General features: G+C 38.0%; 3 protein-coding genes and 1 pseudogene across 12 annotated transcripts; 2 read left to right on the top strand and 2 right to left on the bottom strand.

The window, feature by feature from the left end:
- Positions 1-4,441: 4,441 nt before the first annotated feature.
- On the bottom strand, positions 4,442-12,299 carry LOC110368985 (annotated as a pseudogene).
- Positions 12,300-14,652: 2,353 nt separating this feature from the next.
- On the bottom strand, positions 14,653-21,527 carry cunh4orf33 (chromosome unknown C4orf33 homolog). Of its 6 annotated transcripts, none has more exons than XM_036137172.1 (7): positions 20,740-21,006; positions 20,502-20,578; positions 20,236-20,420; positions 18,896-18,956; positions 18,740-18,791; positions 18,452-18,651; positions 14,653-15,539 (listed from the first exon to the last, which is right to left on the bottom strand). In XM_036137172.1, exons 1-7 carry the CDS (start codon positions 20,764-20,766, stop codon positions 15,443-15,445), a joined length of 699 nt encoding a protein of 232 aa, XP_035993065.1. In that variant the 5' UTR covers positions 20,767-21,006; the 3' UTR covers positions 14,653-15,442. The 6 variants fall into 6 exon arrangements, with proteins under 6 accessions (XP_035993065.1, XP_035993066.1, XP_035993069.1 ...); XM_036137173.1 differs by having other exon boundaries at positions 20,502-20,585; XM_036137176.1 differs by lacking the exons at positions 20,502-20,578; positions 20,740-21,006 and adding an exon at positions 21,442-21,527.
- Positions 21,059-42,558, top strand: sclt1 (sodium channel and clathrin linker 1). 3 transcript variants are annotated; one of them, XM_036137169.1, is made up of 22 exons: positions 21,059-21,147; positions 21,460-21,498; positions 21,747-21,802; positions 25,227-25,279; positions 25,413-25,485; positions 25,674-25,729; positions 26,011-26,146; positions 29,385-29,507; positions 31,024-31,089; positions 31,803-31,873; positions 34,478-34,568; positions 34,820-34,911; positions 35,147-35,324; positions 35,482-35,580; positions 37,655-37,726; positions 37,861-37,953; positions 38,072-38,214; positions 38,322-38,514; positions 39,016-39,212; positions 40,464-40,542; positions 42,107-42,202; positions 42,317-42,558. In XM_036137169.1, exons 2-22 carry the CDS (start codon positions 21,465-21,467, stop codon positions 42,374-42,376), a joined length of 2,061 nt encoding a protein of 686 aa, XP_035993062.1. In that variant the 5' UTR covers positions 21,059-21,147; positions 21,460-21,464; the 3' UTR covers positions 42,377-42,558. The 3 variants fall into 3 exon arrangements, with proteins under 3 accessions (XP_035993062.1, XP_035993064.1, XP_035993063.1); XM_036137171.1 differs by having other exon boundaries at positions 37,861-37,935; XM_036137170.1 differs by having other exon boundaries at positions 21,146-21,498.
- Positions 42,559-42,649: 91 nt separating this feature from the next.
- Positions 42,650-60,118, top strand: LOC105931523 (dynein heavy chain 6, axonemal). 3 transcript variants are annotated; one of them, XR_004931064.1, is made up of 20 exons: positions 42,650-42,751; positions 42,906-42,989; positions 43,120-43,175; positions 43,571-43,768; positions 43,965-44,318; positions 45,085-45,219; positions 45,334-45,482; positions 47,533-47,710; positions 47,820-47,906; positions 48,001-48,108; positions 50,336-50,425; positions 50,516-50,636; positions 54,251-54,402; positions 54,951-55,103; positions 55,318-55,569; positions 56,632-56,760; positions 56,901-57,014; positions 57,131-57,271; positions 57,445-58,609; positions 60,038-60,118. XR_004931064.1 is itself a non-coding variant. In XM_036137167.1 (19 exons), the coding sequence occupies exons 2-19, from the start codon at positions 42,926-42,928 to the stop codon at positions 57,610-57,612; spliced, it is 2,649 nt and encodes an 882-aa protein (XP_035993060.1). In that variant the 5' UTR covers positions 42,650-42,751; positions 42,906-42,925; the 3' UTR covers positions 57,613-59,105. The 3 variants fall into 3 exon arrangements, 2 of the variants coding, with proteins under 2 accessions (XP_035993060.1, XP_035993061.1); XM_036137167.1 differs by lacking the exon at positions 60,038-60,118 and having other exon boundaries at positions 57,445-59,105; XM_036137168.1 differs by lacking the exons at positions 42,650-42,751; positions 42,906-42,989; positions 43,120-43,175; ... (1 more) ...; positions 43,965-44,318; positions 60,038-60,118 and adding an exon at positions 44,328-44,340 and having other exon boundaries at positions 57,445-59,105.
- The last annotated feature ends 11,129 nt before the right edge of the window (positions 60,119-71,247 follow it).

Genomic DNA, 71,247 nt, shown 5'->3' on the forward strand with positions numbered 1-71,247 from the left:
TGTGGCTCTACGGTTCCCCAGGAGTGAATGCTGCTTGTCGGGACTTTGATGCAATCAACTGGTTTCCTTATATAGGACATTTTTGACCAATCTGTATAATCTGACCCAATCTGTATAATATGATTGAACTTGACTTTGTAAAGTGCCTTGAGATGACATGTTTCATGATTTGGCGCTATATAAATAAAATTGAATAAAATTGAATTGAATAATGGATCACACATTGCCTTGTAAATACACCAGAAGAAAGTTATTATTTTAACTGGAAATCTAAAAAAAGTAAATAAGCTGTGAATTTAAAATAAAACATCATTCTCGATAGATTTTATTCCTCAGAAAGAATAACATCTTAAACTGAAAAATATGGAGCTGCTTGAAGGAGCCAAAGGGATGTTAACCAGCAAGTTTAGAAAGAGTTGAACAGGTAAGAACAAAAATACTAAGTTTTTCTAGTTAACATACAGCTGGTTGGTAGGGAACTATATAGAAATTTACAAGCAGTTTACGAGTTGCTAATTACGTACCATAGTTAAATTCAGAACAACTGGTAGCTAATTTCCTACTCCTAGATGGACAAGAAATTAGTGAATCTGAAAAGAAGATTGATACAAATATTAGAAAACACACAAAGCTACAATTGAAAACAGGAGTACAGAGAGAAGGAAGACAAGAGTCAGATTTAACAAAATACACAGAGCTACAGTCGACAGGGAGCAGGAGACAGGGAAGAAGACACAATAAACAGGGAGAAAAAAAAGAAGAGGAAAAAAGAAGAATTTTATATATGTACTAATAAAACATGAACACACAGAAATAGAAGAGGTTTAACCTAAAGTTCAGGGGTCAGTTTGGCTTTATGTTTTCTCATGTTGACAGGTAACGTGTCACTTTTTGTTGTGTTTGAGAGTTTCATATTTAGAGTTGATCCAGCTGTGCTGTTCTGAACAGGCCATCTTCACCTCCGCTGTAAGTACAGAACACCCAGGCTGCTTTATTGATTATTAGGGCCCTTATGACAGTACACTATAATTGTATTGTATTGTGCCCACTCTGTTTATATTTTCAACGGTGTAATTGTGTAAAAACAAAATATGTTCGATGGTCAAGGTTTGTAAATGACTTATTTTGCTTCTAAGCAGGTTTGAATATCTCTATACTGTTCTATAATCAAGAAAGTCCTGCAGAGTGGAACTGTGGTCGTAGTAAAATATTGAATAAACATATGCATGGCGTTGTGTTCTATCATTTTCCCTATATCTATTGTATGGCTGTTGACTATTTTATCGTACATCATGGTACATTGAACTATAAAGTTCTGTGAAATGTGAACTAATAAAATTCAGTCAAATGTGCCCCTGTTTTACAATGAGCACCTGCCCCTTTAGTGGTCTCTGCACGGCCCTGGCTGGTAACTAAGTGTCTAAAGACTAAATCGGTTTTCTCTAAAGTCGTGTTGAGTGTTTGACATCACTGTTTTATCTCGTATCGCTAAATGATCCATACGTCAGAGTTGAGTGGCTCGGGAAATGGTACAGTCCTAGATTGAAAGTAATAGAAAAAAAAACAAATTCAAAAGAAAACCTTGAAATAAAACATTCACATAGCCTGAAGAAATACTAAGAACGGTAAAAGATTACAGCAAAGTCTGGATACTTGGAAGCGAATGGAAATAAATAAAGAGGGAGCGGCTTGTTTTTGAACAGCTCTGTAGATACGAACGCTAATTGCAGGAGAGAGGGAATCATAAACGTTGGTTCACCATAGCAATTAACTGCACTGTTATTTTCACGTTTGCTTCTAGTCTTAAACATTTTAAGCTCCCAGCTCCTGCTGTAAAAACCAATTGAACCAAACAAGAGCTAATGGAACAGTACAGCACGCCATGTACAAGCACACAGCAGCAGCTCCCGCTAACAAGGTTCTGCGGTAATGAGCTAGAGGAGCTGAAAGCACACATGCATGAGTGGACACACCCACAAACAACACCTCGACGTGCCGAGGCAAACATCAGCATGCTCCCACTTCTGCCGTCACCACTTTGGAGTGTTCGTCGCCATGGCGACGAGCGTGATTTATTTGCCAATTAAGACTTGGTGAACTTGCTCACTTTACGCCCGGTAATATCAAGCTGCACATAAATTACCTTCAAGCCTAAAGTGGCCCGTGTGTTATTAAAAACAAATGAATACCACCATCCGGTGTCTCTCTCTCTCTTTCTCAGACACGCGGCTAAACTTCGGCATCAGGAGTTGCGTCTTTGTTTTGTTTATCGCGCACGCGGACGGCCATTTCCTGATAATTGTGCGCTGCCTCTAATTGGTAATTAATGTGCCTGCGAAATACAGATGAATTTCAGCGATCTTCACGTCCAATAACAACCGTTTTTTTTTTCTCTCTCTCTGTGTCTCTCTTCTTACCGTGCACCTTTGCTTAAAATGAAGATAAACAACGCGCGGATGGATGAGAGAGTCGGCGTGCAGGTGGGAATGTAATGGAATCAATTAGGCAAACACTCGTGATTTATATTCGGGGCCGATAACAAAGAAAGCTTAAATTAGTTTCCCCCCTTCCCTTCTTATTGATATCGTTTCGTTCCTAATGTTTGCACAAAAGCAGTTGATAAATCCCCGCGACCGCATCCTGCGACGAATAATTAGAGCGTGCAGGCCTTACTCTTTATGCTTCCTGGTCCGTGGTCATGTTGGAATTAATTCATAAGCACAGAGCCATTGTATCAATGCAACGGAGCTCTTCTCTTTACGTCGACGCGGACGGTGTTTGAATATTTCAGAGTGTTTGAACACGAGTAAAAGAACCTTGTTTGCTTGAATTTGCAAATTGCGAGTTTTGCATTCTTCTGTAATGAAGCCCTTCTGTTGCTCTCTCTTATCTATTCCCCTCATTGTCTCCCCCCCCTCTCCCCTCTCCCCTCCCGCTCGCTGCGGCGCTCTTGAGAAGAAGAACTCGTCTGGCCCTCATTAATGTCCTTGGCATCCGCTTGGCTCCGCAACTCTCTCTTCCTCTCCCCAGCCTCTTACGGCTTCATCCCACATTCTGACCATGCCACTGCTGTACGCAAAACACTAGCGGGCTTCAACTGCAATTAGAGCTTATGTCGTCAGGCGCTTGCAAATGCACACACGCGCACACACACACGCGGGCGCGTTGTTTCCGGCTACATCTTTTTCATGCCATCGACCACCTTTCCCATCCTTCACCCCTGCAGCCTTTTAACTAATGAAGGACTTGTTGGACAACAATTAGACCAGCTTATTAAGCGTTCAGTTGTTTAGCAGAAACAAGCCAGGACCCCGTATTCTTTGAGAGAAGGCCTTTATGTATAGGGCAAACCACGGGACAACACAGCCCGAGAGGTGCATGTGGATGAGCGGCTGGTGGACGAGGCTTCAACTGCGCTCTGTGTTGACGGAAGCGCCTTGCGCTCTGCAGCCGCTTTGTACGGCTTCGCGCAACTGAATACATTTCGTTGATGCAATATGCTGTAGACCCGAACGCCTAAAGTCATGCAGAGTTGTGACGTCGAAGGAAAATGATACATGTTTTTTTGAAGTTTCTTTTTTCCAGATAAAAAAAAAAAAAAAACTGTGGAATGCATAAGTATCAGGGCTCTTTAACTTTCTTTGTGAACCTCTGAATAAAATCCAGGCTTAAAAAGTAATCTACTTGGTAATTAGAGTGCTCATGTATATAATTAAAGATACAGGTTTTCTGTGAAGACTGCTTTTTTTTTTTTTTCCCCAGAGAGAACATTAATCATTCGGGCCAACACACCACGCTGGTAGGTGATAAGGGTGTGATGGTAGGTGATAAGGTTGAGATATAAGCAGTGTTTGGTTAGAAAACAATATCTCAAGTTTTAAATAAATAGCATTTAAACCAGTATGTTATGTTAGCTACCGAGACATTTTAAATTGATTTTATTGTTTCTTCTAAGTGTTTTCATGCATTATCTGTTTATCTTAGCTTTTTTTTATTGGTTTGTAGCGATCTACAGCACTTTGTTTCAGCTGTCGGCTGTTTTTAAGAGCTTTACAAATAAAGATAGTATGGTATAGTATGGCTATACTTCCAAACGGACAGGCCAGTGAAGGATAGTTTCTATCAGAGTAGCAGTTAAGTTAACACATCAAACATGAAAAAGGTCCGGTCTGATAAGACCAAACTGAACTTTTTGGCTAACGTGCAAGATGCTCTGTCTGGAGGTATCATGGTGCAGTTTTGCCTGCTGCACCGTGGACATATTCAGGGCACTTTTCACCCTCCATACACCCCAGTCTCCACTCTACCTCAGTAATCACCTACACCTGTCAGCCTTAATCAAGCCTAGACTCATTGCACCTGTCAGCACTCCTACTTAAACCTCCCTCAGTCAGCTCTTCCTTGTCGGTTCGTCTGCTCACTACTACTCATTCTGCTCGCCTCACCTTTTCCTTGTCCAGCCCGAGTTCCCGTCATCTCCGCCTGCCTGCCTGCAAGTATATCCTCTGCCGTGCTGCTGGTTTGGCTGTTTCTCCAGTGCTGCTGAATCCACAGCAGTCCCTGCGCCTCCAAAAAGTCTCTGCTGAGCTACTGGTTCTCGGTGCAGCACCTGCAGCTCTCCAGTCCTCCAGCTCTTGCAGCCCCCATCATCTTGCTCCAGTCCAGTAAAGACAGTGGGTCTCATCTTTCACAATCATCTTCTCAATAAATTCCTTAAAAGACATGCATCTCTGTTGTGGTTGTGTTCGTATTCAGTCTCAAATCATGACAGGAGGAAAACTAACTTTTATGTTTTTATCCTACTTTATATGTTTTTATCTATGCTATCGGGCAAATGAATCTGGGATCAATACAGTAATTATCTATCTATCTATCTATCTATCTATCTATCTATCTATCTATCTATCTATCTATCTATCTATCTATCTATCTATCTATCTATCTATCTATCTATCTATCTATCTATCTATCCATAAAATGTGGTGGTGGCAGCATCATGCTGTAGGGTTGCCGTTTCTTCATCAGGTACAAAGAAACTGCTCAGAGTTGATTGGAGGAGCATCGCCATGTGTTCGAATAACTTAGACCTAAATCTTAGTGACAATCTGGGGCATTACTGAAAGCTGTATTCTTGGTTCTTGACACCCAACCTGACTGAACTAGAGACAGGAAACAGAAACTGACAATAATATACAACACTTGTTCTCAAAAGCATTGACTTAAAAGGGCTAGCAACAAATGCATGCCCCATTTAGATTTTTATATATATGTTAAATGAAAAATCAACTGTAAATTCTCAATTTTCTCCAGTATTACACTGTAATTAATTAAACTGCATCTGCAGCAAAGTGATAGGCAAATAGAAGCACACAGACATAAGTAAACATTTATAATAAAAAAAAGGAAAATAAGGTCAGGACGGTACAGTGAATTCAAAAATACAATGTACAAAAAAACTATACAGTTGTGAAAAATACCAGATGCAGATTACAATTACAGTGGAAGTATTATATGACAACATAACAAATGTGCAAACTACGTTGTTATATACCAGTGGCAAATATTGCAGGAAAGTAAACACCTTATTGGGTTTCATGGCTAAAGGGGTCTAAAGAAGCTCTCCAGTTTGGCAACAGTGTTGTGCATGGGGTGGGAGACATTGTCCCAAAGTTATTTTTTGCTACAGTTCTCCTGTTTTAAACTACCTGTACATGACCAAGGTGGCATCCAAGGCCAGAGCTGGCCTTACTGACAGACAACATTATAGAAGATGGCTGATGCCACCACTGGATTAAAAAAGGTCTTCAGGAGCGCCCCCTGCACTCAAAAAGACCTCCCTCTCCTCAGCAGGTAGAGTCTGCTGTGAGCCTTCCAGGTAAAAGCATCAACGCTGTGACTCCAGCCTAGTTTATTGTTCAAGTGAGCATCCAGGTACTTGTGTGCTGTGTCGGTCTATCACAAAAAAAAAAAAATATCTGAGTGAAATACAGTGAAGTTTGTGGTCATGTGACAAAGTGTGGAAAAAGTTCAAGGACTATGAATCCTTCTGCAAGCCTCTGTAGGTAAGATTAAATCACTCATAAATAAAGATCAAAGTCTGTTTCTCATTGTTCAATGCCTCATATTGGAAGCCAGCCATAAAATGATTTTTTTTTTACTGCACAAAGCTGATAAGTTCTATCACACTGTGCAATCTGATAGGGTTTAAGCCATTAGCTTGCAAAAGTTATGGATTGTTTCATATTAGCTCTGGTGTAAATCTTTCATTTAGGCCTCTGTCACAGAAGCTCTGAAACCAGGCACAGTCCTTACTGTTTTTTTCCCCCATTTCTTTCAATCATTTTGTGCTGTGGGATCACTTCTTCATCCCCTGCATTCTATTTTTCATCACAACTTTATCCTCTCTCATGCACTCTTTTAAGTTCAGGAAATGAGACGCACATCTCTTGGACAGAAGAGAGAGAGAAAAAAAAAAAGAAACGAGAGAAAAAAAAATAGATCTGGTGTAATCACCAGAAAGTTTCTGACACCGAGAATCACCCCTAAGCTGATGCTGAATGTTTTAGAGCCGACTGGTCTCTCTTACTGAGGGAAATAAGACAGCTCTTGTGTTTGCATGTCTGCTGGGGCTTTGGAGGTAGAGGAAGAGGCAGCTACCTCTTCTGCTCTACCCTCTCATCTCTTCACACTAATTAGAGAGAACTGGGTTTGAATCTTAGTGGGGACACGCATCCTCGGGCAGCTCTCAGGTAGGTGTGGGGAGTCATCATTCATCAAAGGCTTTTATGAAGATTCTGTTTTTGTGAGAAACATAATTTTAGGTCATATTTCATTAGAACTAGACATCATGGTGGAATGCACCGTGACCACTTTTCTGCCTCTGTGTGTTCGTGTAGGTGAATATTGTGCTGTGTGGTGGTGAGGCACCCCGGGCAATGATAAGGAGGGGGCTTAAGCGGCCGGCTCTCTAGGCATAATCACGGCTTCCATTTCAAAGGCGAGAATGCCAATTAAAACTGATAGGGCTCAATGTGGGCTTTGGGGCTGCCACGGTAAAGAGCAACACAGGCAACATGAAAATCTTTCCGTCTTCTGGTAAGAAGAAGTGGTTTGCTGGTGATCTGAAGGGAGCTTCTGATAAAATATGCAGGTTTTGAAAGGAACTGTAGTAAGGCTATGGTGAGACAATCACAAGGTAAACAACATACATAAGACATTTTGACTCCTAAATAATAATTTGTGACCCTGTGCCGCGCGTTGTAGATGGATTTGCAACCCTTGAACCTTTGCACTTTTTTTACTCATATATCACAGCCGCAAACATCCATGTTTTATATTGCAGTTTTGTCATACGCCACACCAAGTGGTGTATAACGTTGAAATAGAAATCTACGAAGTGTGCCTTCCATTTGTATTGAGTTAATTTGTAGAAACCATTTTCACCGAACTTTTTACCCCCTCTTCTTAGCAGCATTGTTAAGACTCGATCAACGACATCTGTAAAGAACAATTCTCACATCTCGCTGAAAAGAGTGTATATATATATATATATATATATATATATATATATATATATATATATATATATATATATACATATATATATATATATATATAGTAATAAAATGTAAAAATCTGATAGGCTATGGTTACTATTCTAAGTAACTGTGTTCTTGTGTAATTATGTGATAATGCTATGAATAGTTACGCGGAGAGCTTTTGACATTTACATTAAAGAGAATGAACCGTAGCAGTTCGTGAGTCTCCTCAGCACAACTAGCGTTGTTCACAGTGTAATTTAACTTCTTTTTCACAAACCTATACAATTTCATACATCTTATTACAGATTAAGGCATTGCAGTTTATATTTTATATTTCACATTAGGCAGGGTAAAGGCAAGTAGTCAGCATTGCAGTTGTGAAACAAACTGCCTGATCAAGCTGACTAATTTAATTGTGTTGGGAAAGGTGAATGAGCATTTATGACAGTGGCTCACCTATTAGCAAAAAAAAAAAAAAAAAAAACTCAATAAGTTAATTGTTTTACTTGATAAGTCAATTACAGGAGGAAAGAAAGGGCTGTTTTATTATTATTTTTTATTAGTTGTTGTTGCAGCTTATCAGTGTTGCATAACACTCCTGCTACACAGGAGGTCCTCATCACCGAAGCAATAAAGAATAGTAGGTCACACTGTGCTCTTCCCATTTATGTTGATGTCCAATATTATGTGACGTGTGGTTCTGGGTTCATGCACAGATGTGTGTGAAGTATAACACAGTCTGACAAGCTCATAACATATTTTCTGTCATACTGTTTTACATCATTAAGCAATAAAGATTGATTGCCCTTTGTTCGCTGTCAGAGAGCGTTTTCCACAGTTTCTCTGTTGCTAATATGGTGGTCGTGTGTGTCTCCATATCAGAAGGAGAATAATAGTTTGTTTTTTTTGTATTTAAAAAAAAAAAGCACAGGCTTTTCCTTTCCACAGATCAGATTCAGGCTGGACCCAATCCTCACGATGCTCTGCAGGCGGAAATTGTGGAAATACTCCAGGCGGTGGCTGAGACACAGACAGGGAACATAATTATGCACAGAAGTGTTATGCAAACATCCTTTTGGGAAAAAAAATGCACAAATGTGTAGTAGCTAAATGTTCAAACTACAAATTTTGGACAGGTATGTAAATGCCTACTTCCTTTTTTCTAAAATAGCAAACAATATGGTTGTAGCAAGCAATTAAACAGTTGTTCAGACACTTTAAGAGTAGCTACAAAATGGAATCTAGAGCCTGAAAATTAAAGCAGTAAAGAAAATGCTGAAGATGTTGTTTGTTTGTTTTTTTATATCTTTATGGTGCTATAACAGGGCCAAAAACAAGCTGCAAAGAAAGAAGTCAATGGAATATTTTTTTAATAAATTATTTCATAGCAGCCGCTGCTGCTACTGATCCACATAACTGGGAAATAAGATGGCCTCTTTAAGGGGAGCCCGCATTTCTTGCCAAACAAATTGCCTACTTCTGCTTCTGAAATTTACTGATCATTACTTACAGCCTCTTTTAAGAGGGTACGCTTTGCATGTATCATTAGCGATCTCATGCTCAAGCAGATCAACAGTTGCTGCTGCAGTGGCATTTCAAAGGGCAGCCGTTTCTGCGGCTGAGTTAACGGTTAAAGCATGTAGAGCTGTGTAACAATTTCTCCTAAGGAGACTTTTCTTTCTCTTCAAACTAGTGGAATCTGTCTAAAGGCTGTTGTTTTTGCATTTCTTCCCCTTACTATTTTATAACAGCTATGCTCACTATGTATTTATGCAATACTAATATTAATAGGTACATCTTAATAAATAAGCTAAAATAATAAGCTAATTTATTTCTGTAGTTCGTGTCTTATATACAGATTCACAAGAATTAGATGGATATGATTTATGAATGTGTTTTTGTTAAGTTAAGTTTGATGACTATACCTTATAGCTCATGAAAATCCAAGAGGCTGTTTTTCAGTAAATCTCTATGTAACGTAAGTTAAGAAAAATGTAAACGCTGACTGCACAGTCGTCAAGCAGTCACTGACACCCACCAAAGTTTGAGTCAGACACAAAAGGTTATAGCTGATGAAACTAGGTGTTCACTGAGTGTATCCAAGCATTTAAATGGAAAGTTTAATGTCAACGAGTGGAAGAAAAAAGTGTGATGAAAAAGGAGTACATGCAACAGGATAGCTGGAGCCTTCAGAGATCTGTGAAGTAAATCACATTTAACAGTTTGGAAGAGGCTTAAAGGAGATGCAGTTAGTGTTTCAAGAGACACCATGCACAATAACTGTTCTTATGTCAAGCCACTTCAGAGACAGAGACAGAGGAAACTTTTAGGCAAAGGATCACTCTTCCACTACCTTCACTCCGGAGAAAGATCAGAGATGAACAGATTCCTCAATACAGCTGACAGGCTTCATGAAGATGCTAACTGGACTGCCCACGCCACAAAGTACCAGTACCTGCTTTAAAGGTCATGATACCATGAAGCTTGATTGGACAGCAGAATGTACTGGCCTAAACCCCACAGAGAACCTTTGAAGCATTGTCGACAAAGATGAGAGACGGCACATACAACAATCCAGGCAAGGTAAAGGTCTGGGCTCCTTTAAGACCCCAGAGGAGCTCCAGACTGTTTACCTCCATGCCACGCTGCATTGATGCAGTAACTCATAGAAAAAAGAACAAGCCCAACAAAATACACTACATGGGGACACTTTTCATTAAGCTGACGTTTCTAGAACATGGTTCATTTTATTAATAGTTTTTATACAACAATGTATTTGTCTTTCTGCATGGAGTTTGCAGGTTCTCCCTGTGCATGTGTGGGTTCTTTAAATTCTCCTTAAGAGTGAGTGTGTGCATGAACGGTTGTTTGTCCTGTTTGTCTCTGTTAGCCTGCGATAGACTGGCGACCTGTCCAGGGTGTACCCCGCCTCTAGCCATTGACAGCTGGAGATAGGCACCAGCCCCCCTCACGACCCTACAAGGGATAAGCATGTTAGAAAATGGATGGATGGATGTATTTATCTGAAAATTTGGGGTTTCATTTACCGTAAGACAACACTGTCCTTCAACATTAATTGAAACAAATGCCTGAACTTCTCTGTCTTTGTGTAAGTTTAAATTTTTTACAGAACTGCTGAAATAACGCTGAACGATATCATTTTTATCGTTCAGTGGGGACTATATATTGTTTTCCTTTTGCTAGTGCGTTCATGTATGTGTTTTTCTCTCACAGAGACATCGTGCACATTTAAATCTCAGAAGCGTTCCCATATGAGGCCGCTTTCCTGGCAAGATATCAAGATTGACTTATTCTCTTGAGTCAGCATCCTCACACGTTGGGCTTTTGGCTTTCCACTATATCCTCTTCAGGGACAGGGTAGAGTGCCTCATGTGTACGCCTCTCTCCTGAGCCGTCAACAGCATACGAGTTCATCTTGTTGACATTGGAAGGGAAGTATGCCCAGGGGATTAAAGCCTGACCCTGCCATGTGTCCCCTGTGATTGTGGCTGTGAACTCAATTGGCAGTTGTTGCTTGCGGAATGAGATAATGAGGAAACTGTGAATGAGTAGCACAAAAAGCAAGCACCTTACATGCTTGAGTGATGTTAAAACTTACATAAAATACATGGCCAAGTCCTGAATATAAAGCTATCAGGTGCTGTCCGTGCCTAAAGCAAAAACACAGAAAAGGTACCCGTTCAGAAAAATATGTCTTTTAAACCATGTGGTTTAAACAGGGAGGTAGAAAAGTTTGGATTCAAGCTTACGGGCAAAGCACCATCTCCAAGTAATTTTCTCTTGTGCTGTCAAGGAAGAACGTCTTCACAACTCTAATACTAGCAACAGTAAAGAGAAGATCTTAATTATTACGTTATTAAACTTCCTTAAAAAGCCCACCAAAAATGTCACAGACAACTGCAGAAAATAGTCATTAAATCAGTGATCTATTTTTAGATGTATCACAAACCTGAAACTATGCAATAATAGCAAGAAAATAATATTAATCATTAAAATGCAGCTGTATCCCCACTAATGTTGTTAGCATTATTATTATAGTTAATGTCTATGTACATTTATTGTGATTCAGGATTTGCTAAGTAGCATTAATTAGGGCCAATGTGGGGGGGGCTCAGTAATTCATGCTTCTTTATGGTCATTCAGAACAGATTGCCATCACTCAGCCTCATTATAAAGTTTAATTGCCATGTATTACCATAATAATGCTAATGCTGTTACTATAATGGGCTCATCAACACAGACAGGCCCCCTGTCTCTCAAACCTCATTGGAATACATCGGAAATTTTAAACCAGGTTGTAGGACAGCCTACAATTGCTTCATATACACTTCTAGTCATTGAAAGGCATGACTAGAACAGTAATATAAGCTGGATGACTAAGAGGCGCGGTGGGAACCATAAAAGCTATATGTGCTCTATCACATGGAATATATCAGGCTATAACCACGAGCTTTGGAAAGTTATTTGAGTTTTAATTGACTTATGGTATCTGGAACTGGTAGGTCAAGAGTGCCCTGTCTTTTTACTTAGGAAAACATTTAATAACAAAAAGGAAGCTTGAATTTGTAGTCAGAGTTTTAAAAGATACAACATATCAGTAGACATTTACATTCCACCGATATTTACAAGACAAAATGGTTATCTTGTAAAGGATACAACTGGGGAAAATGCAGCTTATTATTGAAAGGAAAGGTAAAATGTGTGCAGTTAGTAATGCAATAATCACCAAAGATTCATTTTGGTTACATAATGACAGTAAAAACTATTGATTTGTGAATTAAATATTACTGGTTGACTATTGATGCAAAGTCAATAAAATTAATTGTGTTTTTATTTGTATTACCTTAGTAATGGCAATTTTTTTGTACTGAGTTTATTTGAAATTATTCACCATTGATTTTCATTAAATCTATTTATATAGTCTTAGCACAGAAGAAGTAACATCCCACACAACTTTGCTTAAGATATGATAAGATAAGATTGACTTTATTGATCTCACAGTGGAGAAATTCACGTGTCACGTTGGCTCAATAATCAAAAGAAGGTGCATGAGGTATATACAGTGCGTCCACATATATACAGTGGATCGAGATAAAAAAAGAGAAATAAAGCAGAGATTTAAGATGGCTCATGCACATTTAAGGTGACTTCTGTACCTTCATAATTCCTGAGTGCGAGGTACGCACCCAGGTTTTTAATGAACCTGGAGGATTTCCTGGTTCATTAAAGAACCAGGAAATCCCCCCCCCTCCCCCTCCCTCTATTTCCCAACAGGAAAGGCCATCCTGATGGGTTAATGATCCACTGGACTGCTGTCCCAGGTGTGTTGGATTGCAAACTCTATTTTCCATAAAGGACTGAAAGTACACAAATTAATATGAGCGGGGGAGAGAAAATGCTGACTGATTACAAAACATAGTGACAGTACTTACAGAGCTTCACAAGACAACAGCAGGATATGGACCAGTGCTAAAAGCTGAAAAACGACCTGATGTGTGGTAGAAAGTCTTTTTCCTTACATTTCATTAAAGCTTGTGTCTTACTGTACTTATTCTTCCACTATTTGATGAAGTTGTTAGCTAATCACCTCTGATGTTTTACACATTTCTGTTACTCAGTAGCTACACAGTAAAGGGCTTGCTGATGGGAAAGGCTTTGAAGTATTCTGTCTGTAGGCCTAATTGTGGAGTTTGTGGTTGAAAAGAAGAGTTACAGTTAAGATCCATCAACATACTACCCATAACAACCCCTACCCATGAAATGTTGTTTGAACCAAAACATAAGATATCTTTCTCTTGTCAGTTAATTTCTGCTGTGTTTTATGCCTTTCTTTAAAAAAACAAAGAGGTATGAGATGTATGCTATGACTCGAGAAAATGTAATATGTAACAAATAAAAATATAACAGAGAGTGTATTGGACCATCTTGCTGAGCTACCATTGCCTTTCCAATGAAAAACAGCTGTTCTCATCCGTTATTTAGATGGAATTTGCAATGTGCACTTTTTTGACTTGAACATTTACATTTTTACCAGATGCTAAGGACTTTTTGCACACGTTTTAGCTTCTCGGGAAGTGTTGTTTGGCACATTTAACTTGAGCATTTTATATTTATCCGATTATGTCTCTTTTAACAATTGCACAATATTTTTATTTCTGTTGAGTCTTTCTTTTCTGCTGTATAGCTTAACTTTGAATTTAGCTTTTTTTCATAGTGGGTTTTTCAGGGTCCTCTCTATGAATGCTCATTCTGTTTTTCCATGCATGTCTTTGATGTGTGTCTCTGTGTTTCATGTGAATTCTGAGCCAGTGCCGCACCGACATTTTTATTATGGTTGCATAATGACAATAAAACTCTTGATTATTGATTTTATTGCCAATAAAATAAAAATGTTAATAAAAACTAAGTCTGGCATGTGATTCTTCTCCCTAATTTCCTTGCAACTAAAACGCAGACTGTTTCGAGTGCATGCGTATCCAGCTAAGTTTAGCTGTGATTCTGTCATTGCTTCAGCTAGCCGTAAAAAAATAAATAAAAAATATTGCCAGAAATCTCAAAAGACTTTTTCACACGTTTGTAAATGAAAGTAAGAAGAGGCCAGGCTGGTTAAAAATAAAGTATTAGGATGACCTTTTGTTTGCCTTTGTGAATAATTGTATCTTTAAGATAGAATGTTTTAGATTGCTTATCTGTCTTGACATGTACCGTTCATAAAGATCTGAAATGATGCTGTCTGCAGGACACCTTCTATGACTTCTGATGACTTTGACAACAGAAAACATTTTTACTGCCACTTTCAAATCTACACGACCATCTTGAAGTCTTTTAGTCTGGTTTAATTTGGCATTTGGAATTTCTAGATCATCATTTATTAGTGATTTTTATGTATCTGTAAGTGGAATGTTTTTTTTTTTTTTTTTTTTTACCAGTTAATGATGCATATTACATACCAACTTAATTATAGTGTCTTTTGCACGTTGTGTTAGCTAGGCCTCTCTATCACAGGTTAGGAAATGTAATAGTGACCTTAAGGGCTTTGCAGAGAACCCTGAGCTTGAAGCAGGGACAAAGGATTGACATTCACAGAGACTGAACACAGACATTTGTTAATCTTTATTCATCATTCGTGTGATTGAAATAATATATTAGTAAGTGGGAAAGTAAGCAAGGATGACACGAGACAAGAAAAATAAATTACACAAATTATTGCACTGTAGTCGAGGTGAAGAGGTAATTTATCGCTCATAAAAAAGACTAATGAGACATCTTTTTATGTTTGAATGACAATTGATGAAGTACAACCAAGAGGTAAGTTAGAAAAATAATTGCTCTGGCTATTTTAAGAGTATCTAAAAGCGAAGTTGCAAAAGAACATGTTGTTTTATCTTAATTTTCTAAAAGTTAATCTTGTATATGTACTGACAGGTGAATCACTAGGAATAATGTACATTATAAATGACAAACAATATTAAACTTCTATCATTATCAGCATGTGTTCTCTAAACAACAGCAGAAAAAAAAATATTTGGACTCGTCGCAGGCTAACTTAATGAAGCCAAACCTTTAGGTCATGGAGGTGCTGGATGTCATAATGATCACCGAAGCCATCATGCAAATCGTAGGTCACACTGTGCTCGCACAATTTATGCGGAGGATGTCTGATGTTATGCAACGAGTGCGTCTGGGTGTGTAGAGTGCAACACGGTCTGACAAGCTGATAACATATTTTCTGTCAAATTGTTCTGCATCATTAAATGATAAAGAAGGATTTCTCTTTGGTCGCTGTCAGAAAATGTTCACAGTTTTGCCCTATAGCTGATTTGGTTTGGCGTTTCTTTCTGCAAAGGAAACACATGGAAAGATGGGCTTTCATGAAAAGCTCAGGCCTTTCCCTTCCACAGATCAGATTCAGGCTGGACCCAATCCTCTCCCATAATGCTCTGCAGGCGGAAATTTTGGAAATACTCCAGGCGATGGCTGAGAGACAGAGGGATAAAAAAAATATATATAAAAAAAGTGCAACTGTTAGGAACACACATATTCATACTTTCACATAGACAGTACATTTGAAAAATTAAAGATAAGGACAGTTTTTTTTGACTGCTTATCTATTATGTTTTGCATTACTAATGCGCTAATAGATATTTTGAAAATGAATAGCTGCCAGGAACCAGTTACACAACTATTCCACAAGCGGTTGTAAAATGCAAGCCAAAGTCTGAAAAATAAGTAGAGGAAGATAACATTGAGGATGTTTTCAAAATATGTTATCTTTATGGTATAGTAAAAGGGAATAAAAAACAGAGCTGTCAATTGAAACTATATATAGAGTGTTGTACCATAAATTGTTATATAAAGCAGATCAAGTGCTGCTGCATGTATGTAGTAATCGGAATAACTGACAGAATGATAAATTGAAACAATAGTTGTTGGTGGAACTTGGCTTTCTTATCAAGCAATCCGAGAGTTGTCAGGGGAAAGTAACTTCCTACCATTTACTGATCAGGCATTCTTTCTAAAGACTGAACTCTCTATTATTAGTAATCGGAAGAAACTCGGGGATGATTGTCACAGAAAAACAGTGTGTTGGTTTCTTTGCGACGTTAGTAGTAACTATGTTATCCACATCTGCACAATGATCTCTTTTAAGTTAAGTTTTGTCAGCAGCTGGTTCAGTCTGTGTGATAAACTTGGCTACAGAACACATTTTCAATCAGTTGTTTTATGTCTTTCATTCCCTTGTTGCCAAAGCAAATATTTGCAGGGGTCATGATTATTATTATTCTTTTTTCTTCGCAATAAGATTTAAAACAGTTCAAGAATTGAAAATAGTGACAACTACATTTTTATTGCGCATTTAAAACATAGGCATGCCTTGTTGGTGAAGGTGTATGTGCTTTGTTTTGTCGTTTTTATGAGACATTGTTTCTTGGTTTTCAGGTTTTGAAGACTTTGAGACAGTGACTTGTTCTCTTTTTTTTTTCTTGAGCGAGTGCTTGCATACAGGTCTGTCGAGAAATGTACATACACTCATGATAAGGGATTTATGGCATATTCATTTTGGATTTTAATGATGTTTTTAAAAACTGTGCTTTTACACGCTGGAATTGTTTAAAGACATAAAACTGCACTATGTTTTGAAAATAGGAATTGGGTACACAAATTTGAATTTATTGACCTTTATAATCCACACATGGTCAACAATATACAGTACATACATACAAATATATCCATTCACATTAATTAATACTCAGTCACATGTTTTGTAGTAATCCACAGGCATCATTTTGGTAAGATGATAGACCACTGTTCTTAGCATAGTTTGGTTTGGTTGGTTTCCTGATAGCTTTCAAACACATCACACAAAACCTTTGGATTGAGGTCAGGCCCGTGCTGTCAGGGCCATTCCAGAACCCTAATGTTAATGTGTGTTATGCAGGATTTAATGTGTGTAAGTGATCATTATCCTCTTCGAACACCCAAAATAATCTGTGTTTTAACTAGTCACCCGCTGATGAAATGGAAAACAGTTAAGATGTTCAGGGATAACCCAGAACCGCCTATCATGAACTAGAAGAGGCTGGAAGGCCAGTGTCCCTGTTGACGCTTAGAACAGTGAACTCAGAAGGAGCAGATCAAGTTTTAGAACACGTTTAAGCTTGGCTGAAACTTTTAACTAATTGCACACCCAAAACACATTCTGGGAAGAAGGTTTTATGGTCAGGGAAGATTAAGAAATCTTGCCGCAATTGCAAGAAGTTAATATATCGGACTCAAGGTGATGCTTTCAAATGAAGAAGATTTGACCAATCATTAAAACAAAGTGGTGGTAGCTAGGGCTGTCACGATAATCAATAAATCAGCTAATCACACAATGAATTTCAATCACATTATTAATTAAAATAAGCTTGATAATTTGCGTGTGCATGCTTGGCATGTGTTTCCCTCTCATCTCTATGAGACTGGATAACAGAAGGTTTCAGTACGGAGCATCGGTGTCTACTCACCCTTCCCTTCTCGTTTCCTCAGTGTAAGAGGAGTTAAATCTTTTGTCAGGTAGGCACAAGTTTAGTATGAGAGCCTCGTGAGAGAGAGCCAGAGAAATGCTAGTTTGAAGCAAAATGGAACTGGTGTCAACGCCGAACATGACCGCTGCAGCGTGGGAGTTTTTTGGATTTAAGCCAAATGATGACGGCCGACTGCTTATTGCATCTGAGCCTTATGGTGAGAGGATTTACTTGGGTTATTATGCCGTTATCATATTAGTTGAAAAAGGTCTTCAAATGACAATATTGTGGTTTAACTCAATAATTTTTAGGAATATTTATCGTCCTGCAAAATTTGTTATCGTCACAGGCCTAGTGGTAGCATTATGCAGTGGGGTTGTGGTACTGACCTCCAATAGTCCAAATTAATCAAATTTTGCTGAAACCTATACATAAGTTTCAACAGAACGATGACCCCAACCACAAATAAATAATGTTCTTGGAAAACATTAAGTTTAAGGATTGGTCTTCTCAAAGCCACGCCCTTAACCCTATTGACAGTTTGTGGAGTAAGGTATGCTTTAAACCTTGGCCCATGCCATGATACCAAACAATTTAGAATAACTTCAACAATTTTGCTAACAAGAGCAGTCAAAGAAGTCTATATATATAATGTAACCAGTTTGTGAACTGAATATTTTTGGAAATTTAAAATTCAATCAAAAATTCTTGTTGTATGAATATTTCATTCAGAAAAGAAAAAGAAAAAAACACTTCAAGTAAATTATAAACCCAAATCACTGTGACATTCATGCCAATAACAAGAATATGTAAACTTCTCACTGGAACTGTGTACAAACATTTTTTTGGGGTGTAGAAGACATACAACATGCGTTAACTCACAAATTTGGCTGTTGGCCTTCCACGATGTCGGCTTTAGGGATGGGGTAGAGAGCTTCATATGTACGTGCCGCTCCTGAGCCATGAATGGCATAAGAGTTCATCTTGTTGACGTTGGGAGGAAAGTATGTCCATGGGATCACGGCCTCGCCAGTCCATCTATCCCCTGATTTTGTGGTAGTAAAATCGATCGGCAGTTGTTGCTGGAGTTGAAGATAATTGTAACAACTTATTACCCAAGATGCACACAAAAATAAGGAAGAAAGCAGACAAAATACTCCTTTAACCTACATAAAAAGCGTTACCGACTCCTGACAGTAGTAGTATAAGGTGTTGTCCGTGTCTAAAGTAAAAAATAAAGAAAAACTGGTCATGAACATTTCTCTTTGACTGTTTTTCACATGATTATTGAAATGAAAAGAACAAAAGGTTTGCTTTGAGACTTACGGGCAAAGCTCCACCTCCAAGTAATTTTCTTTTGTGCTGTCAAGGAAGAAGGACTCCACAACTTACACGATAAAAAAAAGAGATTAAAATAGATAACAGCTTAATTTTTACATTAAGAAAGTAAATGAGTAAAATAAACAACTTTACCAGCAGCTGTTGCAGAAAACAAATGTAGTTGAATATTGCTGGATTTTTTTTTTGTATGGTTACCACATAAATACACCAGTGAGTAAACAGAAAAATTACAGTATGAGTAACAAGCACCCCTGCTAACCTTGCAACATGCTCATTATCTACCTACACTTATAATGGTTTCCAATTTGTTAAGAAACATTAATGAGGCCAAATATGGGGGCCTCATTAACCAGAAATCTGACTTCTTTAAGGTCAATTAGAACAGATTGTTAATACTCAACCTCATTACAAAGTTTAATTGCAATGTATTATCATAATAATGATAATGGAGTTACTATAATGTTCTCATAAATAAAGACTGCCCCCCTACCTCTCAACGATCATTGGAATAGATGTACATTTTTAAATCAGCTTGTATAAGAGCTTAGGTATGCTTTCTACACACTTATTTAGTGAATCATGATGATGAGAACAATGACGTTGCCTTGGGTTGATCAATGGAGGAAGGTGAAGGACAAAACAGATAACATCGTCTTTGTGCAGTATCATGCAGCCTTTTCCAAGAGGCTTACACGTCGCTTTTATATGTGGGATAGTAAAATTTGTATTTCTTTTTTTTTTAATGGGTGTAACAGTAAAAATACTAGAAAACAAAACCTTCACCTGTAACAAAAAGTCAATGATTCCCACAAGCAATGAAGAGGACACACCAAACATGCAGCATATGGTGCTCTGGTCACATGAGACCAAAGGTGAACTTGGAAAACCCTATGTGCATTACTACACTGGATGTCACCCTGCGCACACTATCCCCACCATGAAGCATGGTGGCTCCAGCTGTGGGGATGCTTTTCTGCAGCGGGAAAAGTGAAGCTTGTCAGAGCTGACAGGAAAATGTATGCAGCTAAACACAGGGCAGTACGACAAAGGAGTTAAGGCAGGGATGGAGCTTTTTACTTCATGCAGGCAACAACATTTGAACCCTGCTGATTTTTCTAAATTCATTTGTATTATGTCATTTCTAATATGTTCAAACGTTTTACATCCAGCATTACATTTGGTAATTGGATTATATGTCGTCTAATTTCTAACCTCTTGTGACATTTTCTTCAGAATCGTTCATTTTGAAGCGGCTGGAAAACCACCACAGCTCTTAGCGCAAAGGCAGTTCCACGGCACAGCAAAAGGCAACCACTTTCCCTTACCTTCATAATCCCAGAGTCCAGGGAAGGCAATGCCAGGTTCACCCGAAGGAGCTGCTGGGTCGTTGAAGAATGGGCCAGACACCTCCATTCTCAGCCCTGATTTCGCATCAGAGAAGGAGATCCTGATGGGGTCATGATCAACAGGGTTGCTGTCCCAGGTGTGCCGGATAGCAAACTCCATTTTCCTAAAAGGACCGAAAGGATGCAATTCAGCCTGAGTGGGAATATGTTGCGTTAACTACAAAGCACAGGGCACAACTACTTACAAACTTTTACAACACAGCAGAATGTGGACTAGTGTTAAAAGCTGAAGTAGAAGTGAGCCCCCCATGTTGCCAAGAGCCTTTTCCCTCAATGCAGGAGCGATATGTTACACAGTGTACTCTCTGATCAACTATTTAAGAAGGCTCCTAGCAAATTAGGTATAACCTCTTATAAATCTCTGTTAATCAGTAACCAAACAGTGATATGCTCTCTGATAGAGAAAAACAAATGTAGGCTTACTTGATAAGGCGGTTTGAAGTCACACATGCATTGAATAATGGAAACTTAAGTAAGCAAGCCAGAAAAGGTTCCAAACAGAGGCTGAGCAAGACTGATGTTAGCAGCTAAACTTGGATATTTGTTCCCCTGACGTCTCTGCTGTAGTCCTTATGAAGAGTGAATGTTACACAAACGCCTTTAGGGCTTAATGTGCGAAGAAGTGAAAAATGAAAAGAAAGCTCAACATGATAAAAAACAACAACAACTGTATTTCCTGTTCGATTTCAAGCGTACCCTTTCGAATTCCTTCAAAGAGGAACTATCGTGTGTCCGCGTTTTCCGACGGACGGACTTCGGCAGCGCACACCTCAATCTTCATTGGTTGTTATTTGTTTACTTCAAAACGGACGGCGGAAACGCAAATTTGAAGTAAAACCCGTTTTTTATTGTTGTTGTTTCATTGTATAAAAAAAGCCACACACGCTGTAGAGGTGTAATGGGTCTCAGATGTTTTCTCAGGAGATGGTTTAGCAATCAGAGACGCTAGCTGGGGTTGCTTCGCTGCTGTAGCTAGCAGCAAAAGATTCCCAGAAGTAGCAACTGAAAGTAGCTCTCAGAGAGACGACTAGCTTTTTACATCCATTTGCTCTTTCGACGGGCAATGTAGGATTGCAAAGCCCCTTTCATTTGTGTTATTCGTTGCATCAGTGCCGCCATATTTACCTTTGTTTACATTCTCAGTCAGCATGGATGCGGAGATGGATTTTTTGCGAGATCAAGGTAAGAGCAAACGAAGGGAAGCGTCATCAGTCGTTCACGACTCTGTTTTGTTTCCCATGTTGTTGTTTTTTTAAACAGTTTTTATTCTTCAAAAACTGAAAACGCCAGAAGATTTGTGGTAGTGGACCACAACTTAAGAAAAAAATGACAGTTTTTAGTCATGTTCACGATGTTAGGAAACCGTCTGAGAGCTTTTCAACTCCAGAGATGTAAAAAAGATGATGATTCATGATCTATCCTGTCTGCAGTCCACAGGTTAAATTCTGCTCTTAGCCGGTATCAGCAGGGGGCCACACCATCTCAGGTAATAAGGCACCACAATACTCATTAAATTTAAATCATCCCATATAATGATAGCATCTGCAACTAACTCCTCTCCCCTACATCTTTTTTTTTTTTAGTTTCTGTGACTGTCTTTTATCAAAAGTTGGCAAACTTTTGATAAAATGTTTTTATCAAAAGTTTTTTAATGTTGGGAGCAGTGTCTGGCAAAACTATTCACACTCTTGAAATTCATTCCCCTCTTTTCACATTACAGCCAAACTTTATTGTATTTTAGTTGAATTTTTGTGATAGAGAAAGATTGTGAAAATGTGTTATGCATTTGCGTTCAGCTCCTCTGAGTCTGTGCTTTTTACAATCACATTTTTTGCTTGTGGCAGGTCTTTTCAGGTACTTCGCTACCAGCTTTGAATATCAAAACATTGACATTATTGCCCATTTTTCTTTGTAAAATATGTCAAACACGGTCTGACTGGAAAAAAAATCATGTATTGCTTTTATAAATGCATATTCTGGCAAAGTCTAATAGCATCACATCAAAAATGAAAGCGCTCTCATGACTTAGAATTAGTAGTTTTAAATACATAACTTAGGTGTCGGTGCACCCACTGGGAGGCGTCATGTTGTATGGGCATTTGTGATTTCAGTAGCCGAATGGGCCAAACCTGACAGCCATACGCGTTTTCCCTATCAGTCTCCTATATGAAGACGTGCTGTCGGTGGAGTAAGAGTATAAACAAGCAAAGACGACCATAGATCATTCTATTTACCGTTCTCTGTTGGAGGACTATCCATACTCTTTGCCCAGCGTGAGGGAAGAGCACTGTCAACAGCAGAAGCGGCTCTCTTAACTTGTGTTTGTAGTTGCTTATATTTGTCCCCAAATAAGTGACTGCACATTCAGAAATGAGCCCAAAAAAACGTGACTAATGGAATTTACAAACGACTTTTGAAAAAAAAGAAGCAGACTTGACAGCAGTGCCAAAAGACATTTCAAATGATGACTGTAGCTATTAGCTATTATTAGTAGCTAATACACAGGATATGTTTACATTGTCACATTTATGATACTTCACGGCTTCTGTAGTAGTTATTACGCACTTAACGGCGAGGTCCTTTGTAATTTATGTGGCGCACTACTAGATGGTGTGCCTGTGTGAAAATCTCACACACTGGGGCTTTAAGGCTTTATTTTAGCTGTGCAGACCATGCAGCTCCAGTTGCCACGGGCCTCTTGGCTGCTTCTAGGATAGATGCTCTTTTGGCCTGACCTGCTGTTCTAGATGGACAGCCATGTCTTGGTAGGTTTGCGGTTGATGAATTGTACATTGCCTTTTTATATGAACTCTGCCTTAGCTTTTTAAACAACTTGATCTCTGACCTAACTACTGTGTTGTTTGGTCTTAATGGTTTCTCCAACAATCATATCTGAGGTCTTCAGTAGATAGCTTTATACTAGGATTTTAAAAAAGCAAAAGGTGCCTTCTTTTTCACTAGTGGGATGAATTCTGTAAGCAGTTGGTAACTTGATTTTATTCAAAGGGAATAATTAAATGGGGGCTGAATTTCAAATGCATGTCATACTTTACAGATCTTTTATTCATAAATATTTTTAAAAACTTAGAATTCATTGCTCTACGATGTTGGTCTGTCGCAAAACATGGCAATTAAATACATTGTGTGTCTACAACATGACAAAATCTGAAAAAGTTGAAGGAATATGAAAATGTTTGCAAAGAACTGCATGTGTAAGCTGGCTTCTAACCAGACAATATCTAAATGTTAAAAATAATGATCAGTTGCCCTTTTCCCCACCAGGTTGATACTGCCTCTTGGTGAAGTTGCTCTGCATGTTTTTTTGATTTTTGTTTTTTTATTGAAATACTTTTAGCAGAAGTCTTAGTAATTTCTGAGCTCAGCTATTTCAGTGATCTGCAGGCTGTATTTGTTTCGTCAAGTTGCACACCCAAGAGAGATAACTGATCTATCAATTTTTATGTCAGCTTTTTCAGCAATTCTTTTGTCATTTTTAATTAAAAACAACCCTGGAAAATCAATAGTCAAAGAGGAAATGTTAAGAATTTCAAAAGAGAAACACATCCAAAACTAACTGGCTTTGTGTCACTTATTGACTGCTTCCCAAATACTGCAACTAAGGAGAGAAAAGCTTAACAACTCCTGGTATGTGTATTACAAGGATGCAAAACCATATAAAAGGAAAGCCTGAGGCATCTTTTGTAGTGAGAGAACAAAATCCTCAATTTCTGTTTTTTTTTTTTTTTTTTTATTTCTTTATTGTGAATTTTGTCCATTGAGTTTGAAACTATCTATCACCGTTTTGATTTGATGACTGAGAGAATGGGTGAACAGGTGCATCTCAAACAATGGAATATTATTAAAATGTTTTTTTTATAATTCAATTCAAAAATGAAACTTGACTCAACTCACAGTGATGGATTTCAAGTATTTACATCTTAATTATTATGATTATGGTTTACAGCTTGTGGAAATATATAACATGTGTTATACCAAAAATTTGAATATTGCATAAGACTAAAATGCTTTAAAAAAAAATTATACAAATTTGTTGATTTACTCTATATGTGCATTTACAGTGCAGTGTACTGACTGGGTCTGGGCGATACCGTGGTCACAACTTGGTATTTGTACTTCGAGCAGTGTGGACAGGTCAGAAGTCTTGCTAGAAAGTAAAACCCGCATCAGCAGAGAGAAGCATGAGGTGCTTTAAAACTCCTTAGTAGGCAGCTGCTCTGACTTTGGGTGTAATAAAATCCAGCGGACCAACACCAGCGGATGACACGGCACCCCAAATCATCCCTGACTGTGGAAACGTCACACTGGACCTCAAGCAATTTCGATTCTGTGCCTCTCCACTCTTCGTCCAGACTCTGGGACCTTGATTTCCGAATGAAATGCAGCCTTTGCTTTGATCTGAGAAAAAGACCCTGGGCCACTGAGCTACAGTCGTGTCCTTTTATTCCTTCTGACCCGGTCGGAAGCTTCTGATGTTGGTTCAGGAGTCTCTTAACACAAGGATTAGGACAGTTTAGCTCATCTCCAGGCTATGTCTGTGTGGGGTGACTCTCAATGATTTTCTACGATTGTGTAGGCCATCACATAACAGTTCTGTATTAAGTCATTGTTTTGCGTTGGCCTTATGTAATAATAGCATTTTCTCACACTCAGAATTTGTACGTTTTATTAGCTATAAGCCATAATCTTCCTGTTTAAAAAGCAGACAGAAATAAACACTTGAATATATCACTGTGTTTGCTGAATCTATATAAAATGAGCTTCACTTTTTAAACATTTTTTGTTTTTCAAGTGAACATTTCTATATTTTCTAATTTACTGAGATGGCTCTTGGGAACTGTTGGGAACACAGTAATGCTAATCTGTCTCGCTGGGTGTCTTGTGTTTGACAGCTGGATGAGGCACGGCCGGCAGAGTCTCCTCCACCCTGGCTGTCAGACAGAGGGTCAGACAAGTTCCTTTTCTTTCTGATTCTTTTATACATTTTAGAGCTCCCCCATTATCGCTTTCAATATTTATGGGTAACAGAAAGCAAATGCTTTTCCGCAGACAGTTTTGTAATTATTACTCTGTTGCAGGATAATGGCTCCTCTCATAGCAGAGTACGACCGGCACATGGACGAAATGAATGAACAACTTCAGAAATACCAGGTAGAAAAACCTTAACATGAAATGCTCTGAATTCATATTTTTTCCCAATAACTTTCGCTTTAATGGCAAAGGGTGCATCCTGATGTGCTAAAAGATCACGTCTTCTTTCCAAGAAGGAAAAAGATTGGCCTGGGTGATGTCGGTTCCATGGTTACCTGTTGGAAAACACTTATGTTGTTGTTTGGCAGGAGATGATGACCGATGTCAGATTGAAGCTGGAAAAGGTTGTGGAGGAAAATGAAAGGTAAATTTCCCCCCTTCTACCAGTATGTGGGTAGTAGCTGCAAAACAGAAGTCAAGTCGGCACCGATTTCTGTCATTAGAGGTGTTTTTCAAATGATAATTGGTCATTTATTGCTTAAAATATTTCAACCACTTCAGTTATACCTCAATGATTCAAATAATGGTGTCTGCTGCTAGAATACATTTTCTGGTAATAAAGGTACCCTGCCTACAGTTCACCAGTTTTTCTTCTTTTGAATGAACTTTTCAGTGTAATGTTTCAACATTCATCATTTGTTCCAGGTTGCACACAGAGCTGAGGGAGTGCGTCGAGAAGCAGCTTCACACCCTGCCTGTCACCTCCATTGCAGAGGGCAGCGCAGTGGAAGACGCCGCCATCGTTAAAAACCTGCAGGAACAAGTTCAGCTGTCTGAGCAGGTCTGTAAAAATGCCTGCAGATATGGTCATGTGTTCTTTAAAGGTTTAGAAAATGTGTTTAGATTGTTTATCAACTTTTATTTCTCACTTGGTTATTAGCAAATTTTTGGTTCAGGAGGTTTTGGGAAATGTGCTCTGATATATCTAAAATCAATACATAAAAATGCAATTTCTCAAAACCTGATTACAAATATAAATTTGTTAAGACTTTTTCAGGCCAACTGTGTATTCTGATTTAAAGAAATCTATATTTCTTTACAAATGAAAAGAAAATGAGATGTTGCACATGACTTACATAACCATTAACATCAAGAGAGTGATAACACTTTAGTTTTTTCTTTGTAAGACTGGAAATGCACCAATAAATGAGGCAGAGATTGAAGCGTGATAATTTTCATTTAATCAGCTCTCGCTGGGGCTCGGCAGGGTAATTACTAAAGCATTCAAGGTTTTCTTTTCTCTATTTATTCAATTGAACAAAAATAAGGGTTCCCATAATTTGTTTGGTCAGTAAAAGCATCAATTGCATTTCGTTTAAGTATTTTTTTTTTTGTTTTGTTTTATACAAGTCAGATAAAGGTTAGAAATATGTGCTTTGATGGATACATTTGGATATTGTATTTCCTTCATCTTTGTTGTTTTTAAACAACTTCCTCACTCTGCCCTTTTCTCTTATGTTCTAATTTTAATGAACAAAAAAATGAATCAGTCAAAATTGGAATCAGCAGATCAGCTTTTAAAAGCCTTTTTTTTTTTTTTTTTAAATTAACCAAACCAGGGATAATTTGGTGATACTGCTTGTTTGCAAGAAATGCCTCTTTAGGTGCTGGTTTTAACACTGATAAACTGGTTCTTTGTCTGCACCAACTGTGATTTGGGCCAAGAGAACGAACGGTACTCCAGGGAGAATAAGAACCGGTCAAAATGTTGTAAGCGCCATGTTTAAAATTATCTTTGTTTTTGATTAGCTTTGTTCTTTGCTTCAGTGCTTAAGCACTGATAAAGTATCAGATTACCACCAGTTTTTACTTCCAGTTCCAGGTCAAAGTGGCGCATAGAGCTGAGTTCACAACCATTACTTTCCTCTGAATCCATAAATATAATTTCCGATTCATTACTTAAAAACTGTTGGTCTTCTAATATGGACAGGTGGTGTAAATGTTGCTGCTGCTTCAGATGAGAAATAATCTGATTCTAATTGTGAAGATTTCACCATGTAGTGATTATTAGGGTTTTTGTTTGCAGGGATACTGAGATAGATAATATAATTTGTGTGTTTAAATGGACTCCATGCAATGCATTCCCCACAAAATCAGAAGGGAGGATCGAAGATTTACTGGGTGAGACGTTTGTGGTGAAACAATGATTTTGCTTGGAGTTGGTTCTCTGGGTTCGTATTAGAAGTGGCTCTAGCACTAGCTCTGGTTAAGAACTGGAACCTTTAAGGTAACATCATAAACTATCAGTTTAAGATAATCTCACTCTGCTAACTTCAAATGCAAATATTTAAAGGGGGTTTAGCAAATATTTTAAAGTCTCAACAGCCTCAGGGGTCTGTATATGAAAAGGTAAACTGCTCCAATGTTTTGGGGCACAAAAACCCACGATCGGCCCTTTGCCCAAATAGCAAAGGGCCGATCACCTCTAAATTTGAGTTTAGATCTATTCTAAAAACACCTAAGAGAAAATGCTTGGTTGACTGGAGCGCTCTTACTGGGGTGGGAATGTTAAGGAGATCACAAAGGTACATGGAAGCTATAAAATCCTAAAATAAATCCTGAAAAACAAAGAGGAAGCCAATGGAGAGAAGCCAGAAGCGTAGATATGTGTCGTATGTTTTTTAGTACCTGATAAAAGACGAGCTTCTGCATTCTGGATGGTTTGTAAGCTATGCAGAGATGATTTATCTTACCTAACTTGCCAAGCGTTACAATAATCCAACCGAGAGGTAATAAAAGCATGAATCACTTTTTCAAGGTCCTTGGTTTGGAGATATGACTTATCGTCCCTACTTTCTGATACTTTTGTTTTAAACTGGGGTTTGATATCTTTTGGGGAATCGGAATTTGTCCTGTTTTTTTTTTTTTTTTATGGGAGCTGGTGATTTTGCCTCTTCGCCATATGCCAGTGCTACAGTTTTGGTTATTTTGTACTTTCTTATGTACAAAAAAGAGATTTCTGCCAGGAGGCATTTTGAATTTAAACCAGGACGTTTCACACCTGGTTTAAAGTCATCCTTTAAATGTCAAATGAATAGGAATTTAATAGGATCATGTAAATTCGTATTGGAATGAAAACTGAAAAGCAGTGGTTAAATAGATGGGTACTAAATGGCAGTAGGTGTATTGGGGCAAAACGGCATCATGAATCGGTGAGGTGTGAACTGAGCCGGACCCTTATCACTTCCATCTGAATTCTCATCTTGGCTGAAGAAGCTAAAGGCGATAACGAGGGCACTCCTCAGGTGGACATCTCAGAACCTAGCAGCTCAATTAAAAAAAAAAAAAAAAAAAAGAGAGAACCATAAAATCCAAATCTGTCATCATGTGAATAACGGTGGGTTATTTTTTTTTTTTTCCCGTGCTACAATAATTATTTAGTCCGGGATTGAATAAAAGCAACAATGAAAACTACCCTTTGTATATATAAAACAGAAATCCCACACGATTACTCTGTATTCTGAATCTTTGAAGGCGCAGTGGCTCCCAGCCTGCTGAAATCCAGATTGAAGCTTCAAACTAAAATACAGAGTCAAATACAAATATTCTGTTTACAAAGGAGGTTCAAGGAAACAAACAAAAAAAAAATATTTCTGTATTAATTCCCATCACTGCATATCTGAAAAAAAAAAAAACAAATAGCGAAAATGTTGGCAAAACAACTCAGCTCCATTATTTCTTGTGGACAGTGAATAGCGGCAACGCTCGCTCCCTCAAACACTTCCTGCAGATTCGAAAATTGCAACAAAGGCTTTGCTGAGCTGTAGAGCAGCCGGAATGTGATGCAGCTGGATGCCGTGAGCATTTGTCGTGACTGGCAGTTAGATTAGACGATCAATATAATTTTGATCTCTGCATTCGGTTGTGAGCACCAGGAAACATGCCGCTCTAGCCTTGTCGGAGAAACTTCCTGAAATCTTCTGTCTTCATCTGTCTGCTGTGCGGCGGAAGGAAAAACCAACACGCAGTTGTTCTAAAGGGTAAATGTGGGTGGATATTTCCATGTTGTGTGAGTTCAGGAGCGGACGCAGGCCATGGAGCTGTGGCAGACGACGGCCCAGGAGCTGGACCGCCTACAGCAAGTCTACCAGAGGAGCATCTCTGACGGGCGGCTTCACGATGCCAAGAGACAGCAGCTCAAGGTTCACTTCTCCCTCATCAATTTGCAACAAACAGCATATTCTATAAGCACAGACTAGTGAAAAAGTTTAGACATTTGTATACAGTGTGTCGTAAAGAAGTATTCATAACCCTCAAAGTTTAATTCATTTTGTCACATTATAACGTCAAATTCATTGATTCATGTTGGGATTTATGCAATGGACCAACTCCAAATAGAGGATAGCTGTAGAAGACAGAGTTTTGAATTGAATTGTTACAAATATGAAAATGGATGGGTGTTACAAATAGAAATCTGATTAGTGTGTTTTGCTTTTGCATTCAGCCCCCTTTTTACTGACACTCCTAAATCAAATGTAATGCAACCGATTCCACACCCAACCTATCTAATTAATGAATTGCAATTAATAAAGTCTCTGTTTAGATAAACCTTTTTTTTTTTTGAGGGCTTTAGGCATTTTCTAGGGAACATTAGCAACTAAACTCCACCATGAAGACCAAGGAACAGATCAGACAGGTCAGCCCAACACCTACTGGTCACACATTCCATATATCTGAACCTAATGGAAGATTAGAAAGCAGGAAGCTATTGTTTAAAAGGCCCATTTGCAGTGTGCCGCACAAAGGCTGTCTCTACCCATGCAAAGCAGGCAGAGGCATGCATTGAAAATCTTATAGTAGTAATTACATGAAAGATGCCCTATGTTAAGCATTACATCAATAAAGAATCAAGAAGCTAAATGTTATGTGTTACCGTAATGAAATTTTGATGAGACAGACACCGGCTCAGAATGCACATAAATACACAAAACACACAGACACAATACATGATTTTTCCTTATTTTTTTTACTGCACTGCACTGGCCAACAACAACCCTCCCTGAGGGGCTTAAGCATGCATATAGTCTTTAGCGGCTGATGGATTTATATACAAGTCTAAAAGACAGCAGTCTACAATACTGTGCAATAACTTTAGTTGCAGGGTTGTTCACTTTGCATGGACTTCTAAACAGAGAGATGGAAGTGTGTGAATACACATTTGCAAGTGAGAGGCAGTGCAAATGATTTTCATCAAATCCGAAACCTGTGACCAGTGGTGTGTTTGAAGTGGGCTAATGATTTGTTGATTTTCAGCAGGGGGCGATAGCGCTGACAGCCCTCACAGCTTTGGGAAAGAAACTGTTTTTAAGTATGTTAGTTTTTAATTTACATGGATTGATTAAAAAAAGAGTCCCTATTTCCTTCACCTAGACAATTGTGCACTACTTTGTGTTGGTCTGTCACTTGAAGTCCACATAAGATATTAGAGGTTGTAATGTAGCTAAATATAAATTATGAAGCCTAAATTATGAAATCTTTTGACTTGACTATACTAGAACTACATCATTTTGCACAAGGTCCCTCGCCACTAGGTGGCGCTGTTAACCTAGTACCTGGGGTTAATTGGAGTTGTTTGCTGGCAGGTGATTCTTGATTCATCGCAGGAGGTAATCACTGGCCCTTAAATGCTATTGAATGCCCACTTTTCCGCCATCACAGGATCAGCTCGTTCAGTTCCAGCAGCACTCTCACAAACTCCAAGCGGCCAATCAGAAACTGGAATCGGTAAGTAATGCTTAATTAAAAGTGTGTTGAATTACTCCCTTCCAATTAGCCGCGGGATCGAAATGCTTTGCACTTTTCCAAAATGAACCCTGCTCTAATAATGAATCTTGTAACTAAGTGAACGGGTTTTCTAAATCCCGCTGGTGGCGAGCCAGAAATGTCTTGTTGTATAATGGACTGTCAGCTCGCTCGGTAATCCTCTAACTATCTCGGCTTTTTTTTTTTCCCCTTTCCCCCCACCAACACATAGTGCTGTATACGACTTTCTCTCCTTCACCTGGAATCACAGACACAGCAACACCACACTGATTAGGGCTCTGTTTCAAACTACCTACCTGAGCTTCAGCCTAACTATGCATGTGTCCTCAACAAAAACACACATGTGCTTACTTTGCTCAACATGCAGTGCGTGAAGAGACAGTATAGTAATACTATATCTCTCTAATGCATTTTTAATGTGCAGTTAAGCCCTGGGCTCTACCCTCTCTGACTGTTCATGCAAGCAGCCTTTTTTCACCCACTGCATATGAGAGCAGTTTACTTTGTAGCGGTGAATGACTGATACAGGCTCCTTAGGGTGTGTTCTGAAAGGACATGGAAAGTTTTAAGCGAGAAGTTTTGCCGAAAAGTTGCTTCTGACAGAAACTTTCAGAGCGGCGTGTTTGGGAGCTATGCCGCACAATTGGCATTCTTGTCTCTCTTGCCACACACAGACGAACCAGCAGCTCCTGAAGACGGTCACAGAGCAGGGCGCAGAAATGGAGGAGCTGCACTGCCAGCTCAGGTAACGAAAAACACCTTTAGGATTCAAAGCTGCTGCTGCCAAAGGGTCTTGTTTCATTATGGATGCACAAAAACAAGAAGGCAGGCTTCATGCTGCAGCGTTTCTTGTACCCCTTTGACAACAATTTCCCATCCAATATGGATTAAACACGTGTAGAATGTTTTTTTTTTTTTTTTCATCTACTACAACATGTTCACAAGGGCAAAGAAAAGCAGCTAAATTAACATCCGCTTAACCCTATTATGTCTGTATTGTCTTTGTTTTTCCTCAGGTACTCGGAAAACGAATCCTCAGCAAATGTGCCTGCATAATTCCATTACTATTATTGCCGTAATTAGGTATTTAATTGAATCATAAGTCGGGCAGTAGTTAAAAAATAATCAGTCAATGCTAATTATTTCAAAATAGCCGCTAATTGCCCCCCGATTAATCCTTTTGCATAGCATTATTTCTGTTAGTGAAGCAGTTTTGGCTGTTTGTAAATGAGATTAAAATGAGAAATTTTAACTTCGCCCTCAAGTTAAGTTAACCTTAAAGCAGCATTGACAGTGAATATATATATTACACTACATATGAAGCATCAGCCAGCAAGGGATTAGTGTCTTCATCAGGTCTTGCTGTCAGTGTCAGGTTGCTAGGAAACCGGCTGGTATTCTAGAAAGTCACTGTTCAGAGTCATCAGACCTGGAAAAAAAAAAAAAACATCCTGTGACTACACAGCATGTCACTTGTACTTGTTAGTCATTATACACATTAGAAGGCAAAGATCATTATATGCTAGAACCAGGAAACTGAAGATAAAAAAAATCCACTACATTATAAAGCACATTAAGTAAAATCCTTCCACTTTTTTTTTAAAAGCAAATCAGTCATTTTTAAGCACACTCTTCAGACACAAAGAGAGACTTCAGAGCCACGACCCTTTGAAATGAAAATGAACCACCAATGATGGATTGTTTTTACCGTGGTTGTTAGTCATTATGTGTTCACTGAGTATAGAGCATATGCACAAATTTCTAATAAGTCCAGCTAACAGGGAGGGGGGTAGTGATATTTCTATCTTAACAAATAAAAAGAGTCAATGTCTGCTTTTTTGGAATAGAAACAACTTTCTTGTTGTTTCTAAATGACTTAACCACCTTAACACCTCTCAGCCTCGTTAAACAGGCTGTCATCGAACACGTTACAGGCATAGAAATTCTTAAGTCATAGGGTTTATTCTGGTATTGCAATAGTAATGTCGCGCAGCACACCTTGCAAAATGGTGTATAAAAAGCCGGCCTCTGTAAACGTTTCTCTTTCCTTTATGTCCAGGCTGCTAGCTGCAGCTGCAACTTGTTTGTTTTTCCTCAGTGTCTGAGCTAAATGAATGACAGCTTGTGTATTAGTTTTCCAACGTCACTTAAAGCCACCACGTAAGTAGTGTTATTTTCAAGTAACTCTTAAGGAAACTCAAAAGTATGTTGTTGTGAGTTGTAACTGTTCAGACTTGGAGTTTGAGCGTCATGACACACAGTCTTCTCAGGGCTAGATTTTAACAGCCATATTACTGCAGTGCACCCAAACCCTCACAGCAAAATCTGACAAATTTGGCCAGATTTTTTTGTTTGATTTTTTATTTTTTTTGTCTGTTTGTAAGAAAGGGATGCATAAAAATTGAAAGAGGTTTTGCACATTGCCCTTCTAAAAGAAAGGCATTCTGTTTGTAACTTAATTTTGGGCTTCACTAGAAAAACAAAAATGTAGTTTATTCTGAGCCACAAGAACCGGATTTGGGTTGCTCTTTATTTTTATTCAGCCACGTTTAATAGGTTAATTAAAAGCAGATTTGGGTGCACAAATGTGCTTCTGAGTAAAGGTCGGTAGGCAGATGGGGTCCTATTCACTATTAAATTAAAAAGGAAGTAGTAGGCGGTGGATATTGAAAGACGCATATTTTTGTTGTACCTAGCGTTTTCCATTTTAAGAACTGTTACATGTGTCAGTCCAAATTTTTCCAATAAAAATTAAAAAGTCCGCCACCTGTACTGGTGGGTCAAAGTTGTACTTGTTTTGAATTGCAGTTAGGGGGCCACATAAAGTCAGTCCATGGAGTGGGACAACATCTAGCAGGGTTTAAGTTTTTTTAACCATATTTTTTGTCTTTCCCCATTGTGATGAATTACCAGTGTACTGAGCTCACTAGCGAGCGCTTTTAAATCTCTGGGTATGGTACTGGTCATTTTTATTCGCAAGCTACAGCTCTCGGAAGAACATTTGTCCCGACTTCACCATTATCACAAGAAAAATCCCCATATAAATTTTCGCTTAATCAACTTTGCCATTATTATTTTTATTCTTTAGGGACTAATGTGCATTGACGCATGAGTTCTTGCTTGTATTTTGCTTGCATTAAATAAAAATCGTAAAATTATCTTTTAAGATCTTTAAAACATCGAAATATAGCTTTTTAATCATGAGGCTCTGGTGTCTTATATCAGCTGCAAATAAAGGAGAGCAGTGTGTCCTAAACTGAGAGATGTTTCTCTTATAATTGTGATATAGATCTACCGGTCAACCTCTCTTAAATGTAATGTGTGCTAAAACCTTGTTTTACTGGATTAGACAGTCTAAGGCTGAACTGAGGACGGCCACAGCCAAAGTGGATGAGATGACCAAATTCTTGCAGAATCTCCAGGAACAGATGCAAAGAAGAGTGAGTAAACCAAAGCTCCAATTGATACGCAAACGATCCATCCAATAGTTGTGGGGAAGTTACTGGATCCGACATTGAAGGATTCATTTGTATTTGAGGCCGTGTGTGCCACTTTGCCAGCATGGGTGCTGTTTGATTTAGTTTCTGATCATCAAGTTGGAGCTGAACGCCAATGTGTTTTCCGACTTTCGGGGATACAAATCTACAAGATTCTGTTAGCCCATCTCTCACATCCGTGCTCGTATAATCAGGAGGAAGACGTGGCCGAAGCTCAGGACAGAGGGGACACGGCAGACAGACGACTCCAGCAGCTTCAGACAGCCCTGAGCCAACTAGAAACGCGGTGAGCACATTTCTAGCCCGCTTTTACTTCACCAGTAATCACCTGTCACTTTCTTATTATGGTCTGATGGGCAGTCAGCAAGGAAGTGTTCTGTCGATTTTTTAAAGTACAACTGCAATATTGATCTGATGGGGAGTCACTGAGTTTCACATCTGAGTTTTAACTGTCACAAGGCCAAGCAGCAGCCCTTACTCTCTCTGTACAGCCGGGTCTCATTGTTTTCCTCCATTTCCAGGCTAAAGGCTGCATCTCAGGAGGCTGAGGCAGTTCGCAGAGAGCAAGCTGTGTGGGAGAGAAAGGTGGGGGAACTCCAGGCGCGTTGCACCACCCTAGAAGAGGAGAAGTACGAGGCTCTGTCTAAAGTCAGAGAGAATGTTCAAGTGGCTGAAGAGGCTGTGTTGCAGAAGGAGCAGGTCACCCCAGTCTCCTTTCTTTCCATCAAACCTTTTTCTTTTTCTTTTTTTGCTCTAACTGAGTCTTCCTCTCAATCTGTTCAGCTGCACAATTCCCTGGCAAGTCTTAGAAATTCGCCCTCTGAAATGTGCTCTTTTTCCTCTCTTTACCCTGCAGTCCCTTCTTAGAGAGAAACAGAAGACAGAGGAGCTAGAAAAGACAAGGCATGCCATCAAACACTTGATCCAGGAGGCTGCAGTCCGAACTAGGAAAGAGGTACAACATTGCTGAAATGGTTGGATAAATATTTTTCTTTTGGTTTATGACGTAAAAATGCTGCATTAACAAGATGTATTAAAACTCGAATGACAGAGCATTAATGCTTTTTTTATTTTATTTTTTTTAGCACATTGAATCGATAAAGAGCATTGCTCTTCAACCCTGTGTAACACTCAAGGTTTCTTCACAGCCTGGAAATGTGTTGTTTTTGATATCAGGCTTGAATAAGTATTTAAAAGGAAATAGAAAATGGGGAAAAAAATGAAATCTCTATTTTTCCAAAGTATTTTCCATCCTTCCATCTGCCTGTGTTTTACTGTATAGGTTTTGCATGAATTAACACATTTAGACCTGATTTCTTTCTTTTCCCTGCTGAGCTTATACAAAAACAGTGGACAGTTTGCTGTTGGCTGATTTCTCCCAATTGCTGATGGTCATTGAGATGGACATTTGGCTTTATTTGGCTCTATTTTTCTAAACAACTTTGAACATTACCACTTGAAACAGTTAAACTATGCTGACATCTATTTTTATTAAGCTACTATGAACATGAATTCAACTTTTGTGATGGGAGATTAGTACTTGCTCCTCTTCCTTGTGACATTCCGAGCAATTTTCGTCTTCTCTGATGCTCTTTCATATGTTTTTACATTTTTAATTTTTAATTATTTCTTTAGACCCACTTGCTTAAAAACATGTAGAAAGAAATGCCAATATAATAAAGGTGTAATGTCTGTATTTATACTTCAAGAAAGCCCAAAAACCACAGAGAACTCTGAGTCTGGAAAACTGCAAATTATCACATGAAAAATTTGTAGGGGCGCTGTGCAACCGTTACCTCAAAGGCATATTTATTAAGCGCTCAGTTAAGTTGCCGTCACTGCTGAGCTCAACATCTAAGCATAACTGAAGCCCTGGCCAAGGAGGACATTTGAGGCCTTGGACTTAATTTAAGGACCCACATGCATATTTAACTTTTTTTTTTAACCTTGCAGGTACTTAATTTTAAATATTACTTCCAGGGTAAGACACTTTTTTTCGTTTTAATCTCTTTTTTGCCCCTTTCCCTTATTTAAAGCTACTCAGAGGGAAGACAAGCATGTATAATGAAGAATTAATCTCCAAGTTACCTTCAAGTTTTAGCCAGACTTTGGACTCTGAGGACAGAAGTATTGCTTAGACTGTTAAGCATAAGATGGAGGACTTCCATAACATCCTTCCCATTCATGTGTACCCCTGGTTAACATAAAAAAATAACAGTGGTACCACTGACATTTCCTGTAAATTAGATATAACCAAAGCATTTAGTTTTTTTTAATTTATGCTTTACTTTTAAAAAAATGTTGAAGACCTTTTTTACTTTGTAATCCTTGACTGCTGTTTTCCTTCAGATATAAAATTTCACAGAAGCCCAGTTCTCTAAGTCACCCCTTCAAAATGGGAAAGACAAGAGAATATGGCATTCAAACGTTGACTGTGTTGTTGGTTAAAGTGTGTCGGGATCAAAAACGGCGGGAGTGCTTAGTTTTGACAGAAAATGGAATAATCCCGATCAAGGGAAAATTGTCCAAGGCCAATCTCTGGTGAATCTATTGGTGCATTTCTACTACTACTCATCCTCTGAAGAAACTAAAAAAAAAAAGATTCACAAATGTGTGTCAGAGGTTAGATAATTGTTCTTGTTGTGAATTGCAGATTTAATTTCTTCATGGACATTTATATTTAGAAAAAGAAAGTGTTTAATTTGAAAGTGCACCATCTTATGTAGTGCTCACATTGTGTGGGACTGAAGGTTCTTTAATACTATTTTTTTTTTTACATTGACATTTATTTGAAATACCGCTTTAGTTGTTTTTGTATGTAAATTAACATGAACTTATTACCTCGTACATCATTTATACTTCCCATCAATTCTGTGCTTTGATGTTTCCCCATTCAGATTTCCTATTCATATGTTGAATCATCTGATCGTGCAATCTGAAAAGTAAAATATTCACACAAGTACCCTCAAGGTAACTTTGAGGTCACTGTCAAGGTTTACTTCTTTTTTTTTTCTTTTTCTTTTTTACAGGTGGAAAATGTGCGCAAGCAGTGCAACCTCCAAATCCACCGTATGGCAGAGGAGCTGTCTGCACTGCAGCTGGTACAAACCTTCACTCTCAGGGGGATATTCCTTACAAAGGGACACTAAACCCTCCTTTAGTCTCTGCCTATGTCTGTCTGCAACCCATATCTTCCATGTCAACTCTGGTCCCCCACCCCCCACCGTCTTTTTAGGAGTGTGCAGATAAAGAGTCTCAGATTGAAAGGTCCCAGCGTGAGAGAAAAGCTGTAGAAGAAGAACTGGAGAAGGTACTTGGCAGGGCTACAGCGAGTGCTTTGCTGCAGCCAGATCCAGAGCTTATTTTTTTTTTTTGCTTGTTTTTATGGCATTTCGTTAAATCTGTGCTATGATCGGGCACATGACGTCTGTGCTGTTTTTGTTTAGGTGTATAGGGAAGGCAGGGCAGAGCCCGAGTTCAGGAAGATCGAGGCCCTTCATCAGAGGTGTCTAAATGCAGAGAGGCAGAAGGACGACATAAACCTCACTCTCCAAAGCACTCAGAGCAAGCTGAAAAAGATGGAGATGGAGTAAGTGTCCCCCTGCATATCACTGTAGGGTTTTACTCTTTTGGCCTTTTGGGCAGGACGTTAAGCACCCGCGGGCGCTATGATCCGCCTTATCTGGTCTACTCTAGCTACGGCGAGGAACTGTCTCGGTGCCAGGAGGAGGTGCGGCGGCTGCAGGGCTTACTGACTGCCGCCCGGGACGACTGCGTCGGCGTCAGCGAGGAGCGGCTTCAGCTGGTGCAGGAGAACACGCAGCTGCGCAAGGAGATGGATGAGCTGCGCAAGGCTAGCATGCAGATCCAAAGAAACGCCAAGCAGAAGGTAGCCAAGTCGAAGTTTGGAAGTCAATATGCGTTTGCCCAGCGCACTAGTCACATGTATGAAAGAAGAAAAACGGAGGAAAAGTTAGTGAATTGCAAATCGGTTCCTCATTGATACTGACGGACCCAAAAAAAATGCAAATAAAGAAAAGAAAGTCTTGACGTCATCGGTACTTGGTGATGGGACAACAAGTCTACGTTTCTAAAGAGGCCAGATCTTCCTTGCAGAAAATTGCACAGGAATTTCCCAATTTGCACTCGGTCATTAGATATTCCAGCACACTGTAAGATTTTGATCATTCTGACATTGGTTACTAAAAGGTTGCATTTTGTTTGATCATTTTGTAGATTTCTTTTATTATTTAATATTGTAAATATTAATGTACTATTAATATTACAGACTTTATTCAATTATAAATATGAGTCGGGGAAAAAAAAAAGTGTCTGGCCATTTGAACCCACTTTAAATTGCCAGCTTCCCTCACTGACGTCTCCTCTTTAGGTCTCACAGATGGAGCAAGCGTGCAGCCTCAAAGAGCAAGGACTCGACGCGCGGGTGAGGGAGCTGGAGGAAAGGAGCCGCAGCTCCACCGCCGATCTGACACGCCTCCTTGCTGCATCGCAGAAAAGCACTCAACGATGGAAGGAAGAGGCAAAGAACCTAGTGCAGGCCTTTGAAACTAAAATCACAGCTCTCAAGTAAGAGCGTGCGCAAGATGGGCTTTAACATTTCTAAGAAAAGAAAAAGATGCACAAATCTTTTACTGGTCCTTTTGCAATTTAAATCTGTGTGTAGCATACAGTATGGGGCAAGCATATTAAATTAGATCTAAGCAGTTCTAAGATACAAGGGATTAAGATATGAAAGTTGCAACAACTCCATATTTCCTTTTGGATTATTAATGTATTTCTAAATTGAATTTAATTACTTTTATTGCAAATGTTTGAGGTACATTACTAGTAAATAAAGATCTGCATTAAAGGTTCAAATCAAAGTTCCGAGGCAGTCTTTAAAGTTCCTTACGGGGCCAGTATATCCTCAGATCTTCACTGCAATTAGTTGGCGTGTTCGTTACACCTGTTTCCCCGGGAGGGTTCTTTAATTTTTCAGTGGCCAATCAGGCAGCAGCAGAAACATCAGGGCACAGCTCGCTCCTGTCTCCAGAGATGCTCTGCAGGGTTCAGGTCTACATTCTGGCATTGTCCCTCTTAGATCATTACTGTTTTTCCTCAAGCCAGTCCTTTGAATTAAATGGCACTCTGCATTGGCGGGGCTCTGCAGCCTTTGACTATGCTGACTGCTCCGCCAAATGGAAAGTCAAATTACATCAACGAACGTGCAGTTTTTATTTGTTTTTTAATCAGTTAATTCGAGTGCACCTGTGCCTTTCACTTGATGCAAAAGGCTTTGCTTCTTACCCCCCCTCTCCCTTTGTTTCTCATTAAAAAAAAAATTGAAAAGCTGTGCAGCGCTTGAAAAAAGGCGAGCACGTTCTTTGCAAGATAAAGCCTTCAAAATGAGGTGTTGAGCCATAACGATTTAATGTAGAACTAGTTAGTGGCTGACAGACAGCTTAAATGGGATGTTTAAAATTGATGAAATGCATGAATATTTAATTTTGCGATTCATTATGTACCACACAAAACGTGTATTATTTAAGAACAAATACCCGTGCTTTTTAGTGCCTCGCTGCCTGAGGATTTTATTGCATTTATTTCACCATGAACACTATCAAAGGCGCCGCAACATCTCATTCAAAAATTGATTTGACACTTGAAGTTGTTCTGCTCTGAGCGATAGCCGAGATACATTTGAAAGCGCTTGAAAACAAAGCTTTGTAAATGTTTTTGTTGTTTGTTTGTTTGTTTTTTTTTGTCTTTTTTTTTTTTTTTGAGCGGGGCCTTGACTCTAATCTTTTTTTTTATTTATTTTTTTTGCAATGTTTTCAGGGCAGAACTGAAACGGCAGAAACAGCGCTCGCTTGAATTGGAGATACAGCTCGAAACGGACCATAACACAATAGCTGAGGTATGTGTGATGCGCACACCGGAGCAAAAAGCATTTCATTTCATTTAACAGAACATGAAGCTGACATCAATGATCAAATTACTCGTAAATGGTGCTGCTGTTCCTTAATAAATTTGAATATAATTGAAAAGGTCGTTGATTTGAGTAACCCAATCGAGAAAGGGAAACTCGTTTTGCATATGATAATTGCACACAGAGTGATGTTTTTCAGGCCTTTATTTAGGTTAATTTTGATGATTATGGCTTGTATCTAATGAAAACCCAACGATGGGTTTCTTATAAAGTTTAAATGTTAATCAAGACCAGTAAAACATTTCTTATTAAATTGAAATGTTGGCACAGCTGACTTATAGACTCCTAAATCAACATCATGGAGCCCTCACACTGCAGGTAAAGTTACCTGCATTCTGTGCCACTCCATTCCACTGATTACCAAACCAAATGCAAAATTCAGCTTCAACAGAGGGGAGGGCTACATCCTTTTTCTCCTTAGACAATGTGCAACACTTGTTGTGACGCCTATATTATGTTAGTAGCTAACACAAGGAGTGCAACAGTTGTATCCAATCCCATTCGTTTTGTACCTGTTTCTAAATGGTGAATGGCTTGTACTTGTACAACGCTTTAACTAGTCCGACGACCCCAATACGCTTTACACCCATTCGCACACACATTTACAGCCTGACAGTGGTGAGCTATGTTAGTAGCCACAGCTGCCCTGGGGCAGACTGACAGACCAGATCCAACCAGCAGGACGGACTCCCTAACTCCTGCGCCACTGTCTACGATTCTTTGTCCTTCCACTGAACTTTTTAATAAAGCGGCGCAGTTGTTGGCACTGCTAGCTTGATGTAAAATGGTCCTGGGATCAAATCCCAGCCCAGGCCGTTCTACTTGGCGTTTCGATGTTCTTCCCAGGCCTGCGTTGGGTTTTCTCTGGTTACTCCAGCTTAGGTCAACAGACTGCATGTTAGGTTAACTGGTTACTTTAAATCCCCCTTAAGTGAGGGTGTGTGTGGGCATAGCTACAAGGAATTAAGCATTTATAAATGAGAGATGGACAGATGTTTGGATACAGCATTTTCTGAACTGTCAACTTCTAAAGTTAGCGATGACCTTCTATGGCTTACCCTCCTTAAGGACGATGTTAACCAGCCGTTTGCCCCTATGATTGTGTTGGCTATAACTGAACATGTATTTTAAAAAAATATAAAATAATAATAATTAAATTTGTTTTCTGTCATCAAATTTTCTGAGAAGCTGAATTTTTAGTTTTTTTTTTTTTTTTAGCTGTAAGCCATTATCACAAAAGTGCACATAATAAATAATAAAGTCATTGTTTGAACAGTATCATGCTGTGTAATCAATATGTTGGATATGATTTTCACTGTTCTATCTGAATTACTGAAATAAAGGTATTAATTGATGATTCTAAGTTATCCATAAAAACAGTGCATAGTGTTATTTTCTCTAAAAATGTATTTGAACTGTGCTTTGAAAACAATCTTAAACACAAACTTTGGTGGTAACATCCCATGTGTCAAACTAATCTGTGTTTGCTCAGTATGAGAAACAGCTTGCAGAATATCAGGAGAAGACAAGTCGTCTCCAGAGAAGACTGACACAAGCTGAGCAGAAGGCAACTACAGCTTCGCATCAGGTATTGGTGGCTTGGAGTTTCCTGACAGGATAAACGTATGCCTCTTGCATGAAAGTGTACTTTGTTTTTAGGTTGATTACCTTTTAATCACTGCATGTGTTGTTTGTTTTACAGCTGAACATGTTGGCATCACAGCGCAGGAAACCTGCGACAGTGGATCCAGGGGCTCTATGACAAATGGCCATAACTTAGGAGGAAAAAGAAATAATACAACAGCCAAATGTTTTAAAAACCTTTTTATTAGGTTCACATAATTTGGAATCTTGCAACATTCCCTGACAAATTTGATTATCTTCTGTAAATGAATTGTATGTATTTTAATAGATGAATTGATCAATAAAAAGTGGGGAAACCAGTGTTTTTGGTCTTCTTTCAAGTTAAACTGTTCGCAGGGGGAGCCACGTTGTTAAGAATCCAGTTGCTAGGCAACAGTAAGCGTTGGTTCCGCGTTAGTAACCGTAAAACAAGGCCAAATAAAGGCCGTCTTTTTCACAGCACAGGGCACTTCTTTGGAAAGCTTTTTGGAACACAAACGGTAAAGTAGCCTAGGTGCGTTCATTCACGATTTTAAGAACATTGTCAGAACAGACTTCACACATATTAATTAAATTTTTTTAACTGTTTTTGCCTCTATAATGCTTGCGTTACGCTGCGGCTTGTTGCCAACTTGACCGTTTCTGTTGTTTCTGCGCCTGTCCCAAAGGCTGCATTTCTCAGAAAAGAATGGCTTCTTCATCTGCGCCGGCCTCTCCCCCAGACATTTCTGGCATATCTCAGGACAATGAAGGTGGGTGAAACAAAAAAAAAAAAAAAGACTAAAACTCAGAGAAAAGAAGGTCTGACTCTTTCAACGCTTGGTTAGTCAGCTCCAAAACAAACATAAGTGATGGTAATAATAAGCCCTCCTTGTGCCTCAGAACGGACACATTATCTGCAGTGCCCACCAGGACCTGAGAATAAAGTAGACCCACAGGTAAGGCTTAAGGAAAGTGGGTGTAATAAAAATATTTTGAAATGTACTGTAGCCTATTTACTAATGAACAATTTCTAATATTTCAAAAGTAAATGAATGTTTTAAATGCCATCTGTGTAGCTAGATGTTACATTAAAATAAGCAAAATGCCAGAAGTGTAACAGGTAACTAAAACATTTATCTACTATATAGCCTACATCTGCCTTTCTGCCAAATGTAACTTACACTCTCCAGAGATACTGAACATTTACATGGTGATTCACCTCTACATTAATCGCTTCCAATTTCCTGCTCTGTATGGTAGAGATGGCTGTCTGAAAATAATTGTGATGCTTTGTACAAATATTTGGCTCCGATCATAGTTTCTATATATTTTTTTCCTCACCTTAATCTAGGCTATATTGAAGAAACGTGTAATGCGAAAACAACCCAGTGTGCAACACTTGAAGGCCCGAGGACAGATGATTTTTCCAGGCTGGCACACCCAGTCACCTTCGGCCCAAGCAAAAAAACGAGAGCCAGAATCGGTACATAGGGTCCCTGAACCACAGTGTTCTACAATTCCCCCAAGATCTCTGATAAAACACCCAAAGGTGAGACTTTGGCAAACTAAGATTGAGCTATAAGATGTTTAAGCTCCAAGCTAATTACTTAAACACTTTATATTTGATTTTCAACAATATTTTTAGCAGACTATAAGTTGACTATTGGCTTCCATTAATAAAAAATATGTTTCTCAGTTTGTCTAGGTAGATCTCTTCAGATGTTAATTGCCTCTTGTTTATCTAGGTTGTGGGAAAGAGAAGCGTAGATCTAAAAAAAAACAGTCTCCAGCACATAAAGGACCGCAAGCAGACGTTTTCTCCTGATCGGCACACTCAGTTAACTACAGGCCTGGAAAAAAATAATTCAAACAACATTGAAGACTTAATATCATCGCTGTTTGAAGACCAACCTTTACTTGCAACTTCTCAGCACTTGGCAGAAGATGAATATCATCAGTTTTGTGAGCCTCTCTGCATCGTCCCCTTGAGCTTCCAAAAAATTTGGAAGTGCTTTTGTATCTGGCGCACCAAAGTGTATAAGAAGAAGGTTTACTTGACCAAGACGTATCTCCAAAACCACCTGTTTGTGATGGACCCGGTATGTTTTGTGCATATAAAAGGTGCATGTGACATTTAATGTTGATTGTGGAGAAACCATAACCTACAGAAAAGCTCACCAAGCAAAGGTCTTTCTTAATAAAATAGAACATTTTTGAAAAGTCAGTTTACCTCAGTAATTATGTTCAAAAGGTAAAATTCATGTGTTATATAGTTTCATTACACATAGTGGCATTCAAAAATGTGTGATTATTGCTCACGGCAAATGAAAATCCATAATTCAGTTCCTCAGGATATATATCTCAAAAGACCTATTAATGGATTTTTTAATACAGAAATGTTATCTTATGGCCATATACACATTATTATTATACATTATTGGGTATAACCTGCCCCATCATGGACAAGTCCACAAACTTGACAGGTGTCAAGTCACTGACATTCTCAACAAGGATCGGACGGTAAACCACAAAACGTCATTGCTACAGAAGTCGGAGGCAAGCATATTTATGGAAACTTTTGCAAAAACAAGCAATCTTGGTAGAAAAAGGTGCACAATCAACAGGGATATTAGCTCAGGCCTGGAAAGATTCTGCAGTAAAGACCATGAATGTGTAATGACTCTAGATACCAAGTGTACCTCCTGATTAATTACTAAAATAATTTAACTTCCGAGTTAAGATGTACCTTTACTTGTCATCATTTCTGTAGACTTTTCTTTCATCTTTAAATTATTCAAATATATATAAAAAAAGAATTTTGTAATTTTCACCATGGATTGTTACTGACACCTTTACATTATGTAGTGTCTGGGACCAGCATTGATGGAAATCAGGAAATTGTCATGCCAACTCATCGACAAAGAGTTGCATCATGTGAAGACAAACCACTCATATACACTGAAGGAGTTCCTCGACTCCCAGCTCAAACAACAACAAGAGGTGCCGCAGTCCATTTATAAATGAATACTTCAGAATATCCGATATACGTCTTTTTTGTTGTTTTGTCTTTGTTGGCCTGTCCTGAAACCTTTTGCCCATATGTGTCTTGTTCAGATAATGGAAGACATTCAGCCGTTTCGCGACACTGTGAAGGACGTGGCGGTTTGTGCAGGGCGTGAATACATGTTGGATCATCATGTCACACCTGCGGAACATTTTGACAGCGACAAGATTAATTCGTTTGTTTTAAACCGGGTGGTTTGGTTAGTACATTTCTTCTCCGCAATTGTATATTCGGTATTGTAATACTTCTTCACAATCGTACTTCCACAAAGTTGAAATGCCGATGTGAAAGATAACTTGAAGCTGAATTTGGTGGTAAGCAAACAATTTAAATCTAACTTTCTAACTTTTTTTAGTTTGTAAACATCCTATTTATGTCTCCTGCTAAATATACTGATCCATCCATTGTTACTCCGCGCACATGGAGTGGGGAGGGGGGTGGGGATCAACGGTGGTCACCGGAGGAGATGTGGGGTACGCCCTGGACATGTTGCCAGTCCATCACATGGCAATATAGTATATAGAGAAAAACCCACCATACTCACTCACACCTAAGGCCCATTTAGAGAGACAAATGAACCTAGTCATGTTAATGGGCTGTGGGAGGAACCTGGGGTACCTGGAGAAAACCCACACATGCAAGGAGAACATGCAAACTCCATCAATACTCATGGCATGCTTTTTAAATAAACCTTAATAATAGGGGAGAGAAGTAGTAGGTCTTGCTTTAAAGCTATCTGGGGGATCATGTATCAGTTACATCCTTGTTAAGTGCTCAGTATGCTTTCATTTGACTTAGATTCTACAGTTTAAGCAGAAAAATAGCATTATAAAAGCACCTAAAACTAGTGCAAAACAATACACCTCAAGAGTATTTTCTATAAAATAAATTCACAAAAATATGAAAATGGCTGCCTCGCACATTCACCCCAGCCTCTTCTGCTTCAGCAGGAGTTGGTTTACTTTTGTCTCCATATGATGCGATGCAGGGTTCCATCATGTTTTCTGTTTTTATTTTGTTTTTTTTTTTTGTTTTTTTCCCCATTGGGATAGAGATAAGATTTGGTCATATTCATATGGTAGACAGCTTGTTATGGTGGAGGAGTTGCATGGCCACTTGCTGATCAGACGGAGCAGCTGACCGAGCTAGGATGCATGGATTGGGTGGGTGGAGTAAAAGGCAGGGCTACAGAGCTTCTAACTAGGCACGGTTTAGAGCTGGCCTGGATGACAACTACTACTGCTGCTTTTACCCAGTAATGGGCATCCCTTGCATAACAGGATAGATTGATTACAGCTTCTTAAACAAAAAACACATGTACACTTGGAAGTAATGGCAGCAAACACTGAGAATTAGGCTCAGGTCAAAAACTAATACCTCATTTTTTCTATAGATATTTCTATATTTTCTATCAGACAATCCACAGTAGCTGCTTCTGGCAAGTGCCAGACTATTTCATTGATAAGATCTGGACAAGAAAAACACAATTTAGTTCCACTATGTTTTTATTAAATGTTAAATAACAAATAAATTAGTTTTCACTTGCTGTTGTTTCTTTTCTGAAATTTGCTATCTTCGCATTGGCCTTTCATTTGTTTCTATTGAGCCTAAAACATGTAATATCATTCAATATATTTTAGTATTTTGTTTTTCCAGCTTAGTTGACCTTGTGTATAAAACAGTCAGATCAAATAAGCTTTCAGAACCTAGCACCATTCCCCAACAAAAAACGTGATTATCTTGTTTTGTAATGGCAGTTTAATGATCCTCAAAACCTTTGGGATCTCCTCCCTCTGTAGATAATTATGTGGTAGTATTCAGATTAATTTGAGTACCATTCTTTAAGCATTCTGTTCGACATGAACTTCATTATTCTCTTTCCATTCTCAAGGAGTCACAAGCAGCAATTTACTAATAACTATTTCCCTGGAATTCTCTCTCTCTTAATGGCTTTTTTTTTCTTTTCTTTTTTTCTCTCCTTTTTTTTTTAGAGCAGGCCTCTCCGTTCGAATGCTTGGTTTTTACATGTCTTCATTTGTGTACGTTTTGCATTATTTATGCAAATTAGTGTTTCATTATTTGGAAATCCCTCCATTTGGTTTAAATTCACTGAACCGAAGTTGTCCTTTGAAGTGTGACATTCAGAAATATAAGTAATGATAGCCTAATTTCACTCACTGGAACACAGCTGACTTACAATTCACCATTCACTGCAGCAAATCTAATGCAAATGTTCTCTGTTTCCCCAGCTTCATCCGTTACGTTGACCATTTCATTTTCAGCACAGTGAACTGCTTGTTGCGACATGTGGTGCATGGGCTCCTAACTGTATTCCAGAATCAGGTAGGGCTAATGCCTAGCCAAATCGCACCACAAACCCAAAGTGACCACTCGGAGGCTGTTTCTAAAGAGGATGCTGAAAAGAAGGTACGACAGTTCTTTTATTATCCAGCAAAGCCAGCTTTTATCTACTGCAAGTTATACTGGACACAGTTGCAAGTTATTGTTTTATTTTTTGTCCATCTGCATGTCAAAGGTTGTTCCTGACTTACCTTTATTCAAGTGCGAACTGGTGCTGGAATCAAATGTATTGATGTACAAACCCTCCGAGGAAAACATTCAGGTTTTTTTTCCCCATTTTGAGTTTGTTCCACTACAAGTAATATTTTACTCATCCAGTATGCCTTACAGGTATTTTTGATTTATAATGTCTATAGGAAACCATCGAAGAGATAGTCAGACAGTGTAAGAAGACAGTAATGTCTTTGAGGTCCCTCACATCAGACCCGGAAATTAATTCACTGAAGAAGTCTGAACACTTTCAGGTAAAAAATATTCCTAATCTCATTGCTCCAACCAGAGATTTATGATACCTGTTACAGAGGTTGCCAAAGGTTTTATAATGGTTATTGTAATGTAGAGTTAATTGTGTTTACAGTTGGGACAATTAATATTTCATAGTTATTTATTTCAATAAATGTATTTTTGATAGGGCTTTTGAGATGAAGTCCACATCAAATTCTGTAGCAACTCAGGTATCCACAAATGCTTAGGAATAAAAAAAGAACAAGTCCATAAATTTGTGCAAAAAAGTGGAATGGCACAGAACAACTATTGAACGCCTTGAAATAAAATGGATGTCTGTCTAGTGGTGACTGGGCGAGAAGCAGGGTACACCTGGACTGGTCGCCGGCACATCACAGGGCAACACAGAGGCACACAGTACAGACAACCATGCACCCACACACACATTCACACCTAAAGGCAATTTAGAGAGACCAATTAGCCAAACAGTCATGTTTTTGGGTCTGTGAGAGGAAGCCAGAGAACCCAGAGAGAACTTGCAAGGCAGCAGTGCTACCAACCGCGCCACCTTGTAGCCTTATGCCAAAAATACAGCCAAGAAAGCTCTTGAAATTAGTTTCAGAAAAAAATAAAGCTATTAGAATGGTCTGACTTCAAATGTCCAACTTGAATCCAATTGAAAATTCATGTAAAGACTAGGGATGGGAATCGAAAACCGGTTCCTGTTCAGAACCGGTTCCGTGTGTTCCAATTCCATGGCACCGTTTGGCAGCTCGCTTAACGATTCTCTTACCGATTCCAGGCAGCACCAGAGCCTAGGGCTCTGGGCAGCACGACTTACGTCACGCTTTTTATGCAAGTTATGCACACGGCATTCAGTAAGCAAGTACGACGTGACCAGGCGCAAGTGTAGAAAAGCAAAACAAAAAAAAATGGCGCCCCATTGGGTAAAGCGATCCAAAGTTTGGCTTCATTTTAAGTAAGTGAAAGATGGGAACAAGCCGCTTTGCAATCATTGCAAAGTGGCAATTACATCTGCGGGAGGAAATACATCCAACATGCAGAAACACCTGCGCACACAACGTGGCATGCATTTTAACGAATGCCGTGTTTTTAATGCCTTCCGGAAAGAAACTAAAGTTACGACCAGCATGGAAGGCAACTCTGGTGGTAAGTAGCTAGTTTTATATCACTGGCTGTGCTTAATGGGGTTCCTAGTAAATCATATGCTATTCCTGGAAATAAACCAATTTCCTACCTCTCTTTGGGGTTATTAAGGGAGTGTGCCTTACTCGTTAATCCAGCCCTTCATTGCTAGCATGTTTAATTAGAACTACTGGTAGCTGGAATTCTTACATGATTCTAGCTATTGCAATGGATGTAACGAAACATGCTACGAAGTTGCTCCACAGTTCAGGGAGCGAGAGAAAGGTGACGCTCGTTTACTTAAATCAGGGGGACATGAGTTTATTTCCCAAAATTGTACAGTAATGCTTTTTCATTAAACAGATGCCTTCTCCATTAGATTTAGATGACTGTGACGAGACGGGTAGCCTGGCTGGCTCAGAGTCTGGCAGCCCCTGTTCACTGCCTTCTGTTTTCGAAGAGGCAGGCAGAAATAGAATGTCCCAGGCGAAGGTAGACGAATGTCACCGTGCACTTACCAAGTTCATTGTTAAGGGTTTGCACTCATTTTCTACAGTAGAGGCCCCTGAATTTTGGTAGGTGAATGTGAGGCTGTTGTCAGATTGTCATGTCAGATTGTCTAAATAAGATATAGAATCGATGAGGGAATCGATAAGGAATCGAACTGTTTCACAGAATCGATAAGGGAATCGGAATCGTGAAAATCTTCAAGACTTCAAGTTCGTATTGTGCAGAAGAAGTTTTGGAAACCTTTCATGATTGTTACAGTCTGTGTAAAAGAATGGGCAAAGAAATCACACTTGATCAATGCATTTGACTACTCTTTTTTTCCATACAAGAGATGCTTTGAAGTTGTCTTTACTTTGAAGGCTGTTCTACAAGGTATACAATTCAAGAAGTGTGTTTAGTACTTATTCTGTGTCAACCCAATTTACTACACATGACTTATTTATTTCTATATCTTGATATGCATGGATTACTTGGGTTGTTATTGAGATCTATGTGGATTTGATGTCAATAGCCTCATTAGAATTGTCTTAACTGGGTAAATCAGCTTTGTGTTCAGTGCTTGTGTCTCCACCTGTACGCGTGTGTTTTTAGCACTTGAAATGCAATCGGATTAGTGACCCATCTTTGAACATGGTCTTGGAAGAAGATGGCCGACTTCGACGTACTATGCATAGCATCAGGGTAGGTCTTCACACTGCACAACTTCTTTTCAGTGCAGTCTTTTTGCTAGTTCTAAGTTTTCATGCTTTTTTTTCTCTACCTCCCCGTTAGGATTCACTCCATTTCGCTTTTGAGTCAGCCCAAGTGTACTCACACACATTTGACCATTTTCTCGCATTCTCTAAGAGCAATGAAACTATGGATCTTGATGCAGTGTGGCAACAGGAACCTGGTAATCTCCACAACATCCCTACAATCTCAGCATCTGTCTCAGTTGCTACTCACAACACAAATACCTATGTATTTAACAACCTTAATTCACAAAGAACAGATCACTGTATGTCTTTTTTTCAACAGAGGCTTTTTAAATTATAGAACCCCTCTCAGTTCTTGGGGGTTTTCCTGGTATATTTTGGGTCATAATGCCATGTTGTCATTTTGCAGGGTCCAGTTCTGTTCAGTTTTTATTTAATTTACATATTGTCTCACATTTTCCTCATGCACTCTTTAAATACAGTAGAATTCATGGTGGCCTGTATGATGGTGAGCTGAACAGGTCTTGCTGCAGCAATAATTCACAATGTGAAACTAAATGTACTTCAAAGGTTTACAAAACAGCATTCACTGAACTGCCGAACTGTTTTGGCCAAACATCTCTGTTCTGATGTCCAATTGATAAGATCTTTGACTAATCTCTTTGAGAGTCATTTTTCCAGAAGTCCTGGCATTTGTGTAAGTTCTCTCTGGCAAACTTTAGTCTAACAGCCATTTTGAATATTAATACAAATAATAATAATATAATATTAATAATAATACAAAAGATATTCATTTGTAGAAGATCTTCCTTACAGTGCAATGGCTGATCCCCCCCACCCCCCACCCCCAGAACTATTTCAGTTCCTTACCTGCATGTAAACAAAATGTTTTGATTATCACACTTAAACTAGTTGATCCTCTATGCAAAGACACTGCTCATGAGGCTGAGTTTATCTGTAACTCTTCAGACTGAAGAAGTCTCTCAGAACAGAGACAAAAGGTTTCAACAAAAAAGAACCCATCCAGAGGAGCTTTCTTTTCTTTTTTTCTTTTTTTTTTCTGCATGGATTATTGAGATGCATCATTTTCTCTGAAGGCCCTGACAGCCCTTTAGTTTTTGACACAGTGTTCACTCTCACTTCAACAATTAGGAGCACCTAACTAAATGCCAAAGGTTTAAACGGAGTAAACAGCCTTCAGACAGCTTAGTATCATGTTCTAAGCATGTCCACCAGATCAATAACCAAGAATCATTGTCATTATGTGACTGTAAAGAAAGTTTGGTGAGACAACAGCTTAGAATTCATACTGATTCACAAGTTCTCAAGTATCACAGAGTATCACTTATGTGGTACCGGGTGTAATCTTTGCTATTTTAAGTAGGAATAAATGTGTTGTTGCGGTAATTTATTCCTCACCAGACACCGACTGTTGTTAAATTACATCTTAGAGAAGATTTTTAAAGGTATTTTTTTCAGTTTCTGTTGCTAATTTGTATTACTTGAGTAGTTCAGTTCAGTGCTAAAATGTATGTTTAATACCCATGTGTTAAATTATAGAAAACTATGCAGGCTGTCAGAGGGTGTCCTGCTTTTTTCACTTTATCAACATTATAAGCATTATATGCTCATATATAATAGCTTGTATTAATTAGAAAATTATATATGTTACTTTTTGTTCCAGGTTTTCTAGCTACCCTTTGTGTTTTTATTTATTTTTTTTTTTTTAGGTAAAACAAAGGTTATAATTTTTTTTTAAAACAACCCTTCTGCTCCAAAATGCACTGGATGTATCCATAAAATATTAAATATATCGGCATGCATCTCTGTATCTAAAATTAATTTTAAGCAGACAGATTTTTGTTTATCTATCTATCTAACATCTACATCTCACTCTGTAAAAAGGTGCAGAGTGAGATTTAGATGTTTACGGATGATACTCTGTGAATAGATGAGCAGGATGCTACTGTTCAGATCTTTTTTTTATATATTTTTTTTTACAATTTTAGAAACAAGCTGTAAAATTGAAGGTTGACATTATGCATCTGCAAAATTGTTGAATATTGCAATAAGGACATCAATTGTCGCAAGTACAAATTTTTGTCGTTCATTTCTTTTTCATCCAACATTTTGCTACACAAAATACTCTTTGCGACCTTGGTTTCTATGATCTGTGTCAAAGGGAGGAATATACTGCAGTGAGACTATCCAAAAGACTGAATATTGGCAAGCATAGAGGGAATTTATGACACTTGGAATATAAAAGCAAAAATAACATTGCATTCTACAAAGTCCTTTATGACATTATTCAATCTTGTGATGGCATTTTATTTGCAATATTTCTGTGGAGATATTTCTTTTATGACTAATATAAAGTCATAGCGCAAGCACAAAATCAATAATTTTTCAAAAATGAAATCAGTGCATGATACTTCAAAGTTATATCAAAGTTATTTAAGATATATTCCTGGAAACAACAGTGGGACAAAGAGTGTAAGGCCATGTAGGAATATAGTCAAAAGCAGAAATTAAATTCACAAACTTTTGGGTGCACAAGATAAGAAATTCCTTTATTGTCCAACGATGAGAAAATGTTGGCGTAATGGTGGCAGAAACAGACAGATACACACAGTTTATAGTAATGAAGAAAAAAACAAGCTAATCTAAAGGTAGTTCTAAAGCAACACAGGATGACCTTTTTTCAGAAACACCAAAAATAAAAGTAAAATAAATAGTAACTATTGCACAACTATTGATAATAATAGGTAAGATAAGTAGAAAGTAATAACCACTCTACCACTATAGTAAAACCACTATAGTTATTTTTTTATTATAGTATTCGCTGCCTTATAGATTTATTTTATAAATCTATCTTTTATATTTATTTTTTACTGAAGAAAAGTTAGCTATCTCCATCTCCATATCTGAGCTTTTGGTAAAAAAAAAAATTTTCCGAAAGGGTCTGTTAGTTTTACTCTATGATTGGGCTGTGCCATTGGTCCAAAGAAGAGTCTCCCAAAGGTCTTGGGGATCATCCAGATGATTCTTGTTGGCAAACGTGAGATGAGCCTTTCTTTTCTTCTTGGTCAACAGTGGTGTTTGCCCTCACAACTCTCTCACTGATGCTTTTTTTTCCCCCTTCTAAGTCTTTATGTTATTCTTAATTCATGACAACAAACCTTAACTGAAGCAAATGAAATCTGCAGTGTTTTAGATGTTGTTCTGAGTTCTTTTCTGGATGCGTCGTCAATGTACTCTAGGAGTAATTTTGGTATGCCAGCTACTCCTGGGAGAATTAACCACCATATTATGTATTCTTTGCTGGCTCTTTCTGTCTTTTGCTGGAGTCTCAAATCCTCAGAAATGGCTTTGTAACCCTTTCCAGATGGAGAGATATCTGTATGTTAGATCTTGAATTTTTGGGGATCAAGACATGATGTGTTGCTTTTTGAGATCTTTTAGCCTACTTTGTGTTGTCAGATGGATTCTAATTACGGTAAGCGATGTCTTGATTCTACAGGCCTTGTTTTAGGCCTGTGATTGTAAAATTTAACTCAGCTCTCCAAAACAATTAAAAAGTCTATTAATGACCTAACATATATTTTGACAAATGGTCAGGTTGCTTTGGATATTCTTTTTTTCTCAGTAAATGAAATCCTAATTTAAAAACAATCTTTTTTGTACGCAGCATATTTTTCTGTATTATACTTTATTTGACATGTTGAAGCAATTTGGTGTTGCCAATATAATAAGAAGTTATATTGTACATATTGTTCTTGCAAGTTTGTTCCTTGTTGACTTTGTCCTACAGATTTGACCTTTTTTGCCAAAACCCTGGAGTTGTACCACAATAAGCATAAGCAGGCCATAGCTATCCAAGAGAAGAGGCATCTTGGCTTATTGCTCGTGGACCAAACACAGCTCAAACTGAAGCTTGTGTCTTCTACACTCTCTTCTCTGGAGGTCAGAACTAGTTTAAATTCAAATGTGTCCTGTATACAAAGACATTTTATGCAACTCTATTGTAACCCACTGAAGCAATTTGCTAATATTTTCAATACCTTTGCATTTTTTTATGTTTTTAATATTTGACAAATGCATTTCCACTGGCTTAATTTGATTTAAAAAAAAATGACAAAATGTCGTAACATGTTCATGTTCAGTTGTAGATGTAAATGGCAGGTGAGGAGTTTAGAAAAACAAGGGTTTGATATAAAATGGTAAGCTAAACTTGAGTGCAATGCAAATATTAGCATGCTGTGCAAAAGTAGTAAAATTAAATTCACTAATACTTTGGCTACAATAAAATTCTGACTCAAATGGAAAAGCTGGGAGGCCTCTTTTTCTTTCTAGTAAAACCCTGCTGACATTAAATTGTAAGCAATGTATAGAGCCACAGGAAGGCATTTAATTAAAGAAATAGTTTCCAGTCCAACCAAAGGTCAAATTAACATTTTTATTAGACAAGTCAAAGGTGTGTTGTAGAAGTCCTTGTTTCTCATCTTTCCTAGGGGTTCTATGAGATGCTCACACAGCAGGCTAGGAAGAAGGTAGATGTCCTCCTGGCTAAGGTTGGAGGAGCAAAGAGTAAACTGAAGTGCTCTCCTTCTACAACAGCAGAGATGGCCGAGCAGCTCTTATTCCTGGATGAGATTGAGGCCAGGGTGAGAATCAGATTTCACTTCTATCGCATTAAAACCTTGGTCTTTCTAGCTCAAGCAAATAAATAAATAAAGCAATGACTTGGTAGAAAATGAAATGGTTCCTGGAATCAGTCTTTTTTTCTTCTTCTTCTTTCTTCTTTTTTCTTCATACCTCTGTTTTTCTGCTTCCCATTTATCACAAAATTTAAATTAATTATTTTCTCCATCTCACTAGATCTTGGAAGTACAAGAAGAGCACGACAATGTTTCCAAAGTGTACAATCTGTTCAACGCGTACTCTGTGACTATACCACCTGAGGACCTTTCTGATTTCGCCTCATTGCAACCCACTATCAACTCACTGTGTAATTTAATCGAAGACGCAGTGGCAGAGAGGGACTCGAAAAAGGAGAGGTTTATGAGCTCCCTGGTCTCTGACCAAAATAAACTGCAAAAAGAAGTCACAAAACTGGCCCGCGTGTTGCAGGTACAATATATAGAAATACTGTATTTCTTGTTGTTTTTGATACTGTATATTTATTTATAGAATGTTTATTGAAATAAAAACATGGTTAAAAACACTTCCCTGATTTACTTTATATATAAAGTAAAAATTTGAATGCCGTTAAGAAGTAGTATGCACCTATCTGCTCTACACAGGACTGAAAAATCAAGAAAAATGTAATATGTGCTTTTATCATTTAAAAGGTCTGGTAAGGACAAAATTTAATTGGGCACCGAAAAAAAGGTTTCATTTTTCAGTATTTTTTTTTTCTATTTGATTTTTTTAGTTAGAGAAAGAAATCTCAAGAATGCCAAAAAGTGCATTGAAATGTCTGCATAAGTGCACATTTTCATTTATTTATTCATTTATCTACAAGCAGAAGTTATTTGAATAGTTACATTGTACAATTAATGAGGAACAGTTTGTAAAAAGGCCACATTTGAAGCTATACAGCTTATATTCAGGGACCCATACACACATATGGACCCATGCTTTATTTTTGATTAACATCACAACTTAATTTGAGTTGTTTGTAACTTTTTTCACTGTTTTTGGAATTAAAAAAAAACATTGAAATTAGGATTTTTTTCTCAAAATGGGGCTAGTTAAAATCTCAAACACTTTATTAAAACCTTTTTATGCATTCATATATATACATGCATACAATAAGCAATGCATTTTACAAACAGAATAAAGTAAAAAAAAATGCTTGCAAACTGCTTTAAAGAATCTGTATTTACTGTGGGATACGTCTCTCACGTATCCCACAGTTATAGATTTTTTAACTATTGCAGATTTATTTTTCAAACCAAAATGCTGTGATTTCTCTGTATATCACACTCCCATAAAATCAGAAGCCACTTCATCGTTATTTTGTTTGATTGTTTGTGGAACCTATAGATACCAGACAGCAGTTGAAGGTCAATATTTTATACTCAAATGTCAAGAATGTTCTAGAAACTCTTGGAAAAATGTAAAACGTCACTGGGATAGTATGAAATTTTGAAATTTGACTAGTCTTTGTTTTTCTTCTTTTATGTGCAGAATCAAGACTTCTTGGACGTCAATGCAAACTCCTCCAAAGTGCGCCCCCTGTTGGAGGAGATCCAGATTACCGTAGATGAGCTGCAGGCCCTGGCATTCTCCTGTAATTTGTACGAAAGAAAATTTAAGGTGCTAACTTTTCTAGATATGTTATTTGGTATCTAAATAAACATTAACTATATGTTTTATTGAACTACAGTGAGTGTTTTTTTTTCTCGACCCCACCCAAATTCCTAAATAACACGATCTTTCTGCTCTGATGGGTAAAGCTGGAGAGCACCAGGTTGGATTCACTGGAGGAGAGCACAGCAAGGTTCAGACTGATCCTGCTTCTGTGGAACTCTGTGGAGGAATGGGACTATCTACAAAATGAATGGCAGCAGGCAAGATGCTTTAGTGCATTGTGCATATAAACCTAAAAATGCACACATAGTAATTCACAGGTAGACTTATGTTGTATCCTTGTTTTTGTTTTTTGTGTTTTTCTACTTCTCCCAAGACCCCACTGAAGCAACTGGACCTGAAGCAGCTCAGCTTGCACATTAGCAGCTACAACCAGCACGTCGAGCAGCTTGAGACGGGCCTCCCTCTGAACTGTTCGGTTGCTTTGAAAGATAAGGTTGAACGAATGACACAGAAGGTAGGTAGGACAAAATTCAATTTAGAGACTGGACTTTTTAGACACTTTAGATTATAGCTGTGGTTTTCTGGTATGAGCAGTGTTACTGAGTGTTTTTTTTTTTTTGCCTTCTTAAAACTGTCTGAAAGTGGCTATTGATGGTTGGCAAACTGCATTTCTCTGCTTCTCAACAGCTGCCTGTCATCAGTAATGTGTGTAACCTGTGCATGAAGCCGGGCCTGTGGGTGTCTTTTGAGAGTTTATTGGGCACCTCTCTGGATGTGGAGGCAGTCACTCTCGCAACACTGGAGGAATATGACGTATTCTCATATGCAATGAAGATTCTGGAGCTATTAACTTAGCTCACTTGGAACCTATTTTAGTCTTTCAGTTTATTTTTTGTGTATATGTATACATTTAAATCAACTTAGTTATTAAGTAGGAAAGAAGGAAATGCTACCTTGTAGGTATGAAAAGCGAAATGACCTGGAGCCAAATAGCATGGTTGTTTTTAGTGTTGGACGTTCATTAAAACCTGATTACGTCAAACAATTATTGGGGCAACAATTAACACTCTGAGCCTCCTGCGTTCCTCAGAGGCTGTTTCTCCAACCTCATCCTAGATATCAAAGCTTTCCCAAGTTTGGGAATTCTGGTATGAGATCTTCCAGATGTTTTTTGACTTACATTGCTAACAAAAAGTTTATGTTGGACAACACCAAGATGCATTATAAAACACGTGATACTTAGACACCTAACAAGCTGTTGTAATGGAGAAACATGGTTTTAAACAGGTTTCACTTACATGTGTATAAATACAGTTGTTACAAATCTCATTCTCAGTTTTTTCAACAGCAATATTGTCAGAATATTAAAGAAAACTGAATTAATAGTGCTGTTAAACAACTTTGTTTTCAACCTTTTTGTAAATTTTTATCCTGGCAAATAGAGAGCAACAACAATATAATCGTGGGAGTATGGAGAACACTGTTGTGTGTGAAAGGAGGAGGTTGTTAACACACATAATTCAAACTTTGGTGGACAAATTTAAAAGCTATCAGCAAAATGAGGAATTGCCCACACAGTTTCTCTGTCCAGAGAATTGAAGCAATTTCTATCCATTAGTGTGGAAAAGAATTCGCAAACAACAGTTGCACCTATTAAGTAGTGAAGATCCAACAAGGTGAAGCATCAAGCAAAAAATACAAGACCAAATTTTAAATAAGACACTATTTCTAAACCTAATATCTTCTCGTTTTCCTGCTAAACACATTCTCCCTTCACGATGCCAAAAGATTTTATGCTCCCTTAAACGCAGAAGGAGTTCTGTGTGGGGAGAACCAAGAAGCAGCTGACGAGGTAAAATTAACTCTTTACAAGCGCCACGGTTTGTCTTCGTGCGGCTTTTATACATAGCATTTTGCAGCTGCTCATGCAGAGTTGAGTAAAAAACTGAACTCTTGAAATGCCACGTCTGGATGCTGACAGATACTGTTATCATAAATCTGACTAAAACTCTAAATGAAGCCTGAGAAGAATGCAATTCCAACCATATCTTATGGTTATGACCTGATCTTTCCTTCCTAAATGCATCAGTTTTAACATTGTGCTTTGCAAGGCCAATTAGTAAGGATTTTTACATACGGATACGTAAATTCCAGCTTTATTTTGTGAAATGATTTATTTTTTAGGTCACCTAATGTTATTTTAGCTTCCTATGAGTCGTGTGTAAAGGATGCAAAGAAGACCACAATATAGTGTCTCATTGTGACTTTTAGGAAGTCTTAATCTTGAGAGGCACTGTTAAGACTCAGGTAGTACCATCCTGCTCTCACATAAACTGTTTTTTTTTTTTCACATCAGTTTTGTTTGAGCATCCCCTGTTGCACACTTATCTTTCTTTACAGTGAAGATGCTTCTGAATGACTTGGGTCTTCACATGGCATAAAGCTCACTATGTTTACAATGGACAGGATGCAGACAAAGCATGCCCGATTTAATCGGACACTGGTAAAAGCTTAAAAAGCTCCCAGTGATTTCTGTACAGGCAGTAAAAGCTTGTAACCTCCCCGTATTGTAGATTTGCTTTGACTCATACTGGATTTGTTCTCATATTTTACACAGCACTTCCCCCTAGTGGCTAGGCATAAGACTTAGATGCATTTCTACTTTTAGTCTGTGGATTTAAGGCTACAGGATGCTTTGAGAAATTCTACAGCTTTTTTTCAATGGCTCTGCTCATTCTCAAATGGTGCCTAATCTGATTTTTCAACCTCACTGCCCTTTTATTTTCTTACCCATGATGTGTATGAGTCGAAGAACCGCTTTCAGTTCAGTACCGTGTGTTGTCCATCTCTAGTGTGAAAAGTATACATTTAAATTGTATATTATTTCACCAGGTGTTGAGTTTAAAGTGTCTGTCAGAGGTCTTTCTGTAAAATACTGTATGTTGGGCCCCATCTTCCTTATATGTGGGCACAATTGGCTCAGAATATCCTCATTCCAATTGGCCTCATTGATGATGTTTATTTTTTATTGTGCTGAATGATTTACTTTCCCTGTAATTGACAGATTTTACATCTAATTTGGTGATTTAGTTTTTACCCAGACATAAAACCCTCTGGCTGTCTCACCTTGGGAAGTGTTTTTCAACTTTCTCTTCTGTCCTCTGTTTTTATTCAGAGCCTTGAAATTAAATTAGGTTATGTGCAGTTGAATGACAATAAAGTCTATGTTTTAATGCCATTAAATGACTCTAATTTTCTTTGTTGCCTGCACTATCTCCAGGTGTCGTAGGATTGGAGGATGTCTCAGTAAAGAAAACCCTACATAGCAGACATTCAGTATATGGTCTCCCCTGAGGGAGTGAACTTCTCTCTCTCTGTTTCATTCAACTATTAGATGTTTTATTTAGAACTCGCAAAGAAGTAGATAAAGAGGGGAAAAAGCTTTCTTATACATTCTTAATTATGTTAAAATCATTTATTGGACCCCTGCTTCACCAGCTTTGATTTGTTGAAAGGTCCTAGGAACCTTAGGCAACATCCAAAAGTTACAAACAAAACATGGTTAATTGTAATCTTCTAATCAAACCTTTAACTTTTCTCAAGGTTACTGTTTGGCTTTCTAAAATGTGAACTCTTGATTGCAGGGTCAACCGACCAAGAAGAATTTTATTTCATCCCTGAATAAGGAAAACATGACAGCTGGGATGGAGCAGTGGCCCTCTTTAAATAAATTATAAATTGTGGAGCATCTGTGAGGCCTCCTCAAATAGAAGACAGGGGAATGGAACAGGACTCCAGCAGCAACCTGTGAAGCTCTAGGGAAGCCCCAGAGAGTTAAGGCAGTGCTGGGTAATAATGGTGGTCCCACAGAATATTGACACTTTGGGCGCAATTCTGACATTTTTACTTTGGGGTCTTTTGTTGGCTGCAGCTTAGACATTAAAGGCTGTTTGTCTCTCATGGGATGTTGGCACAGACTGGAAGATTTTTGTGAGCTTTATCAGTTTTTGTCTATAGTGAAATGATGTGATTTCTTCCGTTCTCTCTCTGTTTTAATCATAATGTGCACCATCACTACCTTCAGTACCTTCAATCACCAAGGAATTTGGAAGGTTTGGCCAGTAGGGATGGGTCAAATTAAAACCATCAAATCCCCTAGCTGCACGGCTTGTTGTTTTCTATTTGGTGTGATGGACTTAACAAGGTCAGACGTGTGTAAATGTACAAAAATGATAACCTGTGTTGACAGCACTTTTTAAATTTTCATGACTCAAGGTGCTTTGGACAAGAAACATTACAAGTAGGTTATTATAATAAAGACTAGTGTGCAATTTCAACCAAATAAAATCACAGGTAAGCTGATTGCGTACAAAATACCACTACAACCAAGCCGGAAGTTTTTACATACCCATGTAATAAGAAGTATGGATAAAATTTAGGTAAACGGTCTTATTCAACAACCTGATCGGACAAGTTTTGTCTTTCAAGAACCTTTCTTCCCTTTTGTAGCTGAACCTTAGGCCCAGAAGATGGCACTGTTACAAAAGAAGTTAGGCCTTTCACTTTGCTCCCCTTAAATACAAGGATCACGCTTTAAACCCAGGGAAAAAAAGGAATGGTGAATAAAAAGTAACTAGGTCCCCTGACGAGGTGGCAAAAATGTACATCAGATAATATAAAACTTTTCCTCTTGCAGATCCTAAGGTGCAAATATATGTTTGTGTGTACATTGCTATTCTTTTGTTAGCATCTTTGCCATTTAAAGTATATTTTATGCACACTGTGTTTCTAATAACTCCTATCTCTTAGAGACAGAGGGGTGCTGTATTGGTGGTGCAGTCTAAAATCAGTATGTTAAATTAAGGACAAGATAAGAAGGAGAGGACAACCAGAAATTGATAATCGCAAGTACAAATATACAACACAATGTATGGTAACAGGTTGCACATATTGCAGTGTATAAAAATAGTAATGCAAAAAGACAATGTATCTCAGAAAAGTTTGATTAGAAAAAGCAGGATAAAGACTGTCAGGGATCTGGGTGGCTGAGCAGCGGCGCTTCTATCTAACCTATCAGCTGGAGCATAAAAGAGGTTGGTTGCCGATCGTTCAACACAAGAGTGTCAACATTTCTAAATGGTAAATTCTTGTTTTATCACAGAAAATTGTTTTATCACAGAAAATTGAATCAGATGAATATATATATATATATATATATATATATATATATATATATATATATATATATATATATATATATATATATATATATATATATATATATATATATATACACACCCTCAGCAGGATCCTGGAAGGGGCATAGGAGTTTGCCCAACCAGTCTACATGTGCTTTGTGGATCTGGAGAAGGCATTCGACCGTGTCCCTCGAGGGATCCTGTGGGGGGTACTCCGGGAGTATGGAGTACCGGGCCCTTTAATAAGGCTGTCAGGTCTCTGTATGACCGGTGTCAGAGTCTGGTCCGCATTGCCGGCAGTAAGTTGGACTCCGCCAAGGTTGCCCTTTGTCACCGATTCTGTTCATAACTTTTATGGACAGAATTTCCAGGCGCAGCCAAGGTGTTGAGTGTTTTGGTGGCCTTAGGATTGCGTCTCTGCTATTCGCAGATGACGTGGTCCTATTGGCTTTATCAGGGCATGATCTACAGCTCTCACTAGAGAGGTCTGGGCCTCCCTACTGAAGCTGCTACCCCAACTGAAGCTGGCCCCGGATAAGCGGAAGACAATGGATGTGTGTATATATATATATATATATATATATATATATATATATATATATATATATATATATATATATATATATATATATATATATATATATACATACATATATATTTTTTATTTTTTTTAGTTTTTTTTTTTTTTAGTTTTATCAAATGTTTTCTGTACTTTTTAAATGTGTACTCAAGGTTTACATGCAAAGATTTGGAAAGGAGAAAGAATTCACCATGGTAAGGCTGTCCAAGTCCAACAGGCTCTGATGCCCATTAACAGCCTGAAATAAATTCATCAGATACTTCAATAATAGCCTTGGGTATCATTGTGTCGTCTCTCTGTGAACTGGACTAGATCCTTTGACCCTGTGGTTTTGAACATCCCTTTGAATTCCTGGGAAAATCTTGCCACAAAACCTGTTCGACCAAACGTCAACGTTGCTTCTCCAGAGAGGGCTGGCTATGTTCTTCCAAACCACGGTGTTGGAGGTTGGGCAGTCCCCCTCTTTGGAACTCTGCCAATAAAGAACAACACCTTGAAAGATTGAAGGAGATTTCAGTAAATGAAACGACGCAAACTGAATTTTAAACAAGTGGATCAAACTTGTTTGACTCCGTAGAGAACAGTTCCTGGGTTTAGCATGTTGGCCGGTCAGTCAATTATTGTCCACCCATCTCCTTTCTCTATTTCTTTCAGCCTCCGACTCAGCTCTCAGAAACACAGAAAGAAATCACAAAATGTTTTTTTAAAGCATCTGCATCAGGGAGCTGTTAGGTAAAATAGATAAACAGTTTTTAGTTTTTTTTTTTTTTTTTTTAAATCATTTGTAAAATGCCAGAGATAAATTATAAGAACTGGCTGGAAGCAAATGTCAAGGACTTGAAGAGAAATTAGATTTGTTTTAGCAAGGGAAAAGGGCAAAATTACATTCTACTGAGAGTTTTAACTTTTGCATGTAACATATCAAGAGAATGGAAATTTTCTATTATGTTTTAAACATTTTATAATGACATCTCCATAGTCACTGCCTTTTGGAAAATCTCAACAACACAATCAGTGGAATCAAAATATGGCTTAATCCGATCTCCCCTGAAGGCGTTTTTACTAGTCTTGGTCAAAATATGGAAGTGCTTATATCCGGGCATGAGAGAGTATGTTCAAGGTCAGTTTTTGTGTGTTTCTTAATGCTACACATAAAAACAAATGGATCCTAAGTAAGTTTGTGTACTCTAGGTAGAATTCTATTACATTATCTATCCCCTTTGGGTAAATTTGTAGTAGAATCTTAAAAACTAAAGTTTTCCAAAGTGTCTTTAGGGAGGCAAGGAAAGAAAGCATTGCAGTCATTAAAGGTAGATTTGGTGATTTTCAGAAAGCTTCCCCAAGTCCCTTTTTCAATAACTGCGCATGTGCAAGACCATCTTACCTCCTCATCCAAGAATCACGTAAAAAAATCCCCCAAATCCACTTTGGTCTTATTTCTTTCTACTGAGGGCTTCTTCGTATCATAAACTGTTTCGTGATTTGCTTCTTGCGACTCTCAGTCTTGTTCAAAGTATACGGTGAGAGCAGCAGAGCTGCAATGAACGGCTAACACCAAAGCTAACAGCTAAACTTAATGCCAACTAACCAGAAACTTACAAACAGAAACTAACAAAGAACAACCACGCACATTGGTGTTATGTGAGTGCGTTAGAATGATTGGCATGTGCAACAATCAATAGATAGAACTTGAGGAACATAGAGGGGTGAGGACAGGACCAATCCCTGCCATTCGCACCGAAGGGCAGGGATTGGTCGGAGTTTTTACAGGCCTGCAGCTTTCACAGAGATCTAATTTTTAACCTCCTTTTTCTGAATGCATAACACATTAACTACTGTCAGGATTGAAGGACCATTTCACCCAGTACAATAAAAAGTGTTTTTGAGCAGGATTAACAACTATAGCTTTAATGCAACTTGGAATTACAACAGGAATCGGATTTTCCACATCTCTGCAAGTAGAAGTGATTGTACTTTTGTTTCTGAGAAGGAAAAATAATGTTAAACATATACATGCACAAAACGCTCTGTGGAATTTACAAAATGTTGCACATAGACACATTTGGTGCCAGATTTCTTCTGGAACAGAAGAAATCGTTTTTTGACCCTCATAAGAGCTTAGAGGAAGGAATGCTAACTTGTCAACTATTTGACCACAAAAAGTTGTAGTCAGCTATTTGGACGTGGCACCTGGTGCATAACTATGTAGCTTTTTTGTAGTATTTAATATGAATGAAGTGAGCTGAGAGAAACTATGAATAGCTCATTTGCAGAAAACATGGCAGCAAAATACAGTTTTTTAGTTAATTTTAAGTTTCCGTGTGCTCTGTCGTTATAGGCATCCTTTATTGCACATTGCATAGTGCAAATTATTAAGCTATTAAACAGTTTAAGATATTAGGAAACAAAGTGAAAGCATCAGCTGGCTTTGGTATGAGTGGATTCATTACTATATGTGCAATAATGATACTATGCATGTATGGTAAATCTTTGTTAACATTATTACGCAAAGCTTACAAGACTACTGTAACCAGCGAATGAGCTATATTGTATGTCTGTAGCTCAGTTTTACTTTTCTGAGTTTGCTCTTTCCTCCCTGAGGAGACTTTCATTACCCCCTGCAATACTGTCTAATGTTTTTACAATCCAGTGGAGCCAGCTTGTTTTGAAAAGCAGCTAGTGTGAAATGTAATTATAACTATACGCTGGCTCCTATTCTCTTTATTGCATCTGTATTTATAGGTTTACAAATTCATTATTATCATGGTAACACATTATACAATTTACTTACATTGAATTTCATACAGCAAATCACCTTTATGAATTTCATTTTAGTACAACATCCACTTCAAAGCATGCCCATATCTTTCTCCTTTGGTCCGTTATTTTGTTGCCAGGTATTCAACTCTGTGACTGTGTTGGTGCACAGTGCTCTGTTGATGAGGAGGAAAGGTACTATGCAGACAACCCATTTTATCAGCCTGTCAAAGCCAAATCTTTATATAGAAAAAAATCCAGCGGGAGAGCTCTAAGGGGAAGAATTTTGTACAAGTGATTTATTCTGAATCTAAAGTTGGAAATGTTGACCCTGGAATAGTGTGACAGCCTGATAATACTTTTCTGTAGCCCAGGATGACATGCCATATAAACACATTGGTGATCTGTGATGGTCCTGTCAGATCATAAACTTTGTTGATTCCAATATCCTGTCTTGCTAACGAATGAAACCCTACTCCATTTGTTTATGTATATGGTTTTTCTGAGCTCTGTGGTTTGGATTTCATGTACATCTTTCTACCAGTGATGGCTTGTCAACAGGGGGCACTTCCCCATTTTCCCCCTGCAATTTACCTACTAAAATTGTAGTATAAAGATAGACACACTAGACACAAATTACTAAATAAAAAAGTAATTATCACACCTGTTCACTCTATAACAATTCAGACTTAAGTTTTTTTTTTTGCATTACTATTCCATTTTTGGTTTACTTGGGGTTATACACATATATCAATGGCGAAGGGTGCTGGCTAGATAATAGTGTATGTATGTTTTTAAATATTTGGCTCCCATGTGACTTCATGCTTGTCTCTGATTGGTAGAGGTTGGAAGTCACTGTTTTGCAAGGCCCAAGTAAATCTCAAGTCTGTATCCTGAAGTCCCGTATCAAGTCTCAAGTACGGACAGCCAAGTCCGAGTCAGGTCTCAAGTCAAGTCCCATGTCTTGAATGTCTAATTTCAAGTCGTTTTTGAGTCTTTAACAATGTTGAATAATAGAGCATGGGTTCTTTTTAAATCATATTTATCTCAAAACGTGATGAACCAGTGCCACTGACCTTACAAAACAATAAATTAAACTTCGCTTCAAGAATAGTCCTGCTTTGAACTATATTTTTTCACAATATTCAGTGAAAAATGCAACTGCAGAACTTGATATTCAAACCTAAATGAAATTACTCTTGGGAATATCTTTGTCCTTAGCTTCTTTTCTTTTCCATTCAGTTTGGTTTATGCCACCTTCTTTCTCCATCTCATATTGGTCGCTTTTCCAAATCCGACCTGTTGAATGCAAAGTGGATGTTCTGGGAAATGTGGACATCCATACATTTAGAGTTCTTCACCTTCCTGAATGAAGGTGAAGATTAAATCAATGCGATTAAATCATCTGTCATGATTGTCATTGTGTTAAACCTGTCATGCACTGCCAAACATGCTTTCTATTTGTGCCTTAGCATATCAAACCTTTAAATTAGTCTAATCCTAATGTTTCATCTCTCTTAATGGATTTGTATTATTTTCAGGATGGTCTGTTGCAATGAGAGTTGTTTTGATGTTTTCTATTTGCTCAACAGAGCTTCTGAATACACATTTTATAACACTTGGGCTCAGCCCCAGAAATTTAATCTAATTACTCAATCAATAAATAATCAGGAAATAGACCACATCTGGCCATTAAAACAGCTTTTAAATCAATTATCCACTTTAATTAGATTAGACTGCATTTTAAAAGGGGGCTCTGGACAGATAATTAGACAGATAATTATTATTTCCATACTCTGGCAAACCTTTGAATTAAAAACAAGAAACAAAACTGCATTTGAACCAAAAGTGTCTTAAATTAATGTTATTTAAATAACAATAATTATACCAAAAGATTTATTTACATTTACCCACAAAAAAAAATCTAGTTTAGTGTCACTCTTTTGATACTCGGGGGCCTGACTTGGCTTATATACATGGTATTTGGATTAATGATTTGTTAGTATTATTCCTTTAAAATGAATTTCATTTTAATAACCCTTCCACCCCTTCCCTTCTGCTCTTGTGTCCTGCAGGATACATCCTGACCTTGCAGCAGCATTTTAACCTCCTGTTGGAGGAGCACAACCTGGCTTCCCCCCCCCTCCCCTCGATTGATTCACCACTTCAGCCTGCTGTGCCTGCCAACACATTCAGAAATCAGCCTTAAATAAATCTTCAAGGTGAGGAGCAAAGTACTCATACAAACTCGTCCAATGACTCACAGAATACAAAGATTTATTGAGCTCATCAAATGCCTTCAACAAGCGTGAAGAACCAATATGTTTTTCTTTCTGTCAGGCCTTAAAATTTCCCTTTCAGTACCTTAAATTGCTCAATTTCTCCTTACAATGATTTTATTTTAGATGCATTTTTATAACCTAGCTTATGCTTTTTACAGTGTTTCCCTCACGGGCCTCCCTCTGGGCTATCCTGTTGAGCTTCCTCTTAACGGCATTTCATAAAAAAAAAAAAAAAGGACCGGGTTGGAACTGTTTTGGGGATTAATAGATATTTGACTTATTCTGCTGTGCACTCCAGCTAAGTTCTTCTGTATTTTCAGTCAGCGGGAATGCTCAAAATGAGACCAGGTTTATGCAAAAACAGGCATAATGTTGACAAAAACCCACAAATTCACATATGTACATTCAAACATCACAAATGTAACTCAACAAGTTGGAAGAATTTAGCTAACCCCCCCCCCCCCTTTGAACTTGAAGTGATTAATAGAGAACATATTCAATGCATCAGTTTCTTGTTTTTATTAGCATATAGTATAGTTTTTCCTTATGAATGCAGACAATCAAACCAATCAGTTTTTGAAATGCTTCCAGAGATGTCACAAGGCATGTTTTGTTTTTTTGCACACATTTTAAAGTATCGCATTAAAAAGAAAAAGTTGATGGAAACTCCAAAATTTGAAATAACTTTCTAAATTTCGCAAAAAGTATTTAGGCTCCTTGGAAGGGGTTTGACTTAATGCTCAAAACGGGAGATGGAAACACATTAACCAAATAAGTTTTGATGTGAACATTTACATCTTGACTGATCAGGTGTTGCTGTCTTCCCGGATATTCCCATAATGTGCACAGAATTGCATTTCTTTCTCAATGTGCGAGTAACTTCGCCAAGACTAGTTGACATGAAGGAACAATTGCAACTTGCCCGATAACAACACATCCCTCAAAACGTCTCTCCATTTTTCTCAGATGTGTGGTCCATGCTAGTTTGCAACCTCTACTTCTCGTTTATTACAGCCATGCGTAACGTCAACTCCTATGATTTGCATAGCCCGGTTAATTTGCTCCAAACCAGTAGATGGGAACATGCCAAATTTGTATTTACTTTATTTTAAAAAATTTTTGCGACATTTTAAAGGTTTGCTCCAATGTCATGTCAGTTGGATGGAAACATGGCTACTGTTGTCTTTGGCAAGCTAAAAACTGCATTTTTTGGAACAAATGGCTGATCTCAATGCACAGCCTACTAATATTGAGAAAAAAATGACTTGGCTCCTAAGGGATATGTTATAGCTTTTAAGGTGTTGCTTCACTGCTGTTAAACAGAAAATAACTTTCAACACACCTTTTCAAATATCATTGGGTTTTTTTTGGATGCTTGCATAGTTTTACTTCTTGCCCGGATTTTCATCTTCAGTTCATTCCCACAATTTCTAATGGGATTCAGCTCTTTGTGCTAGTCAGTCAATAAGGATTGATTTGTTCTTTTGAAAGTAGTTTTTCAATGTTTTTGGCTCATTGTCATGTTGAAAGACAAAGTGACAACCCAGACCCAGTGTTGCTGCTGAATGCTTAAGGTTTTCTTTCTTTTAAAATTTTCTCACCTTCTTTTTTTTGATGATTCCTTCCACCGTGACACGCTTTTCAGGTTGCCATTTTCAGTTAGGCCTCTTCCTTCTTTCTTCAAACATAGGAAGTGCCTTGTTCCCATGCGAAAGAGCTCTAGTTTTGTCTCATCTGACCTAAGGAAATGCTTCCAGTGTGCAATATCTTTCTCCTGGATTTCTCCTAGCATACTTCCGTCTGATTCAAAGTTGACTCTTCAGCACAAACTGACTTTTTCTTGGTCTGCAAACTTCCCCTCCATACCTGTGAAGATTTGTTGTAATTGTATTTTTTTACTTGGCTAAGTCATTTATTAGTGTATTGGCAGTAGTTGTAGGGTCTTTATATATATAACTTACTAGTCCTATTTCCAGGATGTTTGAAATCTTTTGCTTCCCACCTTTGGCAGACTTTCCCTGTGCTGTGTGCTCCTTTTGAATTTCTTGATGAAGCTTGAAAAAGTATCGTAACTTAAGTTTATCCTCATATTTTTTCAAGCATAAACAGATTTAATTTCTTTTAGACGTTATAGTATTTTTAAAGTTATTAAGCTATGTGTAAATTGGAAGAATATCTCCTGGTTTAACTTGATTTTACACCTTTTGACCATGACAAAGGTTGAACAATGTTCTGGGATACTTTTCGATTAAAAATGTTCATCTATTTTAAGGGGATTGGTCCGCTAGTTTTTGTGCAATGATTAACGTTTTTGTGTGTAAATTGAAATAATGTAACTATTAAATTGATAAGGTCCAAATATACATTCCCAAATCTAACATAATGGCTACTTTTAGGCTTTTTTCTGAGGCTTTTTTGTTTGTTTTGTTCTCTTGTTAACAAAAAATAGAACACAAATGCATCGTTGGTTTCTCTTTTCTTACTGGGACTTGTTCCCTTTTACTGGATGGGTTAATAAAGTTAAGACACTGATTTTTTTTTTATTTTATTTCAGTTACCTGTTGGTGTGACACTGCAGAAGATATAGGACAAAACATAAAGACAATTAGCTGATCTATGGCTTCGTTCAATGTGGTAAAGGAATTAAATGATGCTGTTTAGAGCAAGAGATATTTATCTTTTTTCTGTAAACAAATATTTAAATGCATTTTCTGAAAACCGCTAACTATATTTGAAACAGTATAAACTTTTATCTAGACCTTAATCTGCTTGTAAAGTGCAAATATCTATAGCTGTTCCTTTCAGAAGGTATTTTGAAACTTCAAGCTCCATAGAAGTTGGTAAAATTACAAGTTCTCAAAATTAAGATTTTAGACCCCTTAGCAGTAAAATATTTTTAGATTCTTTGTCAGAGTTGGTAAAGTTGACAGCACATGAATTCATGGTTTACCAGTCAGGGTTTTCTTTAATATTTTAGTAAAATAGACTTGGGTCGGGAAAGATTTATTTTTTTAACAATATATTTCTATATTACATTTTTCAGGGCAAATCTGATACATTATAGGCATATTTGCTATTTTTAACCCTTTTAAAGTTTGTAAACATTGATTGGTAAAGAAATACATCAAGTCAAAAAGAAATACCTAAGCCACTAAAAGGTGAAATATAATTTCTACAATTTTCAGTTTCAAATTTCACACAGGTCTGTAGCTCACACTAGTTATAACCTATTGTATTCCCGTGTCTGAAATAGGAAAATTTGTAAAGAATATAATAAAATGAAAAACAACAACAACAAAAACAAAAAAACAAACAAAAACAAAACATGGTTGTAAAAAATATGCACAGGCAGCCCCCTTCACAGCCCCACGTTAACAAGAAGCGACAAAGTGGCATTTAGCATGCCATACGTGGGCGTCAGTGCATGACACAATGTCCAACAGAGACAAAAGTGATGATGGAAAAATCTATAGCCTCACTGAATAAAGAGTTGATGGAAATAATTGAGGAGAAATGTTTAAAAAGCAAGGGGAGGAGGGCACAAAATATTGGCCCTACGCATGGATCTAAAAGCACTCTGTGGCGAGCTGTCTGACTATTTCACCACAGTGGAGAATGATCGCTTGAGATGAAAACTGTAATTCCAAACAACAAAGTTCTGTCAGATTTCACG

This window comes from Fundulus heteroclitus, chromosome 5, assembly GCF_011125445.2.
Source record: "Fundulus heteroclitus isolate FHET01 chromosome 5, MU-UCD_Fhet_4.1, whole genome shotgun sequence".
In the NCBI taxonomy this organism is placed as follows: Eukaryota; Metazoa; Chordata; class Actinopteri; order Cyprinodontiformes; family Fundulidae; genus Fundulus; species Fundulus heteroclitus.

Excerpts from the sequence above, each read along its gene's own strand:
- cunh4orf33 (XM_036137172.1), bottom strand. The coding sequence starts at position 20,766 with ATGTGTGACTTCAAACCGCCTTATCAA. Across the intron at positions 20,579-20,739 it reads ACTTCAAACCGCCTTATCAA|GCTCTTGGCAACATGGGGGG; the intron begins GTAAGCCTACAT and ends TTGAGGGAAAAG. Across the intron at positions 18,957-20,235 it reads TGGACTCTGGGATTATGAAG|TTGTGGAGTCCTTCTTCCTT; the intron begins GTAAGGGAAAGT and ends TTATCGTGTAAG.
- sclt1 (XM_036137169.1), top strand. The coding sequence starts at position 21,465 with ATGGATGCGGAGATGGATTTTTTGCGAGATCAAG. Across the intron at positions 26,147-29,384 it reads AAGTTCAGCTGTCTGAGCAG|GAGCGGACGCAGGCCATGGA; the intron begins GTCTGTAAAAAT and ends GTGTGAGTTCAG. Across the intron at positions 37,727-37,860 it reads AGCTGTCTGCACTGCAGCTG|GAGTGTGCAGATAAAGAGTC; the intron begins GTACAAACCTTC and ends CCGTCTTTTTAG.
- LOC105931523 (XM_036137167.1), top strand. The coding sequence starts at position 42,926 with ATGGCTTCTTCATCTGCGCCGGCCTCTCCCCCAGACATTTCTGGCATA. Across the intron at positions 50,637-54,250 it reads AGTGTGGCAACAGGAACCTG|ATTTGACCTTTTTTGCCAAA; the intron begins GTAATCTCCACA and ends TTTGTCCTACAG. Across the intron at positions 54,403-54,950 it reads CTACACTCTCTTCTCTGGAG|GGGTTCTATGAGATGCTCAC; the intron begins GTCAGAACTAGT and ends CATCTTTCCTAG.